The sequence below is a fragment of the Heptranchias perlo genome, chromosome 11, assembly GCF_035084215.1.
Source record: "Heptranchias perlo isolate sHepPer1 chromosome 11, sHepPer1.hap1, whole genome shotgun sequence".
In the NCBI taxonomy this organism is placed as follows: Eukaryota; Metazoa; Chordata; class Chondrichthyes; order Hexanchiformes; family Hexanchidae; genus Heptranchias; species Heptranchias perlo.
The window spans coordinates 7,963,065-8,035,153 of NC_090335.1; the positions used below are offsets into that span (position 1 = coordinate 7,963,065).

At 46.0% G+C, this 72,089-nt stretch overlaps 6 non-coding genes across 6 annotated transcripts; all 6 read right to left on the reverse strand.

Moving 5' to 3' along the window:
* Positions 1–8,256: 8,256 nt before the first annotated feature.
* On the reverse strand, positions 8,257–8,329 carry trnar-ccu (transfer RNA arginine (anticodon CCU)). Its single transcript has one exon. It is a non-coding gene; the product is annotated as a tRNA-Arg (tRNA).
* A 16,518-nt stretch (positions 8,330–24,847) lies between these two features.
* trnar-ccu (transfer RNA arginine (anticodon CCU)) lies at positions 24,848–24,920 on the reverse strand. Its single transcript has one exon. It is a non-coding gene; the product is annotated as a tRNA-Arg (tRNA).
* A 379-nt stretch (positions 24,921–25,299) lies between these two features.
* trnar-ccu (transfer RNA arginine (anticodon CCU)) lies at positions 25,300–25,372 on the reverse strand. The gene has a single exon. It is a non-coding gene; the product is annotated as a tRNA-Arg (tRNA).
* A 2,326-nt stretch (positions 25,373–27,698) lies between these two features.
* On the reverse strand, positions 27,699–27,772 carry trnar-ucu (transfer RNA arginine (anticodon UCU)). Its single transcript has one exon. It is a non-coding gene; the product is annotated as a tRNA-Arg (tRNA).
* A 379-nt stretch (positions 27,773–28,151) lies between these two features.
* trnar-ccu (transfer RNA arginine (anticodon CCU)) lies at positions 28,152–28,224 on the reverse strand. The gene has a single exon. It is a non-coding gene; the product is annotated as a tRNA-Arg (tRNA).
* A 17,026-nt stretch (positions 28,225–45,250) lies between these two features.
* Positions 45,251–45,323, reverse strand: trnar-ccg (transfer RNA arginine (anticodon CCG)). Its single transcript has one exon. It is a non-coding gene; the product is annotated as a tRNA-Arg (tRNA).
* Between the last annotated feature and the right edge of the window lie 26,766 nt (positions 45,324–72,089).

Below are 72,089 nucleotides of genomic sequence, written 5' to 3' on the forward strand. Positions count from 1 at the left end.
CAGTGGGGTGGGAACAGCAATCGGGAAAGGGATGGGGCAGCGATCGAGAGGGGGAGGTGTACAAGTGGGGTGCGGGCAGCAGTGGTTATACTGTGGTGACGAGATGAACCCTCCTGCACCTCCTGGTTCCACATTCAGGTAAGTATATTTAGCAATTGACCATTTTAATGCTGGCCCTTTAAGTACCCCTAGTTGGCTGCATGTAGACCAGGTTTTCCTGAATGCAGCCGGCGGGAACAGTACGAATGGGGGGAGTAAAGATGGAGAGAGTTCGCACTGTGTTTCCGACATGTTCCCCCACATCTTAACTTGGCTGAATTCTTATGGTTCCTTTTGGGGGCAGGGGAGGAGACAGGGGGATTGAGGGGGGCGGGGGTGGTGACGTGGAGGTTGAGGGGGGTTGACGTGGAGAGAGAGCGAGGCGATGGGGAGATGGAGGGCGGACGACGAGGAGATTGAGGGGGGTCGATGGGGAGAGAGAGCGAGGTGATGGAGAGAGGGGGGGAGGGCGGGCGACGAGGAGATTGAGGGGGGTCGACGGGGAGAGAGAGTGAGGTGACGGGGAGAGTGATCGAGAGAGCGGAAGGGAGTGGGCGAGGGGAGTAGTGACCGATACATGGCGGGGGATAGAGGGGGTGAAGAGGTGAGTGACGGAATGAGGCAGGGGACGGGAGTGAGAGGGCGGGAGAGGACTGGGGGAGTGATTGAGGGAAGGAGGGAGAGAGATGGGTGCTCACGCCGGGAATGCTGATGAGGCCTGGGGTCCAATTTGCATCGATCTTCGGGCCTCTCGGTTCGGGCCTGTCCTGGTCGGCCCAGACCAAAATCTAACCCACAGATTTCATGCCACAGCCTGAAAGCTGTGAGAATGACATAGAAATTACAACACAGAAACTGGGCGTTGGCCCCAACCAGTCGGTGCTGGTCTTGATCCCCCACACGAGCAGTATCCTAATCCCATGTGTCCGCCCTATCCCTTCGTTCCCCTTTCCATCAATCACCTGTCTAACCTGTTCTTAAATGTTGACACCATCCCTGCTGCAATCACTGTCTCCAGTAGTGTATCCACCATAACCCACAGCCTCACAGCCCTCTGTGCAAAAACCTTTCTACTGCTCTCTGTCCTCAATCTCTTCCATTTAATCCTGTATCTAGATTCACCATTACCTCTTGCCTTAAACCCGCTATTCCATGAACTTTTTCAATAACCTTATCTCCTTGCGGTGCTGCTTTTAATGTCTTGTGCAGTTGAAGCAGATATTGCTGGCACCTTTTGTATTGGGTTATTTTAAACGCTGTTTTCCTGACCCAGGATGAAGTGATCAACCTGAAGTCTGTCCAAGAACTCGCCAAAGACCTGGGCTTTGAATGGACCATTGTGGCTTCCGAGCTGGGATTCACAAGGGCGGAGATCGGCCGTTTTCACACGGCCTCTGTTCAGAAAAAGGTGCAAGCAAAGAAAATGTTAGAGAGCTGGTATGTCGAAAGCTCCATCGCTAAAAATGAATAGTCTTCAGGAGTTTTTTTTTTATTCGTTCACGGGATGTGGGCGTCGCTGGCAAGGCCGGCATTTATTGCCCATCCCTAATTGCCCTCGAGAAGGTGGTGGTGAGCCGTCTTCTTGAACCGCTGCAGTCCGTGTGGTGACGGTTCTCCCACAGTGCTGTTAGGAAGGGAGTTCCAGGATTTTGACCCAGCGACAATGAAGGAACGGCGATATATTTCCAAGTCGGGATGGTGTGTGACTTGGAGGGGAACGTGCAGGTGGTGTTGTTCCCATGCGCCTGCTGCCCTTGTCCTTCTAGGTGGTAGAGGTCGCGGGTTGGGGAGGTGCTGTCGAAGAAGCCTTGGCGAGTTGCTGCAGTGCATCCTGTGGATGGTGCACACTGCAGCCACAGTGCGCCGGTGGTGAAGGGAGTGAATGTTTAGGGTGGTGGATGGGGTGCCAATCAAGCGGGCTGCTTTATCTTGGATGGTGTCGAGCTTCTTGAGTGTTGTTGGAGCTGCACTCATCCAGGCAAGTGGAGAGAATTCCATCACACTCCTGAGTTGTGCCTTGTAGATGGTGGAAAGGCTTTGGGGAGTCAGGAGGTGAGTCACTCGCCACAGAATACCCAGCCTCTGACCTGCTCTCGTAGCCACAGTATTTATATGGCTGGTCCAGTTAAGTTTCTGGTCAATGGTGACCCCCAGGATGTTGATGGTGGGGGATTCGGCGATGGTAATGCCGTTGAATGTCAAGGGGAGGTGGTTAGACTCTCTCTTGTTGGAGATGGTCATTGCCTGGCACTTATCTGGCGCGAATGTTACTTGCCACTTATGAGCCCAAGCCTGGATGTTGTCCAGGTCTTGCTGCATGCAGGCTCGGACTGCTTCATTATCTGAGGGGTTGCGAATGGAACTGAACACTGTGCAGTCATCAGCGAACATCCCCATTTCTGACCTTATGATGGAGGGAAGTTCATTGATGAAGCAGCTGAAGATGGTTGGGCTAAGGACATTGCCCTGAGGAACTCCTGCAGCAATGCCCTGGGGCTGAGATGACTGGCCTCCAACAACCACTACCATCTTCCTTTGTGCCAGGTATGACTCCAGCCACTGGAGAATTTTCCCCCTAATTCCCATTGACTTCAATTTTACTAGGGCTCCTTGGTGCCACACTCGGTCAAATGCTGCCTTGATGTCAAGGGCAGTCACTCTCACCTCACCTCTGGAATTCAGCTCTTTTGTCCATGTTTGGACCAAGGCTGTAATGAGGTCTGGAGCCGAGTGGTCCTGGCGGAACCCAAACTGAGCATCGGTGAGCAGGTTATTGGTGAGTAAGTGCCGCTTGATAGCACTGTCGACGACACCTTCCATCACTTTGCTGATGATTGAGAGTAGACTGATGGGGCGGTAATTGGCCGGATTGGATTTGTCCTGCTTTTTGTGGACAGGACATACCTGGGCAATTTTCCACATTGTCGGGTGGATGCCAGTGTTGTAGCTGTACTGGAACAGCTTGGCCAGAGGCGCAGCTAGTTCTGGAGCACAAGTCTTCAGCACTACAGCTGGGATGTTGTCGGGGCCCATAGCCTTTGCTGTATCCAGTGCACTCAGCCGTTTCTTGATATCACGTGGAGTGAATCGAATTGGCCGAAGACTGGCTTCCGTGATGGTGGGGATATCGGGAGGAGGCTGAGATGGATTATCCACTCGGCACTTCTGGCTGAAGATGGTTGCAAACGCTTCAGCCTTGTCTTTTGCACTCACGTGCTGGACTCCGCCATCATTGAGAATGGGGATGTTTGCACAGCCTCCTCCTCCCGTTAGTTGTTTAATTGTCCACCACCATTCACGACTGGATGTGGCAGGACTGCAGAGCTTTGATCTGATCCGTTGGTTGTGGAATCGCTTAGCTCTGTCTGTAGCATGTTGCTTCCGCTGTTTAGCATGCATGTAGTCCTGAGTTGTAGCTTCACCAGGTTGGCACCTCATTTTTAGGTACGCCTGGTGCTGCTCCTGGCATGCTCTTCTACACTCCTCATTGAACCAGGGTTGATCCCCTGGCTTGTTGGTAATGGTAGAGTGAGGAACATGCCGGGCCATGAGGTTACAGATTGTGCTGGAATACAATTCTGCTGCTGCTGATGGCCCACAGCGCCTCATGGATGCCCAGTTTTGAGCTGCTAGATCTGTTCTGAATCTATCCCATTTAGCACGGTGGTAGTGCCACACAACACGTTGGATGGTGTCCTCAGTGCGAAGACGGGATTTCATCTCCACGAGGACTGTGCGGTGGTCACTCCTACCAATGCTGTCATGGACAGATGCATTTGCGACAGGTCGATTGGTGAGGACGAGGTCAAGTAAGTTTTTCCCTCGTGTTGGTTCGCTCACCACCTGCCGCAGGCCCAGTCTAGCAGCTATGTCCTTCAGGACTCGGCCAGCTCGGTCAGTAGTGGTGCTACCGAGCCACTCTTGGTGATGGACATTGAAGTCCCCCACCCAGAGTACATTTTGTGCCCTTGCTACCCTCAGTGCTTCCTCCAAGTGGTGTTCAACATGGAGGAGGACTGATTCATCAGCTGAGGGAGGACGGTAGGTGGTAATCAGCAGGAGGTTTCCTTGCCCATGTTTGACCTGATGCCATGAGGTCCAGAGTCAATGTTGAGGACTCCCAGGGCCACTCCCTCCTGACTGTATACCACAGTGTCGCCACCTCTGGTGGGTCTGTCCTGCCGGTGGGACGGGACATACCCAGGGATGGTGATGGAAGAGTCTGGGACGTTGGCTGAAAGATATGATTCTGTGAGTATGGCTATGTCAGGCTGTTGCTTGACTGGTCTGTGGGACAGCTCTCCCAATTTTGGCACAAATCCCCAGATGTTAGTGAGGAGGACCTTGCAGGGTCGACTGGGCTTGGTGTTTTGCCGTTGTCGTGTCCGGTGCCTCGTGGTCCGATGCCGGGTGGTCCGTCCGGTTTTATTCTTATTATGACTTTTCGTAGCGAGATTTTACAACTGAGTGGCTTGCTAGGCCATTTCAGAGGGCAATTAAGAATCAACCACATTGCTGTGGGTCTGGAGTCACATATAGGCCAGACCGGGTCAGGACGGCAGGTTTCCTTCCCTGAAGGACATTCGTGAACCAGATGGGTTTTTACGACAATCCGGTAGTTTCATGGCCATCATTACTGACACTCGTATTTTAATTCCAGATTTTTATTTTAATTAATTGAATTTAATTAATTAATTGAATTTAAATTCGCCAGCTGCCGTGGCGGGATTTAAACTCATGACTCTGGATTTTAGTCCAGGCCTCTGGATTACTCGCCCAGTAACATAACCACTATGCTACCGTACCCATAGTGGGATCTCACTCATGTTTCTGAGCTAGCATTTAATGCAATGACCCTCTCACCGTTCTGATATTGTACGCAGCTCTCCAAACCGGCAGACAATGGGCCGTCTCCCAATGTACATGGTGACTGGGTGAGGTGCTGAGTGCGTAGTGACAGGCATGGAGGAGAAACACTTGCATTTATATAGCACCTTTCATGGCCTCGAGACATCCCACAGCACTTCACTGAAGTACGTTTCAAGTGTAGTCACTTCAAAGTGAAGTTGTAACGACACCAAATAAGGGGGTAGAGTTAATACTGAGGAGGATGGGAGAAAATACAAGAAGACATCAATAAACTTGCAGAATGGGCATGTAATTGGCAAATGAATTTCCATATACATTAAGTGTGAGGTGGTACATTTTGGGAGGAAGAATAAAGAGGCCACCTACTCCTTGGAAAATCAGAGTCTAAATGGGGTCGAGGAGCAGAGGGATCTGGGGGTCCAGATACACAAATCACTAAAAGTGACAACAGAGGTTAATAAGGCCATAAAAAAGGCAAATCAAGCACAAGAATTAATTTTCAGAGGAATAGAACTGAATAGCAGAGAAGTTATGTTAAATTTGTATGGAATCTTGGTTGGGCCACACTTGGAGTATTGTGAACAGTCCTGGTCTCCATATTATGAAAAGGATATTGAGGCACTGGAGAAGGTGCAAAAAAGATTTATCAGGCTGATACCAGAACTGAGAGGTTACACCCATGAAGAAAGATTAAACAAGCTGGGGCTCTTTAGAAAAGTGAAGACTGAGGGATGACCTGATGGAGGTCTTTAAGATTATGCAAGGGTTTGATAGGGTAGATGGAGAGAAGATGTTTCCACTTGCAGGGGAGCCCGGAGCAAGGGGCCATAAACAAAAGATAGACACTAATAAATCCAATAGAAAATTCAGGATAAATTTCTTTCCCCAGAGAGTGGTTCGAATATGGAACTCACTACCACAAGGAGTCGTTGAGGCGGCTAGTCTAGATACATTTAAGTGTAAACCAGATAAACACATGAGGGAGAAAGGAATAGAAGGATATGCTGATATGGTTCGATGAAGAGGGTGGGAGGAGACTCGTGTGGAGCATAAACACCGGCATGGACCTGTTGGGCCGAATGGCCTGTTTCTGTGCTGTACATTCTATGTAATTCTATGTAATGTAGGAAATGTGGCGCTAATTTACACACAGCAAGATACCACAAACAGCAATGAGATAAATAAATAGATGATTACTTTTGTGGTTTTGGTTGAGGGATAAATATTGTCCAGGACACCGGGGAAACTCCCCTGCTATTCTTAGAAATAGTGCCGAGGGACCTTTTACATCCACCTGAGAGGGCAGACGGGGCCTCGGTTCAACATCTCATCCAAAAGACGGCACCTCTGACAATGCAGCACTCCCTCAGCACTGCACTGGAGTGTCAGCCTGAAGTGGGACTTGAACCCACAACCTTCTGACTCAACCTTTGATCCAAGGCTGATACATAAAAGTGATCCAGGTTTGTCTGAGAGGCAACCCAACCTGTTGATTCCACCACTCTCCCTGGATTATCTAATGCTGTGTATGTGTTAACTATTTTAATATTGACAATAAGCAAGAGCTGGGTCAATCCCAACTTGACTTCAGCACTTTGAAGACAGCTTGGATTCAAACCACAGAGGCCTGGGAACAAGTCACTGACCCACTCTGCCAGTCACATGGGGAGACCGAAACCGTGGAGGCAAAACTAATCGCTTGGTAAAAATGTCATGTTTTAAAACTTTAACAAAGGATTTAGTGGAGTTCAAAACAATTACAAGGCATGTCAAACTGGTTACCAGGGCAATATGGGTCAGAGGTAAGAGGGCAGCCAACACGAAATGATAGAATCTCAATGTCACAGACTGCTGTAAAATCGTTGATCAGAAATAAAAGTCAGTCGCTGAGTCAGAAGGTCATGTGTTCAAGTCCCACTCCACAGACTTGAGCACAGAATCCAGGCTGACACTTTAGTGCAGTACTGAGGGAGAGCTGTGCTGTATTTCAGGTCAGGTGTTTTTGAAAGATCACATGATATTATCTTGGAGTTCTCCCCGGTGTCCTGGGGCCAATGTTCAACCCTCAACAAACATCACTAAAACAGATTATCTGATCATTATCCCATTGCTGCTTGTGGGATCTTGCTGTGCACAAATTGGCTGCCGTGTTTCCGACATTACAACAGTGACTACACTTCAAAATTACTTCATTGGCTATAAAGTGTTTTGGGACGTCCTGAGGTTGTGAAAGGTGCTATATAAATGCAAGTTCTTTTCAAAAAAAATTTCCTCCAAGTCTTGTTTCTGGGACCAAGGTGGAGATTACTTTGTAGAAGAGTTAGTTATCCTGTAATATAAATCAGGGTCTCTGTGATCTCCTGGACTAGTTTTCATCACCTAAAGGGGTCAGAGCGGAATTTTTGGACTTTATTTCCCAAATTGTCCGACATTTATAATCTGTTTTTTCACCTCTCCCAGGGGATTACACGGCTCTGGGTGGGTGGGGAGTATCTGTATCGAGATGCATAGGGCAGCACAACTTTATGGGACAGGCTAGATAGACCAGTTGGTCTTTTCCTGTCTGTCACTTTCATTTGCTCGAGTGATTCCCAAACTCATTGCCTCCCCGATTAGGCCACTGGGGTCACAGCTACTACCACAGCCTTTGTGCAATTGGTCATTGCTCTACGCTCTCATAACATTCTACCTGTTCTTGTCGCCACTCACTTTGTTTTTATCAATAAATATATCTGCCAATTCCACACACTTCAGCAATGATTGGTAGCAGTTGTGAACACTTTTGATTTCCTAAAACAGTCCTGGCAAGTGCAGAAGAGAGTTCTGGTCCCTGAATGGTGGGTTGACATCCGGTGGGGTACTCGTGTCTGATGGGAGCAGAGTAACCACCCCCCCCATCATATCTATCTGGTGGTCCTGGTAAGGAGTTGCGAGTCAGGGTAACAACTGTTCATGTTAGAATGGACTCTGACACGGGAAATACCCAGAGCATGACCTGCTGGATGGAAAGCAGTGCAAGAAATGGGTTTCCTCTTGTACTGTTAGGCATGGAAGAGGAGGAGAAGAAGAAGACAGTGTTCAGTAAAATGAGGAAAGGAGGTAAAGGGACATTATTTGCCTGGAAAGTGCAGGTGACATTGTTCCCTGAGTATTGGGATGGCGCACAGCTTGGTAGAAGCATCGCATTGGTTTGTTCCACTGGAAAGCAAGTGACAGAGTGAGAAGGGTGCTGGACAGGAACTCCCTGGATTGGTTGGTAAGTTAAAAGGAAAGCTCCCTGACTGTCACGGAATGCAGCAATGTTCAGAGAAGGTGTTTTGGGTTTTGTTTCAGAGCCAAAAACTGCTCCACCCCAGATGGGATTTGAACCCACAATCCCTGGCTTAGGAGGCCAGTGGCTTATCCATTAGGCCACTGGGGCTGTCTGTAATAGGAGCTTGGTGCTTGCAACTTGCCCCTTTGTCTCTATGGATTCACTTCCAAACTTGAGGCCTTTTTATTCACAATCACATTGTGTCAATTCCAAAGATCCCAGCAATGATGTGACAGGATCTGATTTGCTCTTGTGTGTTGGACATTGGAGTATTTTGAATTGGAGCAATGTGATTTGCCCCATGGCTCTCGGACTAAATATGACGATTAGTGAAGAGGAGGGCCCCACTATTACAAATCGTCCAATCAAATTAAAGTGTAGACAACTAAAAATAAAATTAACCAATGATCTGGTTCCTTTCATTAGTGACACAGTTACTGTCCTGCGTCGCCCACGAAGGCTTCAAGTGTATTGGTGGAGCCCACGCGATCCCTCTCCAAGGTCACCCGGGTGTGTTGAAGGCCGTGGAACAGCGGCCAGCAGTCAGAACAATCCTCCATGTGGATGCTTCCAGTGGATGGTGGTTTTAGCCTGGCCCAGGAACATCCCCACCAGGGGTTCATCTGATCCGCTCACCCCCCGCCTCTCTCCCCCACCCTGTGCACTGGGTGCCCGAAGACAAAGACTTCAAGGTAACTAAAACTTGAGGTGCGGCCCCTTTAAATAGTGAACCAGGGGTTGCAGCCTCCGGTACTGTAAATAAAGATAATGTATATCTTCATCCAACCCACAAAATGGACAAGTGGCCGGGTATCTGTGAAATGGCCGAGGAGAATGTTCATGCAACCCTCTCCACCCCAGATCTCCAATGGTGCAGAGGAGGAACCCCAAATACAGGGCTTTCCTGAGGGGACACTCGCCTCTTCTGGCCAGCAGGATATTACCCGAGGGCATGTCGGGTCGGAAGGCGAGGGAGAGTATGCAGCAGTGACCTGTTCAGGAAATCCCTCCAGTCAGAGCAGAATGGCCCCAAGAGAATCTCCGAGAGATGCCTCAATTTGGGAGACCGAGTTTCCCGAGGGAGACTCTGGTGCCTCGCACCGATGAGCAGCTCCGTCCGAATATGGGTGAGATTCACCGGAATCGCTCCATATGGCAGAGCCTCCTCGACACACTCAACTGAGTCAGGGTCAATTGTGGACTTTAGACCCTCGATGGCTTTGGCTACAGGCCAGATATAATTGTCAGCTCATCGTCTGCTGGAATCCTCATCGAACAGTTGTCACCTCAAATTTTGACCATTCCAATGCTCTCCTGGCCGGCCACCCATCTTCCACCCTCTGTAAACTTAAGCTCATCCTAAACTCTGCTGACCGTATCCTAACTCACACCAAGTCCCGTTCTCCCATCACCCCCGTGCGCACTGACCTACATTGGCTCCCGGTCTGGTATCAACTCAATTTTAAAATTCTCATCCATGTTTTTAAATCCCTCCATGACCTCGCCCCTCCCTATCTCTGTAACCTGTAACCTCCTACCACCCTCTGAGATCTCTGCACTCCTCCAATCCCTGCCTCTTTCACATCCCCGATTTTAATCACTCCACCGTTGGTGGCTGTGCCTTCAGCTGCCTCGGCCCCAAGCTCTGGAATTCCCTCCCTAAACCTCTCTGCCTCTCCACCTCTCTCTCCTCCTTTAAGACGCTCCTTAAAATCTACCACTTTGATCAAGCTTTTGATCACCTGTTCTAATATTTCCTTTTGTGTCTTGGTGTCAATTTTTGTCTCATTCCACTCCTGTGATGCGCTTTGGGACATTTTACTACAGTAAAGGTGTGATATAAATACAAGGTGTTTTTGTTGTTGATGTTGGAGCAGGTAATAACTCTGACGGTATCCAGCCTGCTGACCCACTGCCCAGTACATCCCAGACTCTGTTTACCTTCGCAGCAAGGGCTCTCCTCTCCACCAACTTTGTGTCACTGAAACTGATCACGTGTAGATGGGTTTATGGAAGAGTAGCTCAGACAGAATGGCCAATACCTCAGACTGGGCAGAAATCCTGCTGGATCTCAGCAACTCCCTGGATAAGACAGGCAGCTCCTGGAAGGACGTACGTATTCCTTGCAGTTTTATGAAAAAGAGCTGCCTGTCATAATTTAGACTGTGCATCTGGCAGAAAAAGATTGTCACCAGCGCACAGCACTTTGGATGAACTTCCATGTGCAGCACCTGAAGGTGGAAAGTTCCAAGCTGGGTGTGGCTGCACGTGAGTCTCAGAACCAGAGCAGAGACCCAGTGTCTCCGACTGAGTTTCCACTGAATCTTGGTGATAAATTCAGGGGGGAGGGATCAAAATGAGAAACTGGAATCAAAAGATAGTGGTCACCTGTTGGTTTATGACCAATTCACTTCTCCCAATTGATTGTTGTGAAGGATGCAAATACAAATATACAACATCTTTGAAGGTGGCAGGACAAGTGGATAAGGCTGTTCAAAAAACACAGGGGATCCTTGGCTTTATAAATGGAGGCATAGAGTACAAAAGCAAGGAATTTATGCTAAATCTTTATAAATTACTGGTTCGGTCTCAGCTGGAGTATTGTGTTCAATTCTGGGCACCACACTTTAGGAAGGATGTCAAGGCCTTGGAGAGGGTGCAGAAGAGATTTACTGGAATGGTACCAGGGATGGGGGACTTCAATTATGGGGAGAGACTGGAGAAGCATTTTCTAATTTCAACGTAATTTAAAAGGGGTAACTCAGCTCAGGCAAGTCATGGCAGCAGACCTCGCACCCGTGATATGCTCCTCCTGCAAGATGTGGGAAGTCATGTCCACCTGCAGCTACTGACCGATCGTATCTCGGAGCTGGAGCTGCGGGTGGACTCACTGTGGAGCATCCGCGATGCAGAGAAACTCGTGGATAGCACGTTTAGCGAGTTGGTCACACCGCAGGTAAAGGGTATACAGGCAGGAAGTGAATGGGTGACCACCAGGAAGAGTAAGAGGTGCAGGCAGGTAGTGCAGGGGTCCCCTGTGGCCATCCCCCTCTCAAACAGATATGCCACTTTGGATGCTGTTGTGGGGGATGACTTATCAGGGGAAGGCAGCAGCAGCCAACTTCCTGGCACTACGGGTAGCTCTGCTGCACAGGCTGGGAGGAAAAAGAGTGAAAGAGCTGTAGTGATAGGGGACTCAATTGTAAGGGGAATAGACAGGCGTTTCTGCGGCCGCAACCGAGACTCCAGGATGGTGTGTTGCCTCCCTGGTGCAAGGATCAAGGACGTCTCGGAGCGGCTACAGAACATTTTGGAGGGGGAGGGCGAACAGCCAGCTGTCGTGGTGCACATCGGCACCAACGATATAGGTAAAAAAGGGGATGAGGTCCTAAAAGCAGAATATAGGGAGTTAGGAGGTAAATTAAAAAATAGGACCTCAAAGGTAGTAATCTCAGGATTGCTGCCAGTGCCACGTGCTAGTCAGAGTCGAAATAGGAGGATATTTCAAATGAATACGTGGCTCGAGGAATGGTGCAAGGGGGAGGGATTCAAATTCCTGGGACACTGGAAACGGTTCTGGGGGAGGTGGGACCAGTACAAACCGGACGGTCTGCACCTGGGCAGGGCTGGGACCGCTGTTCTAGGAGGAGTGTTTGCTAGTGCTGTTGGGGAGGGTTTAAACTAAAGTGGCAGGGGGTTGGGAACCTGAGCAGGGAGAGAGAGGAAAGCGTAACAGGAAGGGACAGAAGGTATGGAGTAATAGGTAAAGTGTTAAAAAAGGAAAAAGCAGGAACTAAGCATCACAAAACAGATTTGAAAGTTCTTTATCTGAATGCACGTAGCATTCGTAACAAAATGGACGAGTTAACGGCACAAATAACTACGTATGGGTATGATCTTGTGGCCATTACAGAAACATGGCTGCAGGGTGACAACGACTGGGAATTAAATATGCCAGGGTATTTAACAATCAGGAAGGACAGGCAGGAAGGAAGGGGAGGTGGGGTGGCTATGTTAATAAAGGAAGGAATCACTGTAATACAGATAAATGATATTGGGACAAAGCATCAAGATAATGAAACAGTTTGGGTGGAGATAAGGAATAATAAGGGGAATAAAACATTAGTGGGCGTAGTATATAGGCCTCCTAATAGTTGCAACTCTGCTGGAAGAAGTATTAATCAGGAAATAGTTGGGGCATGTAATAAGGGAACAGCTATAATTATGGGGGATTTTAATTATCATATTAACTGGACAAATCAAATTGGGCAGAGCAGCCTTGAGGACGAGTTCATTGAGTGCATCAGGGATGGATTTCTTGAGCAGTATGTAACTGATCCTACAAGGGGGCAGGCAACCTTGGACCTGGTCCTGTGTAATGAGTCAGGATTAATTAATAATGTCCTAGTTAAGGATCCCCTTGGAACGAGCGACCACAACATGGTTGAATTCCATATCCAATTCGAGGGTGAGAAGGTTGATTCTCAAACAAGCGTACTGAGCTTGAATAAAGGAGACTATGATGGTATGAGAGCGGAATTGATTAAAGTGGACTGGGAAAATAGATTAAAGGGTAAGACGGTACATGAGCAGTGGTGTTCATTTAGGGAGTTATTTTACAACTTTCAAAATAAATATATTCCACTGAGGAAAAAAGGGTGTAAAAGAAATGACAGCCATCCGTGGCTAAGTAAAGAAATCAAGGATAGTATCCGACTAAAAACAAGGACATATAAGGTAGCCAAACTTAGTGGGAGGATAGAAGATTGGGAATTCTTCAAAAGACAACAAAAAGTAACTAAAGGATTGATTAAGAAAGGGAAGTTAGATTATGAAAAGAAATTAGCAAAAAATATAAAAACAGATAGCAAGAGTTTCTATAGTTATATAAAAAGAAAAAGGGTGGCTAAGGCAAACGTAGGTCCCTTAGAGAATGAGACCGGGAAATTAATGGTGGGAAACATGGAGATGGCAAAAATGCTGAACAAATATTTTGTTTTAGTCTTTACAGTAGAGGACACTAAGAATATCCCAACACTGGACAAACAGGGGACTCTACGGGGGGAGGAGCTAAATACGATTAAAATCACTCAGGAGATGGTACTCAGTAAAATAATGGGACTCAAAGCGGATAAATCCCCTGGACCTGATGGCTTGCATCCTAGGGTCTTGAGGGAAGTGGCAGTAGGGATTGTGGATGCTTTGGTGATAGTTTTCCAAAATTCCCTGGACTCAGGAGAGGTCCCGGCAGATTGGAAAACTGCTAATGTAACACCGTTATTTAAAAAGGGTAGTAGGCAGAAGGCTGGAAATTATGGGCCAGTTAGCTTAACATCTGTGGTGGGTAAAATTTTGGAGTCTATTATTAAGGAGACAGTAACGGAACATTTAGATAAGCATAATTTAATAGGACAAAGCCAGCATGTCTTTATGAAGGGGAATTCATGTCTGACAAATTTGCTTGAGTTCTTTGAGGATATAACGTACAGGGTGGATAAAGGGGAACCAGTGGACATAGTGTATTTAGACTTCCAGAAGGCATTCGACAAGGTGCCACATAAAAGATTATTACTTAAGATAAAAAATCACGGGATTGGGGGTAACATTCTGGCATGGGTGGAGGATTGGTTATCGAACAGGAAGCAGAGAGTTGGGATAAATGGTTCATTTTCGGACTGGCAACCAGTAACCAGTGGTGTTCCACAGGGGTCGGTGCTGGGTCCCCAACTCTTTACAATCTATATTAACGATTTGGAGGAGGGGACCGAGTGCAACATATCAAAATTTGCAGATGATACAAAGATGGGAGGGAAAGTAGAGAGTGAGGAGGACATAAAAAACCTGCAGGGGGATATAGACAGGCTGGGTGAGTGGGCGGAGATTTGGCAGATGCAATATAATATTGGAAAATGTGAGGTTATGCACTTTGGCAGGAAAAATCAGAGAGCAAGTTATTTTCTTAATGGCGAGAGACTGGAAAGTACTGCAGTACAAAGGGATCTGGGGGTCCTAGTGCAAGAAAATCAAAAAGTTGGTATGCAGGTGCAGCAGGTGATCAAGAAAGCCAACGGAATGTTGGCTTTTATTGCTAGGGGGATAGAATATAAAAACAGGGAGGTATTGCTGCAGTTATATAGGGTATTGGTGAGACCGCACCTGGAATACTGCATACAGTTTTGGTCTCCATACTTAAGAAAAGACATACTTGCTCTCGAGGCAGTACAAAGAAGGTTCACTCGGTTAATCCCGGGGATGAGGGGGCGGACATATGAGGAGAGGTTGAGTAGATTGGGACTCTACTCATTGGAGTTCAGAAGAATGAGAGGCGATCTTATTGAAACATATAAGATTGTGAAGGGGCTTGATCGGGTGGATGCAGTAAGGATGTTCCCAAAGATGGGTGAAACTAGAACTAGGGGGCATAATCTTAGAATAAGGGGCTGCTCTTTCAAAACTGAGATGAGGAGAAACTTCTACACTCAGAGGGTGGTAGGTGTGTGGAATTTGCTGCCCCAGGAAGCTGTGGAAGCTACATCATTAGATAAATTTAAAACAGAAATAGACAGTTTCCTAGAAGTAAAGGGAATTAGGGGTTATGGGGACGGGCAGGAAATTGGACATGAAGCTGAGTTCGGATCGGTCAATGCCCTGTGGGTGGCGGAGAGGGCCCAGGGGCTGTGTGGCCGGGTCCTGCTCCTACTTCTTGTGTTCTTTAGATTTGTGGTTGGGATCAGATCAGCCATGATCTTATTGAATGGCGGAGCAGGCTCGAGGGGCCGATTGGCCTACTCCTGCTCCAATTTCTTATGTTCTTATGTTCTTAAGCTGGGATTGTTCTCCTTCGAACAGAGAAGTTTAAAGGGTGATTTAATCGAGGTGTTCAAAATGATGAAGGATTTTGATAGAGTGGATAGGGAGAAATTATTTCCACTGGCAGGAGGGTCGGTAACCAGAGGACACAGAGTTAAGATAATTGGCAAAATCTCCAGGGGGGAAATGAGGAGAATTTTTTTACTCAGTGAGTTGTTCTGATCTGGAATGCACTGCCTGAAAGGGCGGTGGAAGCAGATTCAATCGTAACTTTCAAAAGGGAATTGGATAAATATTTCAAAAGGAGAAATTTGCAGGGCCACGGGGAACGAGCAGGGGAGTGGGACTAATTGGAGAGATCTTTCAAAGAACCGGCACAGGCACGATGGGCTGAATGGCCTCCTCCTGTGCTGTATGATTCTATGACAAGGCAGAGTTCACCTGCTGGCACTTGTGCATCCTCCGCAAGTCAATGGGATCCCTCACCGTGAGGAGGACATCATCGCCATGAGCTGAAAGGATCGCCTCCACGCCCGTCTTATACAGAGACAGTCCCAACAATCTGTTGTATAAGAGGTGCAGGAAAGACTCTGTGCAGATCAAATATAACCGGCCTGACATGGGGCCTCCTTGACACACTCCTCTCCCAAACCAAAGGTGGGTGGGGGTCCATCAAAGATCCATTAATCTTAATCACACACTCAGCAGTGGCATAAAGAAGTGGGATCCGGGCGACGAAATGTGTCCCAAGCCACAAAGCCCACAGGGAACCTAACAGATATTGGTGATCCACTCCATCGAGGGCCTTCTCCTGACCACCACCTCGACATCAATCGCAGGATCAACAATTCACCCACCATCCTCCTCCAGGGTGTCGTCCTCGGACATTCTGCTCGCTGTACAGAATGCGTCGCGAGGACCGTCCACCAGAACTGACCCCGCCTCTACCTGGACCCCACCCCCAGGATCGGAGGCAGAGGAGTCTCTCACGGGCTCCTCTGTGGGTTCTAGGCCAGACAGGGAGCGGCAGTCTGGCCCCACCCCCACCCCGCCCCGTCCTTTGGGCAGTGTGACTCAAGCATCAGGCACGGGGGATAAAACCATGCCTGAAGCAAAGCCTGGAGACAGGGAAAGGGACCGTCCCCTTCACCACCACCGCTGCCCAACCCAGCCAAGGGGGGAAACCTATTTACATCCATGACCAGGTCAAGCACATCCTGGGAGAGGTCAACCAGGGCCAAGGTAGGAACATCTTCACTTCAACACTTTAAAGTCCATCGACTCAAGCACCCTGGGTTCATAGACTCAAAACCCTAAGTGAACACACGTCAGCTCTGTGAGATCACTAATGACGGTATCTTGATAAATATCTACCAAGGAAACAGGCAAATCCTTCATTTCTCACTCAGGAACAGTCTGGGGTTTACCACCCAACCGATGAGTGAATTCATTTTTATTCGTTCATGGGATGTGGGCGTTGCTGGCGAGGCCGGCATTCATTGCCCATCCCGAATTGCCCTTGAGAAGGTGGTGGTGAGCCGCCTTCTTGAACCGCTGCAGTCCGTGCGGTGAAGGTTCTCCCACAGTGCTGTTAGGAAGGGAGTTCCAGGGTTTTGACCCAGTGATGATGAAGGAACGGCAATATATTTCCAAGTCGCGATGGTGTGTGACTTGGAGGGGAACGTGCAGGTGGTGTTGTTCCCATGTGCCTGCTGCCCTTGTCCTTCTAGGTGGTAGAGGTCGCAGGTTTGGGAGGTGCTGTCGAAGAAGTCTTGGCGAGTTGCTGCAGTGCATCCTGTGGATGGTACACACTGCAGCCACAGTGCGCCGGTGGTGAAGGGAGTGAATGATTATTTGATGGATGGGGTGCCAATCAAGTGGGCTGCCTTCTCGTGGATGGTGTCGAGCTTCTTGAGTGTTTTGGAGCTGCACTCATCCAGTCAAGTGGTGGGTATTCCATCACACTCCTGACTTGTGCCATGTAGATGGTGGAAAGGCTTTGGGCAGTCAGCAGGTGAGTCACTCGTCACAGAATACCCAGCCTCTGACCTGCCCTTGTAGCCACAGTGTTTATGTGGCTGGTCCAGTTAAGTTTCTGGTCAATGGTGACCCCAGGATGTTGATGGTGGGGGATTCGGCGATGGTAATGCCGTTGAATGTCAAGGGGCGGTGCTTAGACTTTCTCTTGTTGGAAATGGTCATTGCCTGGCGCTTGTCTGGCGTGAATGTTACTTGCCACTTATCAGCCCAAGCCTGGATGTTGTCCAGGTCTTGCTGCATACGGGTATGGACTGCTTCATTATTTGAGGGATTGCGAATGGAACTGAACACTGTGCAATCATCAGCGAACATCCCCATTTCTGACCTTAGGATGGAGGGAAGGTCATTGATGAAGCAGCTGAAGATGGTTGGGCCGAGGACACTGCCCTGAGGAACTCCTGCAGCAATGTCCTGGGGCTGAGATGGTTGGCCTTCAACAACCGCTACTATCTTCCTTTGTGCTAGGTATGACTCCAGCCACTGGAGAGTTTTCCCCCTGATTCCCATTGACTTCAATTTTACCAGGGCTCCTTGGTGCCACACTCGGTCAAATGCTGCCTTGATGGCAGTCACTCTCACCTCACCTCCGGAATTCAGCTCTTTTGTCCATGTTAGATGAGTGGTCCTGGCAGAACCCAAACTGAGCATCGGTGAACAGGTTATTGGTGAGTAAGTGCCGCTTGATAGCACTGTCGACAACACCTTCCATCACTTTGCTGATGATTGAGAGCTGATGATTGATGATGACTGATGGGGCAGTAATTGGCCAGATTGGATTTGTCCTGCTTTTTGTGGACAGGACATACCTGGGCAATTTTCCACATTGTCGGGTAGATGCCAGTGTTGTAGCTGTACTGGAACAGTTTGGCGAGAGGCAAAGCTAGTTCTGGAGCACAAGTCTTCAGCACTACAGCCGGGATGTTGTCGGGGCCCATGGCTTTTGTTGTATCCAATGCACTCAGCCCCTTCTTGATATCACTTGGAGTGAATCAAATTGGCTGAAGACTGGCTTTTGTGATCTTGGGGATATCGGGAGGAGGCCGCGATGAATCATTCACTCGGCACTTCTGGCTGAAGATGGTTGCAAACGCTTCAGCCTTGTCTTTTGCACTCACGTGCTGGGCTCCACCATCATTGAGGATGGGGATGTTTACAGAGCCTCCTCCTCCCGTTAGTTGTTTAATTGTCCACCACCATTCACGACTGGATGTGGCAGGACTGCAGAGCTTTGATCTGATCCGTTGGTTGTGGAATCGCTTAGCTCTGTCTATAGCATGTTGCTTCCGCTGTTTAGCATGCATGTAGTCCTGAGTTGTAGCTTCACCAGGTTGGCACCTCATTTTTAGGTACGCCTGGTGCTGCTCCTGGCATGATCTTCTACACTCCTCATTGAACCAGGGTTGATCCTCTGGCTTGATGGTAATGGTAGAGTGAGGAATATGCCAGGCCATGAGGTTACAGATTGTGCTGGAATACAATTCTGCTGCTGATGGCCCACAGCGCCTCATGGATGCCCAGTTTTGAGCTGCTAGATCTGTTCTGAATCTATCCCATTTAGCACGGTGGTCATGCCACACAACACGTTGGATGGTGTCCTCAGTGCGAAGACGGGATTTCATCTTCACAAGGACTGTGCGGTGGTCACTCCTATCAATACTGTCATGGACAGATGCATCTGCAACAGGTAGATTGGTGAGGACGAGGTCAAGTAAGTTTTTCCCTCATGTACTGGTACGCTCACCACCTGCCGCAGGTCCAGTCTGGCAGGTATATCCTTCAGGACCCGGCCAGTTCTGTCAGTGGTTGTGTTACCGAGCCACTCCTGGTGATGGACATTGAATCCCCCACCCAAAGTACATTCTGTGCCCTTGCCACCCTCAGTGCTTCCTCCAAGTGGTGTTCAACATGGAGGAGGACTGATTCATCAGCTGAGGGAGCACGGTAGGTGGTAATCAGCAGGAGGTTTCCTTGCCCATGTTTGACCTGATGCCATGTGATTTCATGGGGTCCGGAGTCAATGTTGGGAACTCCCAGGGCCACTCCCTCCTGACTGTATATCACTGTACCGCCACCTCTGGTGGGTCTGTCCTGCCTGTGGGACAGGACATACCCAGGGATGGTGATGGAAGAGTCTGGGACGTTGGCTGAAAGGTATGATTCTGTGAATATGGCTATGTCAGGCTGTTGCTTGACTTGTCTGTGGGACAGCTCTCCCAATTTAGGCACAAGTCCCCAGATGCTCGTGAGGAGGACTTTGCAGGGTCGACTGGGCTTGGTGTTGCCTTTGTCGTGTCCAGTGCCTTGTGATCCATTCGGTTTTATTCTTATTCTGACATTTTATAGCGAGATTGTACAACTGCAGTGGCTTGCTCGACCATTAACTCAAAACAACATTGCTGTGGGTCTGGAGTCACATATTGGCAAGCCCGGCAGAGTTTACCTTCCCTGAAGGGCATTCATGAGCCAGATGGGATTGACAACAATCCAATAGTTTCATGGCCGCTATTACTGATACCAGATTTTTTTTATTTCTGATTGGATTTTATTTAAATTCCCCAGTTGCTGTGCTGGTGGTTTGAACTGATGATTCATGGGATCAGTTGTTTTAGTGTTTAGATTATTAGTCCAGTTACATAACCACTATTCTACCGTAAACCTAATCAGGATTTGAAGTTAATAAACAATTGTTCGTGCAAGAATGATGTCAACGTTTGCCCCACCGAACTGCCTTCCATCACCCAGTTCCTATTGAACATGAGTTCACCTTCCCAACACCCAGTTAGGATGTCCACAAGTTACTGAGTGAATGAATTAACCCTTTCTTGCCATATCGTCACAGAAGTCAGACAAGTCTTCAACTAACAATTGTTTATTAACTTCAAATCATGATTAGCAATACTCAAACATTGAAATCCAAATAATTAGTAGATAGGATTATTAACAAAATGAATAGCAGGCACTTCAGTGATATTACAATAATTCAGCATTAACTGGGTCGCTGCTTATCAAATAGTCATTGACATCAGTGCCTGAGATTGATATAAATTGGTGAAATTAATTTTGGACTAAACTCCTTAGTTAGCTGGCAAGTTAACAGCATTAGATAGCTAGTCTATTGGATAGATGATAGTGTGTGTGCTGGTGGTTAGCAATGTTTCCAGAACTTGTAGGAATTGTATTGATCAGCTGCTTGGTTAAACTGGTCGTCTTCACTTGGGACAATGGTATTGGCTTGTGGGATGTTGAGGTGATCAGCCTCCTTGTGTTGAGGTGTTCTCCGTTCCTCATGGATCCTCTGTCCTTTGGGCAAATCCACCTTACGCAGTGATAGCAGTATCCGGACTAGGTGGAGAAGAGAGAGGAGTGAGGGAGGTGAGAGAAGGTGAAAGTGGAGAACAGAAACTGAAGTTGAAGAGAGAGAGAGAGAGAGATGAATGGAAGGGAGAGAGTGAAACAGAAGTGGAAGAGGAGAAAGAGAAAGAGAAATGGGAGAGAAGAGAGAAACATAATGGTTGAGGAGAAGAAGGTGGGAACAGCTGTGGAGAAGATGGTGAGAAACAGAAGTGGAGAAGAGAGAGAAACAAAGCAGTGAAGCAGAGTGAGACTTTACTACACCCAGTATCCTCAGCTAGAGGAGGGAGAAAGACTGAGGGGGAGTTGGTGGGATGACATCACTTGCCAGAAATATCGACAGTCCTGCCTGACATGCCCCTGTGCCTGGATCGTGCATTGTCAGGGTAACATCCTGGTGGAGAGAGGAACATTGGAGCAGGAGTAGGCCATTCAGCCCCTCGAGCCTACTCCGCCATTCAATTAGATCTTGGATGATCTGCATCTTAACTCCATCTGCACACCTTAGTTCCCTAACCCCCAATACCCTCACCCAACAAAAATCGATCAATCTCAGTTTTGACATTTTCAATTGACCCTCAGCCTCAACAGCTTTTATGGGGGAGAGAGTTCCAGATTTCCACCACCCTTTGTGTGAAGGCGGGATCTGTGATTGGGAGAGGGAGGGGGACAGCAATCGGGAGAGGGAGGGGATCAGCGATCGGGAGAGGGAGGGGATCAGCGATCGGGAGAGGGAGGGGGACAGCGATCGGGAGAGGGAGGGGAACAGCAATCGGGAGAGGGAGGGGGACTGAGAACCAGGGTGAGGGGGGTCGAGTAGGGGAGCGGGCGGCAGTGGTTTTACTTTGGTGCCCAGACGACCCCTCCTGCAGCTCCTGGATCCACATTCAGGTAAATATATTTAAAAATTGACCATTTTGATGGCGGCCCTTTAAGGACCCCTGGTTAGGCCGCACGTCGACCAGATTTTCCTGAATCCTGCCGGCGGGAACAGTACGAATGGGGGGGATGGTTAAGATAGGGAGAGTTCGGACTGTGTTTCCGACGTGTTCCCACACATCTGAACTTGGCTAAATTCAGGCACGGGAAGTTTGCCTGCCCAAGAGGAAAGAGAGGTGGGAGAGGGGGGCTGGTCGGCCCAGACCAAAATCTAACCCACAGTTTTCATGCCACAGCCTGAAAGCTGTGAGAATGACATAGAAATTACAACACAGAAACTGGGCATTGGCCCCAACCAGTCGGTGCTGGTCTTGATCCCCCACACGAGCAGTATCCTAATCCCATGTGTCCGCCCTATCCCTTCGTTCCTCTTTCCATCAATCACCTGTCGAACCTGTTCTTAAATGTTGACACCATCCCTGCTGCAATCACTGTCTCCAGTAGTGTATCCACCATAACCCACAGCCTCACAGCCCTCTGTGCAAAAACCTTTCTACTGCTCTCTGTCCTCAATCTCTTCCATTTAATCCTGTATCGAGATTCACCATTACCTCTTGCCTTAAACCCGCTATTCCATGAACTTTTTCTGTAACCTTATCTACTTGCGGTGCTGCTTTTAATGTCTTGTGCAGTTGAAGCAGATATTGCTGGCACCTTTTGTATTTGGTTATTTTAAAAGCTGTTTTCCTGACCCAGGATGCAGTGATCAACCTGAAGTCTGTCCAAGAACTCGCCAAAGACCTGGGCTTTGAATGGACCATTGTGGCTTCCGAGCTGGGATTCACAAGGGCGGAGATCGGCCGTTTTCACACGGCCTCTGTTCAGAAAAAGGTGCAAGCAAAGAAAATGTTAGAGAGCTGGTATGTCGAAAGCTCCATCACTAAAAATGAATAGTCTTAAGGAGTGGGATCTCACTAATGTTTCTGAACCAGCATTTAATGCAATGACCCTCTCACCGTTCTGATATTGTACACAGCTCTCCAAACCGGCAGACAATGGGCCGTCTCCCAATGTACATGGTGACTGGGTGAGGTGCTGAGTGCGTAGTGACAGGCATGGAGGAGAAACACTTGCATTTATATAGCACCTTTCATGGCCTCGGGACATCCCACAGCACATCAATGAAGTACGTTTCAAGTGTAGTCACTTCAAAGTGAAGTTGTAACGACACCAAATAAGGGGGTAGAGTTAATACTGAGGAGGATGGGAGAAAATACAAGAAGACAGCAATAAACTTGCAGAATGGGCTTGTAATTGGCAAATGAATTTCCATTTACATTAAGTGTGAGGTGGTACATTTTGGGAGGAAGAATAAAGAGGCCACCTACTCCTTGGAAAATCAGAGTCCAAATGGGGTCGAGGAGCAGAGGGATCTGGGGGTCCAGATACACAAATCACTAAAAGTAGCAACGCAGGTTAATAAGGCCATAAAAAGGCAAATCCAGCACTAGGGTTCATTTCTAGAGGAATAGAATTGAAAAGCAGAGAAGTTATGTTAAACTTGTATCGAACCTTAGTTAGACCACACTTGGAGTACTGAGAACAGTCCTGGTCTCCATATTATACAAAGGATATATTGAGAATAGACTGATGGGGCAGTAATTGGCCGGATTGGATTTGTCCTGCTTTTTGTGGACAGGACGTACCTGGGCAATTTTCCACATTGTCAGGTAGATGCCAGTGATGTAGCTAATTACATTCGATGTAATTCTATGTAATGTAGGAAATGTGGCAGCTAATTTACACACAGCAAGATCCCACAAACAGCAATGAGAGAAATCAACAGGTGATCTGTTTTTTTGGGATTTTGGTTGAGGGATAAATATTGTCCCGGACACTGGGGAGAACTCCCCTGCTCTTCTTAGAAATAGTTCCATGGGTTCTTTTACATCCACCTGAGAGGGCAGACGGGGCCTCAGTTTAACGTCTCATGCAAAAGACGGCACCTCAGACAATGCAGCACTCCCCCAGCATTGCACTGGAGTGTCAGCCTGAAGTGGGACTTGAACCCACAAACTTCTGACTGAAACTTTGAGCCAAGGCTGATGCATAAAAGTTGGTTTGACCTGTGCTCACAGAGACTTGAGCATATAATCTCGGCTGATACTTTAGTGCAGTACTGAGGGAGAGCTGTGCTGTATTTCAGGTCAGGTGTTTTGGAAAAATCACATGATATTATTTTGGAGTTCTCCCTGGTGTCATGGGGCCGATATTCAACCTTCAACCAACATCACTGAAATAGATTATCGGGTCATTATCTAATTGCTGTTTGTGAGATCTTGCTGTCTGTGAATTGTCTGCTACATTACAACAGTGACTACACTTCAAAATTACTTCATTGGTCTATAAAGCGTTTTGGGACGTCCTGAGGTCATGAAAGGTGCGATATAAATGCAAGTTCTTTTAAAAGACATTTCCTCAAAGTCCTGTTTCCAGGACCAAGATGGAGATTACTTTGTAGAAGAGGTAGCTATCCCATAATATAAATCAGGGTCTATGTGATCTCCTGGACTGGTTTTGATCACCTAAAGGGGTCAGAGAGGAATTTACAGATTTTATTTCTCTAATTGTCCTCCATTTTTAATCTGTTTTTTTCACCTCTCCCAGGGGATTACATTGCTCGAGGTGGGTGGGGAGTATCTGTATCGAGATGCATAGGGCAACACAACTTCATGGGACAGGCTCGATAGACCAGTTGGTCTTTTCCTGTCTGTCACTTTCATTTGCTCAAGTGACTCCCAAACTCATTGCCTTCCCCATGAGGCCATTGGGTCACAGCTATTACCACAGCCTTTGTGCAATTGGTCATTGCTCTACGCTCTCATAACATTCTACCTGTTCTTGTCGCCACTCACTTGGTTTTTATCAATAAATATATCTGCCAATTCCACACACTTCAGCAATGATTGGCAGCAGTTGTGAACACTTTTGATTTCCTCAAACAATCCTGGCAAGTGTCGACGAGAGTTCTGGTCCCTGAATGGTGGGTTGACATCCGGTGGGGTACTCGTGTCTGATGGGAGCAGAGTAACGACCCCCCCCATCATATCTATCTGGTGGTCCTGGTAAGGAGTTGCGAGTCAGGGTAACAACTGTTCATGTTAGAAGGGAATCTGACACGGGAAAAACCCAGAGCATGACCTGCTGGATGGAAAGCAGTGCAAGAAATGGGTTGCCTCTTGTACTGTTAGGCATGGAAGAGGAGGAGAAGAAGAAGACAGTGTTCAGTAAAATGAGGAAAGGAGGTAAAGGGACATTATTTGCCTGGAAAGTGCAGGTTCCCTGAATACTGGGATGGCGCACAGCTTGGTAGAAGCATCGCATTGGTTTGTTCCACTGGAAAGCAAGTGACAGAGTGAGAAGGGTGCTGGACAGGAACTCCCTGGATTGGTTGGTAAGTGAAAAGGAAAGCTCCCTGACTGTCACAGAATGGAGCAATGTTCAGAGAAGGTGTTTTGGCTTTTGCTTCAGAGTCAAAAACTGCTCCACCCCAGATGGGATTTGAACCCACAATCCCTAGCTTAGGAGGCCAGTGCCTTATCCATTAGGCCACTGGGGCTGTGTGTAACAAGAGCTTGGTGCTTGCAACTTGTCCCTTTGTCTCTATCAATTCACTGCCAAATTTGATGCCTTTTCATGGGCCATCCCTTTCTTTTCATACAGAATCACATTGTATCAGTTCCAATGATCCCAGCAATGACGTGACAGGATCTGACTTGCTTTTGTGCGTCACCAATTGGTACAGTTGAGCGCTGGGCAAAATGTTGATTTTATGTGAAAAGCAAGTGGCTTTGTCGCTGTTTCCTTGCCCCTCCTGGGAGGAAGTTTCATCCATTGACAGGACACCTCCTGTGATTTGGCTCTTTGATCTCTCTGTCTTTCAGCAATGAGGACAAAGAGCTGGTTTTCTCAGAATGTACTTGGTTTAAAACTGAACTCACCCCAGATGGGACTTGAACCCACAATCTCTGGCTTAGGAGGCCAGTGCCTTATCCATTAGGCCACTGGGGCTGCACACTATTTGAATTTGCTGCTTGTGACCTGCTCCTTTGTATCTATGGATTCACTTCCAAACTTGAGGCATTTTTATTCACAATCACATTGTGTCAATTCCAAAACCTCCATGTGGATGCTTCCAGTGGATGGTGGTTTTAGCCTGGCCCAGGAACATCCCCACCAGGGGTTCATCTGATCCGCTCACCCCCCGCCTCTCTCCCCGCAACATCGTCATCAAACCAGCGGACAAAGGAGGAGCCATCGTCACACAGAACAGAATGGACTATTGCAAAGAAGCACACCGACAACTGGACAACCAGGAACACTACAGACGGTTACCCGCAGATCCGACCAAAGAACACACCCACCAGCTCAACAAACTGATCAAGACCTTCGACCCAGACCTTCAAAGCATCCTACGTGCTCTCATCCCACGTACTCCCCGCGTGGGCGACTTCTGCTGCCACCCAAAGATGCACAAAGCCAACACACCCGGACGTCCTATCGTATCAGGCAACGGAACCCTGTGTGAGAACCTCTCTGGATACGTCGAGGGCATCCTGAAACCCATCGTACAGGGAACCCCCAGCTTCTGTCGCGACACTACAGACTTCCTACAAAAACTCAGCACCCACGGACCAGTTGAACCAGGAACACTTCTCACCACGATGGACGTCTCGGCACTCTACACCAGTATCTCCCACGATGACGGCATCGCTGCAAGAGCCTCAGTATTCAACACCAACAACAGCCAATCTCCAGACGCCATCCTACAACTCATCCGCTTCATCCTGGATCACAATGTCTTCACCTTCGATAACCAGTTCTTTACCCAAACACATGGAACAGCCATGGAGATCAAATTCGCACCCCAATACGCCAACATTTTCATGCACAAATTCGAGCACGACTTCTTCACTGCACAGGACCTCCAACCAACGCTATACACCAGATACATCGACGACATTTTCTTCCTATGGACCCACGGCGAAGAATCACTGAAGAGACTACACGATAACATCAACAAGTTCCATCCCACCATCAAACTCACCATGGACTACTCCTCAGAATCGGCTTCTTTCTTGGACACACGAATCTCCATCAAAGACGGGCACCTCAGCACCTCACTCTCCCGCGAGCCCACGATGCTCCACTTTTCCAGCTTCCACCCTAACCACATCAAAGAGGCCATCCCCTATGGACAGGCCCTGCGAGTACACAGGATCTGCTCAGACGAGGAGGAACGCGATGGACACCTACAGACGCTGAAAGACGCCCTCATAAGAACGGGATATGACGCTCAACTCGTCGATCGACAGTTCCGACGGGCCACAGCGAAAAATCGCATAGACCTCCTCAGAAAACAAACACGGGACGCAACCTACAGAGTACCCTTCGTCGTCCAGTACTTCCCCGGAGCAGAGAAACTACGCCATGACGACGAACACCTCGCTAAGGCCATCCCCACGCCTCCACTACTCGACTTCAAACAGCCACCCAACCTCAAACAGACCATCGTTCACAGCAAATTACCCAGCTTTCAGGAGAACAGCATCCACGACACCAAACAACCCTGCCAGGGCAACCTCTGCAAGACATGCCAGATCATCGACACAGATACCACCATCACACGAGAGGACACCACCCACCAGGTACATGGTTCATACTCCTGTGACTTGGCCAATGTTGTCTACCTCATACGTTGCAGGAAAGGATGCCCCGGAGCATGGTACATTGGCGAGACCATGCAGACACTGCGACAACGGATGAACGGACACCGCACAACAATCGCCAAACAGGAGGGTTCCCTCCCAATCGGGGAACACTTCAACAGTCAAGGACATTCAGCCACCGATCTTCGGGTAAACGTTCTCCAAGGTGGCCTTCGAGACACTCGATAACTCAAAAATATATCTGCCAATTCCACACACTTCAGCAATGATTGGCAGCAGTTGTGAACACTTTTGATTCCCTAAAACAGTCCTGGCAAGTGTAGACGAGAGTTCCGGTCCCTGAATGGTGGGCTGACATCCGGTGGGGTACTCGTGTCTGATGGGAGCAGAGTAACGACCCCCCCATCATATCTATCTGGTGGTCCTGGTAAGGAGTTGCGAGTCAGGGTAACAACTGTTCATGTTAGAAGGGAATCTGACACGGGAAAAACCCAGAGCATGACCTGCTGGATGGAAAGCAGTGCAAGAAATGGGTTTCCTCTTGTACTGTTAGGCATGGAAGAGGAGGAGAAGAAGAAGACAGTGTTCAGTAAAATGAGGTGAAGGGACATTGTTTGCCTGGAAAGTGCAGGTGACATTGTTCCCTGAGTATGTAAGATTCTCAAAATTGACCCCCGATGGGACTTGAACCCACAATCCCTGGCTTAGAAGGCCAGTGCCTTATCCATTAGGCCACTGGGGCTATGTGTAACCAGAGCTTGGTGCTTGCAACTTGTCCCTTTGTCTCTATCTATTCACTGCTAAATTTGATGCCTTTTTATGGGCCGGCCCTTTCTTTTCAGACACAATCACATTGTATCAGTTCCAAAGATCCCAGCAATGACGTGACAGGATCTGACTTGCTTTTGTGTGTCAGCAATTGGTACAGTTGAGTGTTGGGCAAAATGTCGATTTTCTGTGAAAAGCAAGTGGTTTTGTCGATGTTTCCTTGCCCCTCCTGGGAATAAGTTTCATCAATTGACAGGACACCTCGTGTGATTGAGCTCTTTGATCTCTCTGTAATTCAGCAATGAGGACAAAGAGCTGGTTTTCACAGAATGCAGTTGGTTTAAAACCAAACTCACCCCAGATGGGACTTGAACCCACAATCCCTGGCTTAGGAGGCCAGTGCCTTATCCATTAGGCCACTGGGGCTGCACACTATTTGTGTTTGGGGCTTGTGACCTGCCCCTTTGTCTCTATGGATTCACTTCCAAACTTGAGGCCTTTTTATTCACAATCACATTGTGTCAATTCCAAAGATCCCAGCAATGATGTGACAGGATCTGATTTGCTCTTGTGTGTTGGACATTGGAGTATTTTGAATTGGAGCAATGTGATTTGCCCCATGGCTCTCGGACTAAATATGACGATTAGTGAAGAGGAGTGCCCCACGATTACAAATCGTCCAATCAAATTAAAATGTCTGCAACTAAAAATAAAATTAACCAATGATCTGGTTCCTTTCGTTAGTGACACAGTTGCTGTCCTGCGTCGCCCACGAAGGCTTCAAGTGTATTGGTGGAGCCCACGCGATCCCTCTCCAAGGTCACCCGGGTGTGTTGAAGGCCGTGGAACAGCGGCCAGCAGTCAGAACAATCCTCCATGTGGATGCTTCCAGTGGATGGTGGTTTTAGCCTGGCCCAGGAACATCCCCACCAGGGGTTCATCTGATCCGCTCACCCCCCGCCTCTCTCCCCCACCCTGTGCACTGGGTGCCCGAAGACAAGTACTTCAAGGTAACTAAAACTTGAGGCGCAGCCCCTTTAAATAGTGAACCAGGGGTTGCAACCTCCGGTACTGTAAATAAAGATAATGTATATCTTCATCCAACCCACAAAATGGACAAGTGGCCGGGTATCTGTGAAATGGCCGAGGAGAATGTTCATGCAACCCTCTCCACCCCAGGTCTCCAATGGTGCAGAGGAGGAACCCCAAATACAGGGCTTTCCTGAGGGGACACTCGCCTCTGCTGGCCAGCAGGATATTACCCGAGGGCATGTCGGGACGGAAGGCGAGGGAGAGTATGCAGCAGTGACCTATTCAGGAAATCCCTCCACTCAGAGCAGAATGGCCCCAAGGGAATCTTCGAGAGATGCCTCAATTTGGAAGGCCGATGTTTCCAGGGGAGGCTTTGGAGCCTCACACCGATGAGCACCTCCGCCCGAATATGGGTGAGATTCACCGGAATCGCTCCATATGGCTGAGCCTCCTCGACACACTCAACTGAGTCAGGGTCAATTGTGATTTTAGCGCCTGGATGGCTTTGGCTACAGGCCAGATGTAATTGTCAGCTCATCGGCTGCTGGAATCCTCATCCATGGCCTTGTCACCTCCAATCTTAACTATTCGAATGCTCTCCTGGCCGGCCTCCCATCTTCCACCCTCTGTAAACTTAAGCTGATCCAAAACTCTGCTGCCCGTATCCGAACTCACACCAAGTCCCGTTTTCCCATCACCCCTGTGCACACTGACCTACTTTGGCTCCCGGTCCAGTAACACCTCGATTTTAAGATTGTCATCCCTGTTTTTAAATCCTTCCATGACCTCGCCCCTCCCTATCTCTGTAACCTGTAACCTCCTACTCTGAGATCTCTGCGCTCCTCCAATCCTTGCCTCTTTCAGATCCCCGATTTTAATCGCTCCATCGTTGGCGGCCGTGCCTTCAGCTGCCTCGGATCGAACCTCTGGAATTCCCTCCCTCAACCTCTCTGCCTCTCCACCTCTCTCTCCTCCTTTAAGACGCTCCTTAAAACCTACCACTTTGATCAAGCTTTTGATCACCTGTTCTAATATCTCCTTTTGTGTCTTGGTGTCAATTTTTGTCTCATTCCACTCCTGTGAAGTGCTTTGGGACATTTTACTACAGTAAGGATGCGATATAAATACAAGGTGTTTTTGTTGTTGATGTTGGAGCAGGTAATAACTCTGACGGTATCCAGCCTGCTGACCCACTGCCCAGTACATCCCAGACTCTGTTTACCTTCGCAGCAAGGGCTCTCCTCTCCACCACCTTTGTGTCACTGAAACTGATCATGTGTAGATGGGTTTATGGAAGAGTAGCTCAGACAGAATGGCCAATACCTCAGACTGGGCAGAAATCCTGCTGGATCTCTTCGCAACTCCCTGGATAAGACAGGCAGCTCCTGGAAGGATGTACGTATTCCTTGCAGTTTTATGAAAAAGAGCTGCCTGTCATAATTTAGGCTGTGCGTCTGGCAGAAAAAGATTGTCACCAGCGCACAGCACTTTGGATGAACTTCCGTGTGCAGCACCTGAAGGTGGAAAGTTCCAAGCTGGGTGTGGCTGCACATGAGTCTCAGAACCAGAGCAGAGACCCAGTGTCTCCGACTGAGTTTCCACTGAATCTTGGTGACAAATTCAGGGGGGAGGGATCAAAGTGAGAAACTGGAATCAAAAGATAGTGGTCACCTGTTGGTTTATGACCAATGCACTTCTCCCAATTGATTGTTGTGAAGGATGCAAATACAAATATACAACATCTTTGAAGGTGGCAGGACAAGTGGATAAGGCTGTTAAAAAAGCACAGGGGATCCTTGGCTTTATAAATAGAGGCATAGAGTAGAAAAGCAAGGAATTTACACTGAACTTTTATAAATTACTGGTTAGGCCTCAGCTGTAATATTGTGTTCAATTCTGGGCACCACACTTTAGGAAGGATGTCAAGGCCTTCGAGAGGGTGCAGAGGAGATTTATTGGAATGGTACCAGGGATGGGGGACTTCAGTTATGGGGAGAGACTGGAGAAGCTGGGATTGTTCTCATTAGAACAGAGAAGTTTAAAGGGAGATTTAATCGAGGTGTTCAAAATCATGAAGGATTTTGATAGAGTGGATAGGGAGAAATTATTTCCACTGGCAGGAGGGTCGGTAACCAGAGGACACAGAGTGAAGATAATTGGCAAAATCTCCAGGGGGGAAATGAGGAGAATTTTTTTACTCAGTGAGTTGTTGTGATCTGGAATGCACGGCCTGAAAGGGCGGTGGAAGCAGATTCAATAATAACTTTCAAAAGGGAATTGGATAAATACTTGAAAAGGAGAAATTTGCAGGGCCACAGGGAATGAGCAGGGGAATGGGACTAATTGGAGAGCTCTTTCAAAGAGCCAGCAAAGGCACGATGGGCTGAATGGCCTCCTCCTGCGCTGTATGATTCTATGACATGACAGAGTTCACCTGCTGGCACTTGCACACCCTCCGCAAGGCAATGGGATCCCTCACCGTGAGGAGTGCATCATCGGAGGGAGAGGAATCTCTCACTGGCTCCTCTCTGGGTTCTGGGCCAGACAGGGAGCAGCAGCCTGGGCCCCCCCACCCCGCCCCTCCTTTTGCAGTGTGACTCAAGCATCAGGCATGTGGAGATAAAACCATGCCTGACACAAAGCCCGGAGACAGGGAAAGGAACCGTTCCCTTCACCACCACCACTGCCCAACCCAGCCAAGGGGGGAAACCTATTTACATCCATGACCAGGTCAAGCACATCCTGGGAGAGGTCAACCAGGGCCAAGGTAGGAACATCTTGACTTCAACACTTTTCAGTGTACAGACTCAAGCACCCTGGGTTCATAGTCTGAAAACCCTAAGTGCAGAGATGTCAACACTTTAAGAGCACTAAGGACGATTTACCAAGGAAACAGACAAATCCTTAATTTCTCACTGAGGAGCTCCCTGGGGTTTACCACTCAGTCTACGAGTGAATTTTTTTATATTCATTCATGGGATGTGGGTGTCGCTGGCAAGGCCAGCATTTATTGCCCATCCCTAATTGCCCTTGAGAAGGTGGTGGTGAGCCGCCTTCTTGAACCGCTGCAGTCCGTGTGGTGATGGTTCTCCCACAGTGCTGTTAGGAAGGGAGTTCCAGGATTTTGACCCAGCGACGATGATGGAACGGCGATATATTTCCAAGTCAGGATGGTGTGTGACTTGGAGGGGAACGTGCAGGAGGTGTTGTTCCCATGTGCCTGCTGCTCTTGTCCTTCTAGGTGGTAGAGGTCGTGGGCGTAGGAGGTGCTGTCGAAGAAGCCTTGGCGAGTTGCTGCAGTGTATCCTGTGGATGGTACACACTGCAGCCACAGTGCGCCGGTGGTGAAGGGAGTGAATGTTTAGGGTGGTGGATGGGGTGCCAATCAAGCGGGCTGCCTTGTCCTGGATGGGTGTTGAGCTTCTTGAGTGTTGTTGGAGCTGCACTCATCCAGGCAAGTGGAGAGTATTCCATCACACTCCTGACTTGTGCCATGTAGATTGTGGAAAGGCTTTGGGGAGTTAGGAGGTGAGTCACTCGCCACAGAATACCCAGCCTCTAACCTGCTCTTGTAGCCACAGTATTTATGTGGCTGGTCCAGTTAAGTTTCTGGTCAATGGTGACCCTCAGGATGTTGATGGTGGGGGACTTGGCAATGGTAATGCCGTTGAATGTCAAGGGGAGGTGGTTAGACTCTCTCTTGTTGGAGATGGTCATTGCCTGGCACTTGTCTGGCATGAATTTCCTATTTTGTTTGTTACTTATCAGCCCAAGACAGGATGTTGTCCAAGTTTTGCTGCATGCAGACACGGACTACTTCATTATCTGAGGGGTTGCAAATGGAACTGAACACTGTGCAGTCATCAGCAAACATCCTCGTTTCTGACCTTATGATGGAGGGAAGGTCATTGATGAAGCAGCTGAAGATGGTTGGGCCTAGGACACTGCCCTGAGGAACTCTTGTAGCAATGTCCTGGGGCTGAGATGATAGGCCTCCAACAACCACTAACATCTTCCTTTGTGCTAGGTATGACTCCAGCCACTGGAGAGTTTTCCCCCTGATTCCCATTGACTTCAATTTTACTAGGGCTCCTTGGTGCCACACTCAGCAAATGCTGCCTTGATGTCAAGGGCAGTCACTTTCACCTCATATCACCTCTGGAATTCAGCTCTTTTGTCCATGTTTGGACCAAGGCTGTAATGAGGTCTGGAGCCGAGTGGTCCTTGGCGGAACCCAAATTGAGCATCGGTGAGCAGGTGCCGCTTGATAGCACTGTCGACGGCACCTTCCATCACTTTGCTGATGATTGAGAGTAGACTGATGGGACGGTAATTGGCCCGATTGGATTTGTCCTGCTTTTTGTGGACAGGACATACCTGGGCAATTTTACGCATTGTTGGGTTGATGCCAGTGTTGTAGCTGTACTGGAACAGCTTGGCTAGAGGCGCAGCTAGTTCTGGAGCACAAGTCTTCAGTACTGCAGCCGGGATATTGTCAGGGCCCAGTAGCCTTTGCTGTATCCAGTGCACTCAGCCGTTTCTTCATATCACGTGGAGTGAATCGAATTGGCTGAAGACTGGTTTCTGTGATGGTGGGGATATCGGGAGGAGGCCAAGATGGATCATCCACTTCTGGCTGAAGATGGTTGCAAACGCTTCAACCTTGTCTTTTGCAGTCATGTGCTGGACTCTGTCATCATTAAGGATGGGGATGTTCGCAGAGCCTCCTCCTCCCGTTAGTTGTTTAATTGTCCACCATCATTCATGACTGGATGTGGCAGGACTGCAGAGCTTTGATCTGATCCGTTGGTTGTGGCATCTCTTCGCTCTGTCTATAGCATGTTGCTTCTGCTGTTTAGCATGCATGTCGTCCTGAGTTGTTGCTTCACCAGGTTGGCACCTCATTTTTTGGTACACCTGGTGCTGCTCCTGGCATGATCTTCTACACTCCTCATTGAACCAGGGTTGATTCCCCTGCCTTATTAGTAATGGTAGAGTGAGGAATATGCCGGGCCATAAGGTTACAGATTGTGCTGGAATACAATTCTGCTATTGCTGATGGCCCACAGCGCCTCATGGATGCCCAGATTTGAGCTGCTTGATCTGTTCTGAATCTATCCCATTTAGCACGGTGTAAGTGCCACACAACACGTCGGATGGTGTCCTCAGTGCGAAGACGGGACCTCATCTCCAACGAGGACTGTGTGGTGGTCACTCCTACCAATACTGTCATGGGACAGATAGATTGGTGAGGACGAGGTCAAGTAAGCTTTTTCCCCTACGTTTTGGTTCGCTCACCACCTGCCGCAGGCCCAGTGTGGCAGCTGTGTCCTTCAGGACCTGGCCAGCAGTGGTGCTACCGAGCCACCCTTGGTGATGGACATTGAAGTCCCTCCATCCAGAGTACATTCTGTGCCCTTGCTGCTTCTCAATATGGAGGAGGACTGATTCATCAGCTGAGGGAGGGCGATAGGTGGTAATCACCACAGCAGGAGGTTCCACTGAGCCCATGTTTGACCTGATGCCATTAGATTTCAGGGGAATTCGGAGTCAATCTTCTGGACTCCCAGGGCCACTCCCTCCTGACTGTATATCACTGCATCGCTCCCTCTGGTCGATCTGTCCTGCCGGTGGAACAGGGCGTACCCAGGGATGGTGATGGAAGAGTCTGGGACGTTGCCTGAAAGGTATGATTCTGTGAGTGTGGCTATTGCTTGACCAGTTTGTGGGACAGCTCTCCCAATTTTGGCACAAGCCCCCCCAATGTTCGTGAGGAGGAACTTTGCAGGGTCGACTGGGCTTGGTTTGCTTTTGTCGTGTTTCGGTGCCTCGTCGTCCGTTCAGTTTTATTCTTATTTCAACTTTTTTTCCAGTGAGATTTTACAACTGAGTGGCTTGTTCAGCCATTTCAGAGGGCAATTAAGAATCAACCACATTGCTGTGGATCTGGAGTCACATGTAGGCCAGACCGGGTAAGGACGGCAGGTTCCATTGGGTTTTTGTGACAATCCGGTAGTTTCATGGCCACCATTACTACTAGTAGTACTTTAATTCCAGATAATATTTAATTAATTGAATTTAAATTCCCCAGCGGCCGTGGTGGGATTTGAACTCATGACTCCAGATTATTCGTCCATATCCCTGGATTACTAATCCAGTAAAACAACCACCATGCCCGTTAGTGCAAAAACAATGTCAATGTTTGCCCCACCGAACTGCCTTCCATCACCCAGTACCTATTGAACATGAGTTCACCTTCCCAACACCCAGTTAGGATGCCCACAAGTTACTGAGTGAATGAATTAACCCTTTCTTGCCATATCGTCACAGAAGTCAGACAAGTCTTGCACTAACAATTGTTTATTAACTTCAAATCATGATTAGCAATAATCAAACATTGAGATGCAAATAATTAGTAGATAGGATTATTAACAAAATGAATAGCAGGCACTTCAGTGATATTACAATAATTCAGCATTAACTGGGTCGCTGCTTATCAAATAGTCGTTGAGATCATTGCCTGAGATTGATATAAATTGGTGAAATGAATTGAGGAGTAAACTCCTTAGTTAGCTGGCAAGTTAACAGCATTAGATAGCTAGTCTATTGGATAGATGATAGTGTGTGTGCTGGTGGTTAGCAATGTTTCCAGAACTTGTATGAATTGTATTGATCAGCTGCTTGGTTAAACTGGTCGTCTTCACTTGGGACAATGGTATTGGCTTGTGGGATGTTGAGGTGATCAGCCTCCTTGTGTTGAGGTGTTCTCCGTTCCTCATGGATCCTCTGTCCTTTGGGCAAATCGACCTTACGCAGTGATAGCAGTATCCGGACTAGGTGGAGAAGAGATAGGAGTGAGGGAGGTGAGAGAAGGTGAAAGTGGAGAACAGAAACTGAAGTTGAAGAGAGAGAGAGAGATGAATGGAAGGGAGAGAGTGAAACAGACAGCAAGGAGGTGAAAGAGAGACACAGAAGCAGAGAGGAAGATACGCAAAGTGAGGGGGGAGAACGATGAAACTGGAAAAAAAGAGGCAAAGATGGAGGAGAGGGAGAGAGCAAGAAACAGAAATGGAGGAAGAGAGAAAAATGAATGTGAGGGAGGTGAGGGGGCGATGGAAGTGAAGGTGAGGGTCCAGCATTGAGGAGAGAGATATGAAAGGAGTGAGAGAGAAATAGAAGAAGAGGAGAGAGCAATAATAAGTGGAGGAGGAGAAAGAGAAATAGAAGTGAAAAAGAAAGTGAGAAACAGAATTGGAGGAGGAGAGAGAAAAACAGAAGTGAAGGAGGAGAAAATAAAAAATAGAATGGTGGAGAGAGAAACATAAGTGACGGAGGAAAAAGTGAGAAACAGAATGGGGCAGGAAAGAGAGAAAGTGAGAAATAGAATGTTGGAGGAGAAGAAAGTGGGAAATAGAAGTGGAAGAGGAGAAAGAGAAAGAGAAATGGGAGAGAAGAGAGAAACATAATGGTTGAGGAGAAGAAGGTGGGAGCAGCTGTGGAGAAGATGGTGAGAAACAGAAGTGGAGAAGAGAGAGAAACAAAGCAGTGAATCAGAGTGAGACTTTACTACACCCAGTATCCTCAGCTAGAGGAGGGAGAAAGACTGAGGGGGAGTTGGTGGGATGACATCACTTGCCAGAAATATCGACAGTCCTGCCTGACATGCCCCCGTGCCTGGATCGTGCATTGTCAGGGTAACATCCTGGTGGAGAGAGGAACATAGGAACAGGAGGAGGCCATTCAGCCCCTTGAGCCTACTCCACCATTCAATTAGATCATGGCTGATCTGTATCTTATCTCCATCTGCCCGTCTTAGTTCCCTAACCCTCAATACCCTCACCGAACAAAAATCGATCAATCTCAGTTTTGTAATTTTCAATTGACCCTCAGCCTGAACAGCTTTTATGGGGGAGAGAGTTCCAGATTTCCACCACCCTTTTGTGAAGGTGGGATCAGCGATCGGGAGTGGGAGGGGGACAGCGATCGGGAGAGGGAGGGGGGCAGCGATCGGGAGAGGGAGGGGGACAGCGATCGGGAGAGGGAGGGGGACAGCGATCGGGAGAGGGAGGGGGACAGCGATCGGGAGAGGGAGGAGAACATCAATCGGGAGAGGGAGGGGGACTGAGATCGGGGGACATTCGAGAGGGGAGCGGGCGGCAGTGGTTGTACTTTGGTGCCGAGACGAACCCTCCTGCACCTCCTGGTTCCACATTCAGGTAAGTATATTTAAAAATTGACCTTTTTGATGGCGGCCCTTTAAGGACCCCTGGTTAGGCCGCACTTAGACCAGATTTTCCTGAATACAACCGGCGGGAACAGTACGAATGGGGGGGATGGTTAAGATGGGGAGAGCTCGGACTGTGTTTCCGACATATTCCCACACATCTTAACTTGACTAAATTCAGGCACGGGAAGTTTGCCTGCCCCAGAGGAAAGAGAGGTGGGAGAGGGGGGCTGGTCGGCCCAGACCAAAATCTAACCCACAGATTTCATGCCACAGCCTGAAAGCTGTGAGAATGACATAGAAATTACAACACAGAAACTGGGCGTTGGCCCCAACCAGTCGGTGCTGGTCTTGATCCCCCACACGAGCAGTATCCTAATCCCATGTGTCCGCCCTATCCCTTCGTTCCCCTTTCCATCAATCACCTGTCTAACCTGTTCTTAAATGTTGACACCATCCCTGCTGCAATCACTGTCTCCAGTAGTGTATCCACCATAACCCACAGCCTCACAGCCCTCTGTGCAAAAACCTTTCTGCTGCTCTCTGTCCTCAATCTCTTCCATTTAATCCTGTATCTCGATTCACCATTACCTCTTGCCTTAAACCCGCTATTCCATGAACTTTTTCTATAACCTTATCTACTTGAGGTGCTGCTTTTAATGTCTTGTGAGGTTGAAGCAGATATTGCTGGTACCTTTTGTATTTGGTTATTTTAAAAGCTGTTTTCCTGACCCAGGATGCAGTGATCAACCTGAAGTCTGTCCAAGAACTCGCCAAAGACCTGGGCTTTGAATGGACCATTGTGGCTTCCGAGCTGGGATTCACAAGGGCGGAGATCGGCCGTTTTCACACGGCCTCTGTTCAGAAAAAGGTGCAAGCAAAGAAAATGTTAGAGAGCTGGTATGTCGAAAGCTCCATCACTAAAAATGAATAGTCTTAAGGAGTGGGATCTCACTAATGTTTCTGAGCTAGCATTTAATGCAATGACCCTCTCACCGTTCTGATATTGTACGCAGCTCTCCAAACCGGCAGACAATGGGCCGTCTCCCAATGTACATGGTGACTGGGTGAGGTGCTGAGTGCGTAGTGACAGGCATGGAGGAGAAACACTTGCATTTATATAGCACCTTTCATGGCCTCGGGACATCCCACAGCACTTCAATGAAGTACGTTTCAAGTGTAGTCACTTCAAAGTGAAGTTGTAACGACACCAAATAAGGGGGTAGAGTTAATACTGAGGAGGATGGGAGAAAATACAAGAAGACATCAATAAACTTGCAGAATGGGCGTGTAATTGGCAAATGAATTTCCATATACATTAAGTGTGAGGTGGTACATTTTGGGAGGAAGAATAAAGAGGCCACCTACTCCTTGGAAAATCAGAGTCTAAATGGGGTCGAGGAGCAGAGGGATCTGGGGGTCCAGATACACAAATCACTAAAAGTGACAACAGAGGTTAATAAGGCCATAAAAAAGGCAAATCAAGCACAAGAATTAATTTTCAGCGGAATAGAACTGAATAGCAGAGAAGTTATGTTAAACATGTATAGAACCTTTGATGGATCACACTTGGAGTACTGAGAACAGTCCTGGTCTCCATATTATGAAAAGGATATCGAGGCATTGGAGAAGGTGCAAAAAAGATTTATTCGGCTGATACCAGAACTGAGAGGTTATACCAATCAGGAAAGATTGAACAAGCTGGGCTCTTTGGAAAAGAGAAGACTGAGGGGTGACCTGATAGAGGTCTTTATGGTGATGGGATGGCTTGATAGTATAGATGTAGAGAAAATGTTTCCACTTGCAGGGAGACCAGAACTAGGGGCCATAAATATAAGATAGTCACCAATAAATCCATAAAGGAATTCAGGAGAAACATCTTTCCCCAGAGAGTGGTTAGAATGTGGAACTCGCTACCACAAGGAGTAGTTGAGGCGGCTAGTCTAGATACATTTAAGTGGAAACTAGATAAACACATGAGGGAGAAAGGAATAGAAGGATATGCTGATAGGGTTAGATGAAGAAGGGTGGGAGGAGACTCATGTGGAGCATAAACACCAGCATGGACCTGTTGGGCCGAATGGCCTGTTTCTGTGCTGTACATTCTATGTAATTCTATGTAATGTAGGAAATGTGGCAGCTAATTTACACACAGCAAGATCCCACAAACAGCAATGAGATAAATAAATAGATGATCTATTTTTTTTGTGGTTTTGGTTGAGGGATAAATATTGTCCCGGACACTGGGGAGAACTCCCCTGCTCTTCTTAGAAATAGTTCCATGGGTTCTTTTACATCCACCTGAGAGGGCAGACAAGGCCTCGGTTTAACGATTCATCCAAAAGACGGCACCTCCGGGCAGATGAAAATTTAATGTTGGTTGTTTTTCTTTTCCCAGAGGACGTTGGACCAGTGGAACAGGTTGCCGGCTCGTGTGGTGAACACTGATAGAAACTTGGAACATAGAAAATAGGAGCAGAGTTGGCTATTCAGCCCTTCGAGCCTGCTCCTCCATTCAATATGATCATGGCTGATCCTCTATCTCAATACCATATTCCCGTTCTCTCCCCATACTCCTTGATGCCTTTTGTGTCTAGAAATCTATCTTGCTCCTTCTTAAATATATTCAGTGACTTGGCCTCCACAGCCTTCTGTGGTAGAGAATTCCACAGGTTCACCACCCTCTGAGTGAAGAAACTTCTCCTCATCTCAGTCCAAAAGGTCCTACCCCGTATTCTGAGACTGTGACCCCTCGTTCTGGACCCTCCCAGCCAGGGGAAACATCCTCCCTGCATCCAGTCTGTCTAGCCCTGTCAGGATTTTATATGTTTCAATGAGATCCCCTCTCATTCTTTTAAACTGAAGTGAATGCAGGCCGAGTCGACCCAATCTCTCCTCACAGGACAGTCCTGCCAATCCAGGAATCAGTCTGGTGAACCTTCGCTGCACTCCCTCTATGGCAAGTATCTCCTTTCTTAGGTAAGGAGACCAAAACTGCACACAATACACCAGGTGTGGTCTCACCAAGGCCCTGTATAACTGCAGTGAGACATCCTTGCTCCTGTACTCAAATCCTCTTGTAATGAAGGCCAACATACCATTTGCTTTCCTAATTGCTGCTGCACCTCCATGTTTGGTTTCAGTGACTGGTGTACAAGGACACCCAGGTCCCTTTGTACATCAACATTCCCCAATCTATCACCATTTAAAAAATACGCTGCCTTTCTGTTTTTCCTTCCGAAGTGGATAACTTCACATTTATCCACATGTTACTGCATCTGCCATGTATTTGCCCACTCACTCAACTTGTCTAAATCGCCTTGAAGCCTCTTTGCATCCTCCTCACAACTCACGATCCCACCTAGTTTTGTATCATCAGCTAACATGGAAATATTACATTTGGTTCCCTCATCCAAATCATTGATATATATTGTGAATAGCTGGGGCCTAAGCACTGATCCCTGCGGTAACCCACCTGTCACTGCCTGCCACCCCGAAAAAGATCCGTTTATTCCTACTCTCTGTTTCCTGTCTGTTAAACAATTTTCAATGCATGCCAGTATATTCCCCCCAATCCCATGTGCTTTAATTTTGCACACTAACCTCTTATGTGGGACTTTATCAAAGGCCTTCTGAAAATCCAAATAAACCACATCCACTGGTTCTCCCTTATCTATTCTACCAGTTACATCCTCAAAAAACTCCAGTAGGTTTGTCAAACATGATTTCCCTTTCATAAATCCATGTTGACTGTGTCTAATCCCATTGATATTTTCTAAGTGTCCTGTTATCACATCCTTTATAATAGTCTTACATTTTCCCTACTACTGATGTTAGACTAACCGGTCTGTACTTCTTCTTACTGGTCCCTTGGTTCCCTCGCATTTCTGGGAAGTTATTTGTGTCCTCTTCCATGAAGACAGAACCAAAGTATTTGTTTAATTGCTCTGCCATTTCCTTGGTCCCCAATATAAATTCTCCCATTTCTGACTGTAGGAGACCTACATTTGTCTTCACTAATCTTTTTCTTTTTACATACTTGGAGAAGCTTTTACAGTCCACTTTTATGTTCCTTGCAAGTTTACTCTCATACTCTATTTTTCCCCTCTTAATCAATCTCTTGGTCCTTTTTTGCTGAATTCTAAACTGCTCCCAATCCTCAGGCTTCTTACTTTTTCTGGCAACTTTATATGACTCCTCTTTGGATCTAATACTATCCTTAATTTCTTTTGTTGGATGGGCTGTGTTTGTGGTGTCAGCTGTGGCTCAGTCAGTAACTATTTGTGCCTTTATGTCTGACAAAGTCATGAGTTCATTGTCCCACTTTCGTGCATTACCGAGAGAGTGTTGTGCTGTCTTTCATGTAAGGTGTTTGTAAAAGATCACATGACATTATTTTGGAGTGCTCCCCAGTGTCCTGGTCAATATTCATCTCTCAACCAACATCACTAGAACAGATTATCTGGCCATTTCCTCATTGATGTTTGTGGGATCTTGCTGTGTGCAAATTGGCTGCTGCGTTTCCGACATTGCGACAGTTACCAAACTTCAAAACTACTTCATTGGCTGTAAAGTGCTTTGGGACATCCTGAGGTTGTGAAAGGAGCTATATAAATGCAAGTTCTCTTAAAAAAAACAAAATTTCCTCAAAGTCCTGTTTCTAGGACCTCGGGTGGAGAACACCTCGTTGAAGAGTTAGTTATCCTGTAATATAAGTCAGGGTCTATGTGATCTCCTGGGCTAGTTTTGATCACCTTTGGATATCACAGAGGAATTTTCCAGATTTTATTTCCCTAATTGTCCTACATTTTTAATCTGTTTTTTCACCTCTCCCAGGGAATTACACGGCTCTGGGTGGGTGGGGAGTATCTGTATCGAGATGCATCGGGCAGCACAACTTCATGGGATAGGCTAGATTGACCAGTTGGTCTTTTCCTGTCTGTCACTTTCCTGCACTTAACTGACTCCCAAACTCATTGCCTTCCCCATTAGGCCACTGGGGTCACAGCTACTACCACAGCCTTTGTGCAATTGGTCATTGCTCTACGCTCTCATAACATTCTGTTCTTGTCGACATTCACTTTGTTTTTATCAATAAATATATCTGCCAATTCCACACACTTCAGCAATGATTGGTAGCAGTTGTGAACACTTTTGATTCCTGAAAATGTAGACAAGAGTTCCGGTCTCTGAATGGTGGGTTGACATCCGGTGGGGTACTCGTGTCTGATGGGAGCAGAGTAACGACCCCCCCCATCATATCTATCTGGTGGTCCTGGTAAGGAGTTGCGAGTCAGGGTAACAACTGTTCATGTTAGAATGGACTCTGACACTGAAAAAACCCAGAGCATGACCGGCTGGATGGAAAGCAGTGCAAGAAATGGGTTTCCTCTTGTACTGTTAGGCATGGAAGAGGAGGAGAAGAAGAAGACAGTGTTTGGTAAAATGAGGAAAGGAGGTAAAGGGACATGATTTGCCTGGAAAGTGCAGGTGACATTGTTCCCTGAGTATTGGGATGGCACACAGCTTGGTAGAAGCATCGCATTGGTTTGTACCACTGGAAAGCAAGTGACAGAGTGAGAAGGGTGCTGGACAGGAACTCCCTGGATTGGTTGATAACTCAAAAAGAAAGCGACCAAACTGTGGCAATGTTCACAAAAGGTGCTATGGCACTAAATTGCAGGGCCAGAACTTTTGTCACTCCAGATAGGATTTGAGCCCACAATTCCTGGTTGAGGAAGCCAGTGCCTTATCCATTAGGCCACTGAGGTGGTATAAGATTAGTGTATGTTGCTTGGTGCTTGCAACCTGCCCCTTTGTCTCTACATAATCACTTCCAAACTTGATACCTTTTCATCGGCCATCCCTCACATTGGGCTCGAATTTAGCAGGCCTGCGGGTTCCCAGCGGGTGGTCCTCCGGGAGCGTGGTCAACACGCTCGGCGAAATTAGTGGGTTGCCCGCGCGATCGTACCAGGCAACACACGAATAGGAATCAATTACCTGCTCCTCCGGGGTCCACGGCGCTGGTCTGCGCGTCGGGCGGGCTGCGCATGCGCAGTACGATCTGTCAGCTGGAGGCTCTCTAGTTAAAGGGGCAGTCCTCCACTGACAGATGCTGCAACCAATGGGACAAATTGCAGCATGGAGCAGCCCAGGGGGAAGGCTGCTCCCAGTTTAATGATGCCTCACCCCAGGTATCATCAGATGGGGTGAGGAGGAGGGGGAGGACACAGATCTTCCCCCCGGCGGGCGGGAGGAAGCGGCCTGCCTCTGCCACCAAGAAGGCCTGGCTCGAGGTGGCAGAGGGGGTCACCTGCGCCACCAACATATCGCCCACCTGCATACAGTGCAGGAGGCGCTGCAATGACCGCAGTAGGTCAGCCGCAGTGAGAACACGAAGTCTTTCCCTGCACTCCGTCTGCCACAACACTGCCCCCACCCCACATCTCCTTCGGCACCGCCAACACTACTCTGTCACATCACCCCTTATACCCACTCAAACCCCATCCTCATCTTACCTCCACCTACTCATCTCGCCAGTACTCATCCTGCCACTAACACGCGACCCAATCCTCATACAATCTCATTGCTCCATCCCATACTCAACCTCTCGTGCATCTCCCTCACGGCCAGCCTCACTCAACCTGCCACCACCTGTGCTGCAGCCACAGGGCATGCATCACATATGTGCAGTAGGCAGCGTAAGGCAAACGTGTCGTGAGCATGAAGGGGGTGCACAAGGGTGTCTGAGGGTTTGTCCTGGGTGTTACCTATATTGAATTTCAGAGCAACAAACAGCACACATTATATTGACACCACCACTGCCATGTCTCCGCGAATCCTGTCCGTTGTGTCCAATAATGCCCGCTCCTGGGTATCACTATGAGGACCCACCACTGATGCCACCCATCGTGTTACTGCAGAGTAGGTGCAGGTGTATTTGCAGGGCTCTTCCGCGCAGACGACTGAGAGACATCGGCGGTGTAGCCGGCTGCACCCTGGAAGGATGCGGAGGAGAAGTTGTGGAGGGCAGTGGTGACTTTGACAGCGACAGGTAAGCAGTTGGTGCTGGGGCCAGCCAGGAGCAGCTCGGCATGAAAGAGCCTGCAGATCTCCACGACTACATGTCGAGCGAATCTGCGCCTCCGTGTGCACTGCTGTTCGGAGAGGTCCGGGGAGCTGCGCCTCGGTCTGTGGACCCTGCGGCGAGGGTAGTGCCCTCTGCGATGCGTCTCTCCCTGCGGTAGCCCTCCCTCCTGCTGTGCAGGTGGGCGTGCAACAACACCGTGTTGGGGGGCTCCACATCTCTGCGGCGGACGGCGTGGACTGCGAGGCTGCTGGGGCTGGTCATGCTGTTCATCCTCCGAGGGTGTCCACGCACCACCCATCTGGCAGGTGTTGGTCTGAGGGGTTGTGCAGGGTAGGTGGGTGGTTCCTCGCACTGGGGCTGCGGTTTCGTGTCGGTCTGTCCTCTGGCTTGGCGGGGGGTGGTGGAGGGCAGGGGTTGCCCTATGTGACGCGGTGGCCTCCTGCGTGGATGAGGGCTCTCCCCCGTGGAGTGCACCTTGGCACCTGCCACAGGCTGCTGGCTGCAACACGCCTGGTTGGAGAGAGACTGTTTCCCCCAGTGTGGGAAACTCACTGCCTTGAACCCAAAATCCCACACTTCCTCTTTTGACAGCTGCTTCAGCTCATTAACTGACCTCAACAAGCAAGGTAAGTACTCTCAAGTGGAACCCCGCTGGCTTTAATTGCCTGCGGGATTCCCACCAGCGGGGCTTGCGCGCGCAGCCCCGCATGTCAGCGCGGTACCCGGAAGTGGGCGGGATTTCGGCGCGATCCGGTCACGTGACAGGATATCGGGATTTTTGGGGCCACCCCGCTGGAAACCCGCAGGTAACCCGACGCAAAAATCGAGCCCATTGTATCAGTTCCAAAGATCCCAGCAATGACGTGAAGGATCTGACTTGCTTTTACGTGTCAGCAATTGGTACAGTTGAGTGCTGGGCAAAATGCTGATTTTATATGAAAAACAAATGCTTTTGCAAAGATCTCCTTGTTTGCCCTGGCTGTAAGTGTCATTGATTTACAACATAGCTTCCTTCATCTAAATATTTAATATCTCTGTACTTCAGCAGTGAGGATAAACAGCTGGTTTTCACAGAGTGAAGTTGATTTTAAAAAAATCAAGGTCACCCCAGATGGGACTTGAACCCACAATCCCTGGCTCCGGAAACCAGTGCCTTATCCATTAGGCCACTGGGGCCATATGATGTTATTAGCAGCTTTGATGCACTTGGCCATTGCTCTACATTCTCACTAAATTTTACTTTGTGGCCACTCACTTTGTTTTCATCAACATATCGACCAATTCTACATACTTTCGCAATGATTGATAACAGTGGTGAGGACATTTGATTTCCTGAAGACAGCACAGTGGGATGATTTACAACCAGGAGATAAGGACAGAGATGCTTATGTGCAGAACAACGCAGCCGAATAGCATAAAGATAAAGCCTGCTCCGTCCCGAAAGTTAGAGTTCTTGAGAGGACGGTCGGAAGTCCATTGCCCAGGAACCCACAGAAGTCAGATTTGATCAATTTTGTGTCTGAGGAAGTAAAACCAGGTTGTATTGATTGCTTGTCTTCTAATGTAATCTGAAGACAGTTGCATTATAACTATAATACTGTGTGAGTCAATGTATTAAAGCTGGTTATTTTATAGCCACACAGGCTTGTATCACGGCAAAATTACTGTTGAAGGATTAACAACCCTTTGAAGCAACAGTAATGGGAAAATCCACTAACAAATGGGGTCCCTGGGTGGCCCGGAGTTTCAAAGGTTTAAAGTAGCTAATGTTGAGAGATTGACCGAGTAATTCAGACGAGACAGAGAGGAGGGATAAGTAGTTGGAAAACGAGAAAAGGTAGACAACCCCCCAAGCTCATGAGATGAGACGGGAAGGAGGAATAGGTGGTTGTGACCGAGTGGGGTAAAGGTAGCCAACCCTCAAACCTGAGAGAGAATGAATCATGGCGATTGCACCAGATGGTTTATGTTCGACAATCCACACATACGTGGAAAAGTCATTCCGTTGAGAGAAGAGGAAAGAAATTGTGCAGGAGGACGAGGAGTTAAAATGAGTCCTTTCACAGCAGAGAGAGGCCGTAAAGGAATTATGTAAAAATCAGATGCAAAGTATATCCAGGAGAACATAGGAACTTGTACTGTATTAGTTAAAATCTGTCAGACTTCGTGTGAGGTGGAGACTAAGATGAAGAAACTGGTAAAGGTGAAGAAAATTAAAGAGCAGAATTGGAAATCGGGAATCTTGTTGTTTCATCCACAAGAGTTAGGGAGATTGAGAGAGGAAGGTGAAATTCGGAAGGGTAGGTTGAAAGATAAAGAAGAAAGAAGAAGAAAAAGAAAGATGGAGGGACCTTCACCACACCAGGCTTGAGGACACAGACTGTGAGCTTGAGACTTTCAGTCAGTACAGAATGGAGTTAAGTCACAAACATCAGAAATTGAAATTTGGTTTGAGTAAAAAAAGGATAATCTATGATGGAACCAAGCTACAGAATGAGTTCTTTTGTTTTCAGTGGACTGTCTCTTTAAAAAGCCTGTCCTCACTGTGAGTGCTTTCTTTTCACTGTTGCGGGCCATGGCCCCATCTTAATGCTTGTTATGTGTTTTCCTCTTTTGTGTAATGTTAAAAAGATTTTGCATAGCTGTGAAAGCAGTAATTTCCAGTATTTTTGGAAAGGTGCACCTGAAGATCGAACAAAACGAAAGACAATATAATTTATTGGGTTTTAGTGAGAATGTACTATATTGATAATTTTATTTGTTCTGTCTTGTGTTTAATTTTGATATTGTTGAATTAAAATTGGAGTTATTGAGGTTAACTAAACTATCAGATTGTGGAAACCAAACTTTTATTGTGGCCACAGTGAAATTCTAGTTCTTATAAATTTGAACATAAGAGTTTCAAATGCCGATCATGAGGTTATCACATGAAAATTGATATTTTGAATTCCTTAAATGCTTAATGTGTTGAGTATTGGTGAGCGTAAATTGATCTGATTGTGGAGTTGTGTTGCATATTAGTGAGCATGTATTGATGTATAAGGAGTTAGTGTTGTGAGTCACTGTAATCGAAGAACGATATCTTGTTATCTAGTACAGGACATCAATTTTGAAAATTTTGAGTTAATCATCTTGGTTGTACTGGAATGTGATAACTGTTAGCAAACTGACAGCATCCCTTTAATCTTGTGATTGGCTGTGGTCAGAAAAAAGTGACTGAAAAAATAAAAAGATTAATAAATGATTTTGTATCTCTATGAGAACAATTAGGAAATGTTGTGTCGTTGGACTATCTAAGAGTTAATAAATTTTGGACATCGCTTAAATAAATGCTAAAGGCTTTAACAACATTTGGAATTTAATCTGCAATGATTTTGGATAAAAAGGCCAGGCCCAAGTACCTTTTAAAAAAAAAACTGACATGAACGAATTGAAATGCTATCCCCCGACACAAAAGGTTTTTATAAATTCATGTGAAAGCTATGCTGACGTACGCTGCGTGAGTCTAATGATATCTGGCTCCGTCGTTTTGTTTCTGCGAAAAAGTTAAGCCCTTCCAAGGACACGGACATCTGTTTTTAATTCACCAAGCAACAACCTTTCCATTTATTTAAAATAATTGCCAAAATTTAATTGGAGATTTCCCCACGGGTGACAGAATGAAATCATGAAATCGTGAATTGACTAATTAACCCCTTGGGCTCTCAAGAAGAGCCACAATGGATTTTCTGTGTTTCTTTTTAAACAGGGGATATGGTTTTTGGGACGGCATGAGTGTTGATGGTGACGGATTACCAAGAGTAGTTCTTTGGCATAACAGTGGATTCACAAAGTCATGGAGCAAGCATTGCTGGAAATGTGTTGGTGCAGGAAGTGATCCAGTGGTGTTAAGAATTTAAGATCTTATCCGCAGACTTCGGCATATATCAAATCTCACAGCATGGTGTCGTTTTGGATGAAGGCTTAAGACTTGAATTTTGAAAATTCAAAATTACATAGAGAAGGAAAAGCAATCATCAGCCTTGATCAAATTTCTTCTATACTTAATGAAGAATATACCAAGTTGTTTTTCCTCTTTTGAAATGTTTTGATTTGTTTTACTTTAACCCATTTATTTTCCGAGACAGCGTGCTATAGCTGGGGGTGAGGGGAGGTGGTTAAGATATATCCAAAAGTAATTACATAAGAACATAAGAGATAGGAGCAGGAGTAGGTCATTCAGCCCCTCGAGCCTGCTCCGCCATTCAATGAGATCATAGCTGAGCTGATTCTGGTCTCAACTCCACTTTCCCGCCTGTTCCCCATATCCTTTGACTCTCTTGCTGATCAAAAATTTGTCTAACTCATCCTTGAATACATTCAATGTCTCAGCCTCCACCACTCTTTGGAGAAAGAATTCCAAAGGTTCACTGCCCTCTGAGAGAAGAAATTTCTCTTCATCTCCGTCTTAAACGGGCGACCCCTTATTCTGAGACTATGCCCCCTAGTTTTAGATTCCCCCATGAGGGGAAACATCCTCTCAGCATTTACCCTGTCAAGCCCCCTCAGAATCTTATATGTTTCAATAAGATCTCCTCTCATTCTTCTAAACTCCAATGAGTATAGGCCCAACCTGTTCAATCTTTCCTCATAAGAAAACCCTTCCATACCCGGAATCAACCTAGTGAACCTTCTCTGAACCGTCTGCAATGCAAGTATATCCTTCCTTAAATAAGGGGACCAAAACTGTACGCAGTACTCTAGGTGCGGTCTCAACAGCACCTCGTACAGTTGTAGCAAGACTTCCCTGCTTTTATAATCCATTCCCCTAGAAATAAAGGCCAATATTCCGTTTGCCTTCCCAATTACCTGCTGCACCTGTATGCTAACTTTTTGTGTTTCATATACGAGGACACCCAAATCCCTCTGTACCGCAGCATTCTGTAGTCTTTCTCCATTTATATATAATATTTCGCTTTTTTAGTTTTCCTCCCAAAGTGGATGACTTCACATTTTCCCACATTATCTGCCAAATTTTTGCCCACTCGCTGTAACCCTTTGCAGACACTTTGGGCCCGATTTTAGCACCCGCTATCGGGTGCGTCCTCGGCGGGGGGGCCTCGAAAATCGTGAAATGCAGGAGCCCGACCAGATCCCGCCTCGATCCCGCCCACTTCCGGGTTCCCCGCCGACGCGCCAGCGTGCGCGCGCAGCACCCGCTGGTGGGAATCCCGCAGGCAATTAAAGCCAGCGGGATGCCACTTGACAATATTTGGTTTGGTATTTCAGGTCATTAACTGACCTGATTAAGGGACTGTGTGTGATTTTTGATCAACATGGGACTGTTTCCCACACTGGGGGAAACACTCCCAGCTCGAATGGACCTGTTGCAGCTGTCAGCCTGTGGCAGCTGCAAAGGTCCATTTGACAGGTGTTGGGGGGGAGACCCTCACCCATTGCAGGAGGCCACTCTGTCACTTGGGACAAAGTTTGGCCTCCACCACCCTCCTCCTGACGGTCAAAGTCACCAACCTGCACACTTACCCCGGGGTCCAGAGACATGTACCTACCTTGCGGACCCCCTCAGATGTACATCTTGCGGATGGGGGCCGCCGTAGCTGCAGTCATGACCTCCTCGGAGGGCGAACAGCATCACCAGCCTCGCCATCCACGCCATCCACCTCTGACACGTGGAGCTCCACAACACAGTGCTGTGACACATCCACCTATACAGCAGGAGGGAGGGCAACCGCAGAGAGAGATGCGTCGCAGAGGGCACTACCCTCGCCACAGGGTCCACAGACCGAGGCTCAGCCTCCTGGACCTCTCTGAGCAGCAGTGCACACGGAAGCTCAGAGTCACTCGACATGTAGCCGTGGACATCTGCAGCCTCTTTCATGCCGAGCTGCTCCTGGCTGGCCCGTGCACCATCTTCCTACCTGTCGCTGTCAAAGTCACCACTGCCCTCCCGAACTTCTCCTCCGCATCCTTCCAGGGTGCAACCGGGGACATCGCCGATGTGTCTCAGTCGTCTGCGCAGAAGAGCCCTGCAAATACACCGACACCCACTCTGCAGTGACACAATGGGTGGCATCAGTGGTGGGTCCTCATAGTGATACCCAGGAGCGGGCATTATTGCACAAACCGGACAGGATTCGCGAAGACATGGCAGTAGTGGTGCCAATATAATGTGTGATGTGAGTTGTTCTGAAATTCAATAGAAGTAACAACCATGACAAACCCTCAAACACCCTTGTGCATCCCCTTCATGCTCACGACACGTTTGCCTTACGCTGCCTACTGCACATATGTGATGCATGCCCTGTGGCTGCAGCACAGGTGGTGGTAGGTTGAGTGAGGCTGGCCGTGAGAGAGATGCACGAGAGGGTGAGTATGAGAGAGAGCCATGAGATTGTATGAGGATTGGGTTGCGTGGTAGTGGCGGGGTGAGTACTGGCGAGGTGAGTAGGTGCAGGTAAGATGAGGATGAGGTTTGAGTGGGTGTGAGGGGTGATGTGACAGAGTAGTGTTGGCAGCGCCGAAGGAGATGTGGGGTGGGGGCAGTGATGTGGCAGACGGAGTGTAGGGGACAGAGTAAGTGTACTCACTGTGGCTGACCTACTGAGGTCATTGGAGCGCCTCCTGCACTGTGTGCAGGTGGGCGATATGTTGGTGGTGCAGGTGACCCCCTCTGCCACCTCGAGCCAGGCCTTCCTGGTGGCGGAGGCGGGCCGCTTCCTCCCGCCCGCCGGGGGGAAGATCTCTGTCCTCCCCCTCCTCCTCACCCCATGTATTGATACCTGGGGTGAGGCATCATTAAACTGGGAGCAGCCTTCCCCCTGGGCTGCTCCATGCAGTCATCTTTGCTATTGGTTGCAGCATCTGTCAGTGGAGGACTGCCCCTTTAAATAGAGCGCCTCCAGCTGACAGATCTTACTGCGCATGCGCAGCCCGCCCGACGCGCAGATCAGCAGCGGGGAACCCGGAGGAGCAGGTAAGTGAATCCAATTAGTGGGTTGCCTGCTACGATCGCGCGGGAAACCCACTAATTTCACCGGGCGCGTTACCAACGCGCCCGCTTGCCCATCCAACGAGAACCCGCATCCCTGCTAAAATCGGGCCCTTTGTGTCCTCCTCACAACTTACTTTTCCACTTATCTTTGTATCATCAGCAAATTTGGCCAGGTGACACTCGCTTCCTTCATCCAAGTCATTGATATGGATTGTAAATAGTTGAGGCCCCAGCACTGATCCCTGCGGCACCCCACTAATTACAGATTGCCATCCTGAAAATGACCCCTTTATCCCAACTCTCTATTTTCTGTTCATTAGCCAATCCTCTATCCATGCTAATGTATTACCCCCAACACCATGAGCTCTTACCTTGTGCAGTAACCTTTTATGTGGCACCTTATCAAATGCCTTTTGGAAATCCAAATACACTACATCTACTGGTTTCACTTTATCCATCCTGCTTGTTACTTCCTCGAAGAACTCTAATCAATTTGTCAAACATGATTTCCCCTTCATAAAACCATGTTGACTCTCCTTGATTTTATTTTGAGTCCCTAAATGTCCTGCTACTACTTCCTTAATAATGGATTCTAGCATTTTCCCAGTGACCGATGTTAGGCTAACTGGTCTATAGTTACCTGCTTTCTGTCCCCCTGCTTTCTTGAACATTCCAATCCAGAATCTAGTGAATTTTGGAAGATTACAACCAATGCATCCACTATCTCTGTCGCCACTTCTTTTAAGCCCCTTGGATGCAAGCCATCAGGTTCAGAGGACTTGTCAACCTGCAGACCCATTAGTTTGCCTGGTACTTTTTCTCTAGTGATAGTGATTGTTTTTCGATCCTCCCTCCCCTTTGCACCTTGATTATCTACTATTATTGGTATGCTTTTAGTGTCTTCTACTGTGAAGACAGATACAAAATATCTGTTCAATGCCTCTACCATTTCCATTATTATTTCCCCAGTCTCATCCTCTAAGGGACCTATATTTACTTTAGCTACCCTCTTTTTATATACTTGTAAAAGTTCTTACTGTCAGTTTTTATATTTCTTGCTCGTTTACTCTCATAATCTATTTTCTCCCTCTTTGTTTTTTTAGTCCTTTGCTGGTTTCTAAAGTTTTCTCAATTTTTGGGCTTACCACTAATCTTTGCCACATTGTATGCCTTTTCTTTTAACTTGATACCATCTTTAACATCCTTAGTTAGCCATGGTTGGTACACCCTTCTAGTGGAGTTTTTCCTCCTTACTGGAATATATTTTTTTTGAGAGTCATAAAATATCTTTTTAAATGTCTGCTACTGCTTATCCATTGTCATACCTTCTAATCTGTTTTCCCAGTCCACTTTAGCCAACTCTGTCCTCATGCCATTGTAATTGCCCTTATTTAGGTTTAATACAGTAGTTTCAGATCCAAGATTCTCACTCTCAAACTGAATGTGAAATTCTTTCATATTATGATCACTGTTTCCTAAGGGATCCTTTACTTTGAGGTCATTAATTAATCCTGTCTCATTACCCAATACCAGATCTAAAATGGCCTGTTCCCTGGTTGGTTCTACAATGTATTGTTCTAAGAAACAGTCCCGAATACACTCTGAACTCAACCACAGGGCTACTTTTGCCAATTTGATTTGTCCAATCTAAATGTAGTCATGATGTGGAGATGCCGGTGATGGACTGGGGTTGACAATTGTAAACAATTTTACAACACCAAGTTATAGTCCAACAATTTTTATTTGAAATCTACAAGCTTTCGGAGGCTTCCTCCTTCGTCAGGTAAATGTTCAGGAGCTCCTCGAAGCCTACGCATTTATACATATAGAACAATACATGGTGTTTACAGACTGCCCCTGCAACTGCCCGTTGCCAAGGCAATCACCGTGTTCAGACAGAGAGGTGTCACCTACAGAACCCCCGAATACACATTCAACAAAAAAACAAACAGGAAAAAAAACAGAGAGAGGCAGAAACATCCGGAAGGCAGAGAAAGCCAGCAAATGACCCATTATATTAAAAACTTGGGTTCATGTCACGCTACACGTTACCCCACCAGCGAACAAATGTTATCTGTTTTTAATATAATGGGTCATTTGCTGGCTTTCTCTGCCTTCCGGATGTTTCTGCCTCTCTCTGTTTTTTTTTCCTGTTTTTTTTTTGTTGAATGTGTATTCGGGGGTTCTGTAGGTGACACCTCTCTGTCTGAACACGGTGATTGCCTTGGCAACGGGCAGTTGCAGGGGCAGTCTGTAAACACCATGTATTGTTCTATATGTATAAATGCGTAGGCTTCGAGGAGCTCCTGAACATTTACCTGACGAAGGAGGAAGCCTCCGAAAGCTTGTAGATTTCAAATAAAAATTGTTGGACTATAACTTGGTGTTGTAAAATTGTTTACAATCTAAATGTAGGTTAAAATCGCCCATGATTATTGTATTACCTTTTTTACAAGCTCCCATTATTTCTTGATTTATATTTTGCCTTACAGTATAGCTACTGTTAGGGGGCCTTTAGACTACTCCCACCAGTGATTTCTTACCCTTGCTATTTCTTACCTCCACCTAAATTGATTCTACACCTTGATCTGAGCCAAAATCATTTCTCACTATTGTACTAATTTCATTCTTTATTAACAGAGCTACCCCACCACCTTTTCCTTTCTTCTTATCCTTCCAAAATGTCACATACCCCTGAATATTCAGTTCCCAACCTTGCTCACCTTGTACCACCTTCTCTGTATTGGCCACAAGGTCATACCCATTTGTTTCTATTTGTGCCGTCAATTCATCTAATTATGAATGCTGCGCACATTCAGATAAAGAACCTTTAATTTTGTCTTTTTACCATTTTTTCCCACTATGACTCCATTTGCTGGTGCACTCTTATGTTTGTTCACTCTGTCCCTTCCTGTCACACACTGGTTATCATTACCCCTTTCTCTTCCCTGTACTACTTCCTTGTCCTTTCTCTTCAACATTCTAAATTTTCCCCCACCTGAACCTTCCCCCCTCCCTATTTAGTTTAAAGCCCTATCTATAGCTCTAGTTATTCGATTCACCAGAACACTGATCCCAGCATGGTTCAGATGAAGCCCGTCTTGATGGAACAGCTCGCTCTTTCCCCACTACAGGTGCCAGTGCCCCATGAATTGAAACCCACTTCTCCCACACCAATCTTTGAGCCATGCATTCATCTCTCTGATCTTATTTACTCTATGCCAATTTGCTCGTGGCTCAGGCAATAATCCAGCGATTATTAACTTTGTAGTTCTGCTTTTTAATTTAGTTCCTAGTTGCTCATACTCTCTCAGCAGAACCTCTTTCTTAGTCTTACCTATGTCGTTGGTTCCTACATGGAGCACGACAACTGGATCCTCCCCCTCCCACTTCAAGTTCCTCTCCAGCCTGGAGGAAATGTCCTTAACCCTGGCACCAGGTAGGCAACACAGCCTTCGGGACTCACGCTCTTGGCTGCAGAGAACAGTGTCTATCCCCCTAACTATACTGTCGCCTACTACTACCACCTTTCTTTTTACTCACCCCACTTGAATGGCCTCCTGTACCACGGTGCTGTTGTCAGTTTGCTCATCTTCCCTGCAGTCCTTGCCCTCATCCACACAACTTGCAAGAACCTCGTAACTGTTAGACAAGTGCAAAAGCTGAAGCTCCTGCAATGCAACCTCCAGGATCCCCGTACCTGCACTTCTGTCTCTACTGTAAAATCACAAAGCCTGGACATAATCGGTTTCTGAAATTGGAATTGATAAGATAAATTGATAAGAGTTGTGGTTCAAGCTCTCGAGAAGGTAAAATTTATGTGTAGTTTAAGGGAATAATCAAATTCTATTTTAAAATAAAAGGAGTCCAGTCTAAATGGTTCCTGTCCAATGCTGTGAATCAAGGAAGAAAGTATTTTGGCGGGAAATAAAATTGTACGTTGACAAGTCCTGTCAGTCCAACAATAATGCCGTCTGGATTTGGAATAGTTTTGAAATGACAGAATGGGCTCAGGCACAATGTAACGGGTTGTTGGGTAAAATGAAGACATGCTTTAAGGGGGCAGTATTTTCCTGGAGAGTATAAGTAACATTGTTCCCTGAGGGTTGGGAAGGCGTGCAGCTTGGTAGAAGCATCCCATTGGTTTGTGCGACTGGAAAGCATTTGATGGAGTGAGAAGGGTGCTGAACAGGAACTGCCCGGATTGGTTGATAACTCAAAAAGTAAGTTACCTGACCATCACAGAACGTGATGATGTTTATAGAGGTGTTTTAGCATTTGCTGCAGTACCATAATTTGCTTCACCCCAGATGGGATGTAAACACACAAATTTCTGATTTAGAGGCTAGTACCTTATCCATTAGGCCACTGAGGCTATAAGGAATAACAACTTGGTGCTTACAAGCTGCCCCTTTGCCTCTATATATTCCCCTCCAAATTTGATGCCTTTTTATGGGCCGCTCCTTTCCTTTCATACACAATCACATTGTATCAATTCCAAGGATCCCAGCAATGACGTGACAGGGTCTGACTTAATTGTGCGTATCAGCAATTGATACAGATGGGCAAAATGTTGATATTATGTGAAAAACAAATGAGACCTACTTGCTTGCCTTGGCTGTAAGTTCCATTGATTGACAAGACAGCTCCCTTGCTTAGCTCTTTGATCTCTCTGTATTTCAGCAATGTGGACAAAGAACTGATCTTCACAGAATGAAGTTAATTTAAAACCAAGCGCACTCCAGATGGGACTTGAACCCACTATCCCTGACTCTGGAAACCAGTGCCTTATCCATTAGGCCACTGGGGTTATGTGATTAGAGGAGCAGCCTCAATGCACTTGGTCATGCTCTACATTCTCACTATATTCTACCTGACCTTGTGGCCACTCAACATATCGACCAATTTCACACACTTTAGCAATGATTGGTAGTAGTTGTGAGAACATTTGATTTCCTGAAGTCAGCACAGTGGGATAATTTACAACGAGGATATAAGGGCAGAGATGCTGACGTGTAGAAGAACACAGCCAAATAGGATAAAGATAGACCATGCTCCCTCCTGAAAGTAAGAGCTCTCAAGGGGACGGTCGGAGGTCCATTACCCAGGCATCCCATAGATCAATTTTGGGTCTGGGATGGTAAAACCAGGTTGTATTCATTGCTTGTCATTTAATGTAATCTGAAGACAGTTATATTATAACAATAACACTGTGTGAGTCAATCTATTAAAGTTTGTTATTTTATAACCACTTGGGCTTGTATCACGGGGCAGTTATTGTTCAAGAATTAACAACCCTTTGAAGCGACAGTAATAGGAAAATCTGCGAACAAATGGCATCCCTGGGTGGGCCCGAGTTTTAAAGCTTTAAAGTAGCTATTGTTAAGAGATTGACTGAATAATTCCAAAAAGATGCGGAGGAGGAATAAGTAGTTGGAAGCCGGGGAAAGGTAGCCAAGCCCGTGAGACGAGACGGGAAGGAGGAATAGGTGGTTGTGATCGACTGGGCTAAAGGTAGCCACCCCTCAAACCCATAAGAGAATAAACCATGGTGAGTGCAACGGATGGTTCATGTTCGACAATCTACACATACGTGGAAAAGTCATTCGGGTCATGCATGCCGTTGAGAGAAGAGGAAAGAAATTGTGCAGGAGGACGAGGAGTTAAAATGAATCCTTTCACAGCAGAGAGAGGCTGTAAAGGAATTATGTAAAAATCAGATGCAAAGTATATCCAGGAGAACATAGGAACTTGTACAGTATTAGTTAAAATCTGTCAGACTTCGTGTGAGGCGGAGACTAAGAGGAAGAAACTGGTAAAGGTGAAGAAAATTAAAGAGAAGGATTAGAAAGCGGGAATCTTGTTGTTACAGCCTCAAGAGTTAGGGAGGCTGAGAGAGGAAGGTGAAATTCGGAAGGTAGGTTGAAAGATCAGGAAGAAAGAAGAAGAAAAAGATGGAGGGACCTTCACCACACCAGGCTTGAGGACACAGACTGTGAGCTTGAGACTTTGAGTTGGTACAGAATGGAGTTCAGCCACAAACACCGGTAATTGGAATTTGGTTGAAGTAAAAAAAAAAGGGTATTCTATGATGGAATCATGAAGGAGAAAGGGAGAGGATCACAAGGTATAGAATGTGTTCTTTTGTTTTCAGTGTACCGTCTCTTTAAAAAGCTTGTCCACAATGTGAGTGCTTTTTTTTCGCTTCAATTTCGCTTTAATTAATTGGACATTTCCCGATAGTGACAGAATGAAATCATGAAATCAGGAATATACAAATTAACCCCTTGGGCTCTCAAGAAGAGCCACGATGGATTTTCTGTGTTTCCGTTTAAACAGGGGATATAGTTTTCGGGACGGCATGAGTGTTGATGGTGCTGGATTACCAAGAGTAGTTCGTTGACATAAAAGGGGCTTCACAAAGTTAGGGAGCAACCATTACTGGAAAAGTGTTGGTGCAGGAAGTGATCCAGTGGTGTTAAGAATTTAAGACCTTATCTGCAGACATCGGCAGATATCAAATCTCACAGCATGGTGATGTTTTGCACTAAGGCTTAAGACTTGGGAATTTTGAAAATTCAAAATTACATAGAGAAGGAAAAGCAGGCATCAGCCTTGATCAAATTTCTTCTATACTTAACTAAGAATATACCAAGTTGCTTTTCCCCTTTTAAAAACGTTCTGATTTCTTTTGGTTTAACCCATTTATTTTGCAAGACCGAGTGCTTATAGATGGGGGTGAGGGGTGGTGGGGGGGGGGGGTGCTGGGGGAGATAAATCCAAAAGTAATTAAAAGCACTTCTGTCTCTACTGTAAAATCTGGACATAATTGATTCTGAAATTGGAACTGATAAGATAAATTGCGAGAAGTTGTGGTTCAAGCACTTGAGAAGGTAAAATTTACTTGTAAATTAAGAGGATAATCAAATTATATTTTAAAATAAAAGGAGTCCAGTCTAAATGGTTCCTGTCCAATGCTGTGAATCGAGGAAGAAAGTATTTTGGGGGGGACGTAATATTGTACGTTGACAGGTCTATAGAGATGGTGGATGCATCGGTTGGCATCTTCCAAAATTCTATCGATTCTGGAATGGTTCCTACAGATTGGAGGGTAGCAAATGTAACCCCACTATTTAAGAAAGGAGGGGGAGGGAAAACAGGAAACTATAGGCCTATTAGCCTGACATCAGTAGTAGGGTGAATGCTAGAATCTATTATAAAGGCTGTGATAGCAGGACACTTGGAAAATAATAATAGGATTTGGCAGAGTCAACATGGATTTATGAAAGGGAAATCATGTTTGACAAACCTATTGGAGTTCTTTGAGAATGTAACTAGTAGAATAGATAAGGGGGAACCAGTGGATGTGGTGTATTTGGATTTTTCAGAAGGCTTTCAATAAGGTCCCACACAGGAGGTTGGTGAATGAAGTTAGAGCAGATGGAATTGGGGGTAATATACTGGCATGGATTGAGAATTGGTTAACAGACAGAAAACAGAGAGTAGGAATAAATGGCTCTTTTTCAGGTTGGCAGACTGTGACTAGTGAGGTACCGCAGGGATCAGTGCTTGGGCCCCAGCTATTCACAATCGATATCACTGATTTGGATGAGGGGACCAAATGTAATATTTCCAAGTTTGCTGATGACACAAAACTAGGTGGGAATGTGAGTTGTGAGGAGGATGCAAAAAGGCTTCAAGGGGATATAGACAAAAAGGCTTCAAGGGGATATAAATGAGTGGGCAAAAACATGGCAGATGGAATATAATGTGGAAAAATGAGAAGTTATCCACTTTTGTAGGAAAAACAGAAATGCAGAGTATTTTTTAAATGGTGAGAGATTGGGAAATTTTGATGTTCAAAGGGACCTGGGTGTCCTTGTACATGAGTCACTGAAAGCTAGCATGCAGGTGCAGCAAGCAATTAGGAAGGCAAATGGTATGTTGGCCTTTATTACAAGAGGATTTGAGTACAGGAGTTAAGATGTCTTACTGCAATTATATAGGGCCTTGGTGAGACCGCACCTGGAGTATTGTGTACAATTTTTGTCTCCTTACCTAAGAAAGGATATGCTTGCCATAGAGGGAGTACACGAAGGTTTCTCCACAGTGATTCCTGGGATGGCAGGATTGTCGTATGAGGAGAGATTGAGTAGACTAGGCCTGTATTCTCTTGAGTTTAGAAGAATGAGAGGTGATCTCATTGAAATATACAAAATTCTTATAGGGCTCGACAGGGTAGATGCAAGGAGGATGTTTCCCATGGCTGGGGAATCTAGAACTAGGGGTCACAGTCTCAGAATAATGGGTAGGCCATTTAGGACTGAGATGAGGAGAAATTTCTTCACTCAGAGAGTGGTGAATCTTTGGAATTCTCTACCCCAGAGGGCTGTGGAGGCTCAGTCATTGAGTACATTCAAAACAGAGATCGATAGATTTCTCGATATTAAAGGCATCAAGGGATATGGGGATGGTGCTGGAAAATGGTGTTGAGGTAGAAGATCAGCCATGATCTTTTTGAATGGTGGAGCAAGCTCGAGGGGCTAAATGGCCTACTCCTGCTCCTATTTCTTATGTTCTTATGTTCTTAGTTTGAGTCAGTCCAACACTAATGCTTTCTGGAATTGGGATAATTCTGAAATGATGGAATAGACTCAGGCATAATGTAGCAGTAGTTGGATAAAATGAAGAACATGCGTTAAAGGGGCAGTATTTGCCTGGAAAGTAAGTGATTAAGTGAGAAGGGTGCTGAACAGGAACTGCCAAGGTTGCTTGATAAGTTAAAGGAAAGCTACCTGACTGTCATGGAATGCAGCAATGTTTACGGAAAGTGCTTTGGCATTTGTTTCACAGCCAGAAGTAACCCACACCCAGATGGGACTGTGAACCTGCAACCACCTGGCTTAGGAGGCTAGTGCCTGATCCATTAAGCCACTGGGGCTATATGAGATTGGTGCTTGTAACCTGCCCCTTTGTCTCTATCTAATCACTGCCAAATTTGATGCCTTTTTATGGGCCATCCCTTTCTTTTAATACACAATCACATTGTGTCAATTCCAAAGATCCCAGTAATGACGTAACAGGACCTGACTTGCTTTTGCACATTAGGCATTAGTACAGTTGAGCGCTGGGCAAAATGTTGATCGTGAAAAGCAAGTGGCTTTGTAGATGTTTCCTACCTTGCCCTGGGTTTAAGTTTCATAGATTTGCAAGGCATCACTCAGGAGTGAAGCTATTTGCTATCTCTGTATTTCAGAGCTAGTTTTCACAGAATGAAGTTGATTTAAAACCACAATCACCCCAGATGGGGCTAGTGCCTTATCCATTAGGCCAGTGGAGCCAAATGAGCATATTAGCCGCCTTGATGTACTTGGTCATTGCTCAACATTCTCACTAAATTCTCCTAACCGCTCACTTTGATTTCATCAACCAATCATCGACCAATTCCACATATTTTAGCTATGATTGGTAGTCGTGAGCACATTTGATTTCCTGAAGCCTCATGCTAAATGATCCATTTTACTATCTTGGAAATGTCACTGCCTATCATTAGGAATCAAGTTTACAAATCTTTCCTTCAGCATGCTGCCCTTCAATTTGACAAGCACCGCTATGTTGATTAGGCTTCTATTGCTGGATATATGCTCTGACTTACAATGGACCTTGATATTTGGTGACAACTGTTAATGGGCTGGGGACTCCTTCAGAGATTCGCGAGTGTTCGTAAGGGTTCAACAAGCGAATGATGTCAATCATCGTCAAATACATCATTATGTTACTTCCACATCATGAAGGTGAAGGCATTCGATGCCGCAGTGGGTCTCAAGAAATCTGTATGATTGAAGCTTGATTATTGTCAATCTGCTCACTGTATCTGTTCACTACCTCCCCTGTCTGAGAGGAGCTAACCTCAGCTCACAGCAGGTATTGAGCCTGGCAACTGCCTGGCCTGTGCAGCTCAGTACCCCAGCACACTGTGCATTTGCCTGCTGAGTATTTTTGTAACGTGGTAGCCCAGAGAGCATTTGAAGCTAGAATTTTCCAGCTTGGAGGAAGAGTTAGTGATGTATTTGGCCACTGATTGAATCGGATAACATGAATCGTACATATAATGTAATTGGGTGTCGACATTTCAAAGTAGCAACTGTGCCTGGGATGTTGGGTAAAATGAAGAAAGGAGGTTGAGGGGCATTAGCTGCCTGGAAAGTGCAGGTGGCATTGTTCCCTGAGTATTGGGATGGCGCACAGCTTGATGGAAGCGTTGCATTGGTTTGTGCTACTGAAGTGTGAGTGGCGGAGTGAGAAGGGTGCTGGACATGAATTTCCCAAATTGGTTGATAAATTAAAAGTAAAGCTTCCTGACGGTGGCAATGTTTACAGTAGGTGTTTTCTTATTTGTTGTAGAATTAGAATTTACTCCAGCACCAGAAAGGACTTGAACCCATAATCCATGAGGCCAGTATTTTATCCATTAAGCTACTGGGGCCCTATGAATGTGCTTGGTGCTTGCAACTTGCACCTTTGTCTCTATCTAGTCACTGCCAAATTTGATCCTTTTTTTGGGCCGATCCTTTCTTTTCATACACAATCACATTGTATCAGTTCCAAAGATCCCAGCAATGACGTGACAGGATCTGACTTGCTTTTGAATGTCAGCAATTGGCACAGTTGAGTGCTGGGCAAAATGTTGATTGTATGTGGAAAGCAAATTGCTTTGTAGATGTTTCCTTGCTTGCCCTGGGTATAAGTTTCAATGATTTGCAAGATCCTGACTGAAGTTATTTGATCTCTGTGTATTTGAGCAATGAGGACAATGAGCTAGTTTTCACAGAACAAAGTTGATTTAAAACCAAGCTCCCTCCAGATGGGACTTGAACTTACAATTCTTGGCTTAGAAGGTCAGTGCCTTGTCCATTAGGCCACTAGCAGCAACAAACTTCATACACTTGGTCATTGCTCTACATTCTCACTATATTCTACCTGTCCTTGTGGCCACTCACTTTGTTTTCATCGACATCGCTACCAATTCCACACACTTTAGCAGTGATTGGTAGTTGTTGTGAGCTCATTTGATTTCCTGAAGCCCCATGCTAAATTATACATTTTACTATCTCAGAAATGTCACTGCCTATCATTAGGAAGCAGGTTTACAAATCTTTCCTTCAGCATGATGCCCTTCAATTTGACAAGCACCGCTATGTTGATTAGGCTTCTATTGCTGGATATATGCTCTGACTTACAATGGACCTTGATATTTGGTAACAACTATTAGCGGGCTTGGGACTCCAACAGAAATTCGCGGGTGTCCGTAAGGGTTCAAAAATACAAGACAATGATGTTAATCATCGTCAAAAACATCATTATGTCACCTACTCATCATGAAGGTGAAGGCATTCGATGCCTCAGTGCACATGTGAGTCTCAAGAAATCTGTTTGATTGAAGCTTGATTATTGTCAATCTGCTCACTGTATCTGTTCACTACCTCCCTGGCTGAGAGGAGCTAACCTCAGCTCACAGCAGGTATTGAGCCTGGCAACTGCCTGGCCTGTGCAGCTCAGTACCCCAGCACACTGTCCATTTACCTGCTGAGTATTTTTGTAATGTGGTAGCCCAGAGAGCATTTGAAGCTAGAATTTTCCAGCTTGGAGGAAGAGCGTGCTCTGTATTTGGACATTGAATCTGATAACCTGAATCGTACATGTAATGTAATTGGGTGTCGATATTTCAAAGTAGCAGCTGTGCCTGGGATGTTGGGAAAATTTGCGTTAAAGGGGCAGTACTTGCCTGGGAAGTACAGGTGACATTGTTCCCTTAGTTTTTGGGATGGTGCACAGCTTGGTGGAAACGTTGCATTCATTTTTGCCACTGGAATGCAAGCAACAGAGTGAGAAGGGTGCCAAACAGGAACTGCCTAGATTGGTTGTGTAAGGACATGGTTTGAAACAAGCATAGACAAGAATAGCACCAAGCATTGCAGCAAGAGGGTGGATGTTAAAGGGGGGGCAAAGTTCAGCAGCTTTATGAGAAAGATAAAATACAGAATCCCAAGAGGTCATTGAAAGAATGCTGAGGCATTAGAGTGATGAAAACAACCAAAGTCAGGAGACAGTTTGTACCAGATATTTGCTAAGAAACCACATACTCTAAGACCTGATAACAGTGAAAGGGCTACTTAAACAGTCGACATGATGAGGCCGTACACCATGAGTGAATCCACACTAACCATTATCGGATGTTTATACAACAGAGGTAAGGGATGAGACAGCCATGGCTCATGTTTGGTTGTTTTCACGGAGTCAGCACAATGGGATGGTTCACAACCAGGAGATAAGGACAAAGTTAATACCGTACAGAACAACGCAGCCAAATAGTATCAAGATAGACCATGCTCCCTCCCAAGAGTTCGAGCTCTCGTGAGGACGGTCGGAGGTCCATTACCCAGGCATCCCACAGAGGTCAGATTTAATCAATTTTGAGTCCGGGGAAGTAAAACCAGGTTGTATTGATTGCTTGTCATTTAATGTAATCTAAAGACAGTTGTATAATACTGTGTGAGTCAATCCATTAAAGTTTGTTATTTTATAACCACTCAGGCATGTATCACGTGGCAGTTATTGTTGAAGGATTAACAACCCTTTGAAGCGACAGTAACGGGAAAATCTACAAACAAATGGCATCCTTGGGTGGGACAAAGTTTTAAAGGTTTAAAGTAGCTAATGTTAAGAGATTGATTGTAATTCTGACAATAAAGCGAGGAGGAATAAATAGATGGAGGCTAAAGAAAGGTAGATGACCCACTCAAGCCCATGCGATGAGACGGGGAGGAAGATTAGGTGGTTGTGATCGACTGAGCTAAAGGTAGCCACCCCTCAAGTCTATAAGAGAATAAACCATGTCGAGTGCACCGGATGGTTTATGTTCAACAATCCACACATACATAGAACAGTCATTCAGGCCATGCATGCCGTTGAGAGAAGCGGAAAGAAATTGTGAGGGAGGACGATGAGTTAAAATGAATCCTTTCACAGCAGAGAGAGGCTGTAAAAGAATTATGTAAAAATCAGATGCAAAGCATATCCAGGAGAACAAAGGAACTTGTACAGTATCAGTTAAAATCTGTCAGACTTAGTGGGAGCTGGAGACTAAGATGAAGGAACTGGTAAAGGTGAAGAAAATTAAAGAGGAGGATTGGAAATCGGGAGTCTTGTTGTTTCCACCACAAGAATTACAGATGTTGAGAGAGGAAGATGAAATTCGGAAGGATACGTTGGAAGATAAGGAAGAAAGAAGAAGAAAAAGAAAGATGGAGGGACCTTCACCACACCAGGCTGGAGGACACGGACTGTGAGTTTGAGACTTTGAGGCGGTACAGAATGGAGTTAAGTCGCAAGCATCAGAAATTGAAATGCATTTGAAGTAAAAAAAAGGGTAATCAATGATGGAATCAACGAGGAGAAAGGGAAAGTTTCACAAGCTGCAGGATGTGTTACTTTGTTCTCAGTGTACTGTCTCTTTAAAAAGCCTGTCCTCACTGTGAGTGCTTTCTTTTAACTGTTGCGGGCTATGGCCCCTTTTTAATGCTTGTTATGTGTTTTCCTCTTTTGTGTAATGATACAAAGATTTTGATCAGCTCTGAAAGCAGATATTTCCGGTATTTTTGCAGTTTTTGGAAAGCTGTGCCTGTAGAACGAACAAAATGAAAAACGACGTAATTTACTGGCTTTTAGTAAGCATGTGCTATATTAATAATTTTATCTGTTCTGTCTTGTGTTTAACTTTGAAATTGTTTAATTAAAATTGGAGTTATTGAGGTTAACTAAACTATCAAATTGTCAAAACCAGACTTTTATTGTGGCCATAGTGAAATTCTGGTTCTTATAAATTTAAATGTGAGTGTCTCAAATTCCAGACTTGAGATTATCACAAAGGAAAATTGATATTTTGAATTTGTTAAATGCTCAATGTGTTGAGTATTGGTGAGTGTGAATTGATCTGATTGAAGTTGTGTTGAGTATTGGTGAGTGTGAATTGATCTGATTGAAGTTGTGTTGAGTATTGGTGAGTGTGAATTTATCTGATTGAAGTTGTGTTGAGTATTGGTGAGTGTGAATTGATCTGATTGTGGAGTTGTGTTGAGTATTGGTGAGTGTGAATTGATCTGATTGAAGTTGTGTTGAGTATTGGTGAGTGTGAATTGATCTATTTGGAGTTGTGTTGAGTATTGGTGAGTGTGAATTGATCTGATTGAAGTTGTGTTGAGTATTGGTGAGTGTGAATTGATCTATTTGGAGTTGTGTTGAGTATTGGTGAGTGTGAATTGATCTGATTGAAGTTGTGTTGAGTATTGGTGAGTGTGAATTGATCTGATTGTGGAGTTGTGTTGAGTATTGGTGAGTGTGAATTGATCTGATTGTGGAGTTGTGTTGAGTATTGGTGAGTGTGAATTGATCTGATTGAAGTTGTGTTGAGTATTGGTGAGTGTGAATTGATCTATAAGGAGTTAATGTGTGTAACTGTAATCGAAGAACGATATCTTGTTTTCTAGTAGAGGATATCAATTTTGAAAATTTTGAGATAATCATCTTGGTTGTACTGGAATGTGATAACTGTTAGCAAACTGACAGCATCCCTTTAATCTTGTGATTGGCTGCGGTCAGAAAATATGACCGAACAAAGAAAAAGATTAACTAACGGATCTCGTTTCTCTATGAGAAGAATTGGGAAATGTCGTGTCGTTGGATTATATAAGAGTTAATAGATTTTGGACACCTCTTAAATAAATGCTAAATGCTTTAACAACAATTGGGATTTAATCTGCAATGACTGTGGATAAAAAGGCCAGGCCCAAGTATGTCTCTTTAAAAAAAAAACTGGTATGAATGAACTGAAATGCTATCCCCGACACAAAAGGTTTATTTTAAATTGATGTGAAAGCTACGTTGACGTGCACTGACTCACGCTGCGTGAGTCTGATGATATCTGGCTCCGTTGTTTTGTTTCTGCAAAGAAGTTAAGCCCTTCCAAGGACATCAACATCTGTTTTAATTCACCAAGCAACAACCTTTGCATTTATTTAAAATAATTGGCATAATTTAATTGGATATTTCCCCACGGTGACACAATGAAATCATGACATCATGAATCAACAAATTAACCCCTTGGGCTCTCAAGAAGAGCCATGATGGATTTTCCTACTTTCTTTTTAAACAGGAGATATGAATTTTGGGACAGCATGAGTGTTGATGGTGCAGGATTACCAAGAGTAGTTCTTTGACACTTTTCTCTACCCCAGAGGGCTGTGGATGCTGAGTCGTTGAATATATTCAAGGCTGAGACAGACAGATATCTGGAGTCTAGGGGAATCAAGTTGCTTTTCCTCTTTTGAAAACGTTTTGATTTGTTTTGCTTTCACTCATTTATTTTCCGAGACAGCGTGCTTATAGGGTGGGTGGGTTGGGGGGGGCGGGGGGTGAATCGGAGGGGGGAGATATACCAAAAGTAATTACAAGCATTTCTGCCTCTACTGTAAAATCACAAAGCCTGGACATAATTAGCTTCACAAATTGGAATTCCTAAGATAAGTTGATAGGAGTTGTGGTTCAAGCACCTGAGAAGGTAAAATTTACCTGTAGTTTAAGGGGATAATCAAATTATATTTTTAAATAAAAGGAGTCCAGTCTAAATGGTTCCTGTCCAATTCTGTGAATCAAGGAAGAAAGTATTTTGGGGGGGAGAATAACACTGTACGTTGTCAAGTCCTGTCAGTCCAACAATAATACTGTCAGGATTTGGGATAATTCTGAAATGGTGGCATGGTCTCAGGCACAATGTAGCGAGTTGTTGGGTAAAAGGAAGACATGCGTTAAAGGGGCAGTATTTTCCTGGAAAGTGTAGGTGACATTTTTCCCTGAGTGTTGGGAAGGCGTACAGCTTGGTAAAAGCTTCACGTTGGTTTGTGCCACATTGGCAAGTGACAGAGTGAGAAGGATCGATGGCTGAACAGCCTAGATTGCTTGATATGTTAAAGGACTGTCACAGAATGCAGCAATGTTTACGAAAGGTGCTCTGGCATTTGTTTCACAGCCAAAAGTGACCTCACCCCAGATGTGAATTGAACCCACAATCCCTGGCTTAGGAAGCCAGTACCTTATCCATTAGGCCACTGGGGCACTATGCAATAGGTGCTTGCTACTTTCCCCTTTGACTATATGTAATCAATGCCAAATTGGATGCCTTTTTATGGGCCGCTCCTTTCTTTTTATCGACAACCACATTGTACCAATTCCAAAGATCCCAGTAATGATGTGAAAGTATCTGACTTGCCTTTGCCCATTAGCAATTGGTACAGTTGAAAGAGCTGGTTTTCACAGAATGAAGTTGATTGAAGAGGATGGTTGGGGGTCCATTGCCCAGGCAACCCATAGAGATCAGATTTGATCAATTTTGAGTCCGGGAAGTAAAACCAGGTTGTATTGATTGTTTGTCATTTAATATAATCTGAAGACAGTTGTATTATAACTGTAATGCTGTATGAGTCACTCGATTAATGCTTGTTATTTTATAAACCACTGGGGCTTGTATCACGAGGCAGTTATTGTTGAAGGATTAACAAACCTACGAAGTGACAGTAACGGGATATTTCCACTAACAAATGGTGTCCCTGGGGGGGCCCAAGTTTTAAAGGTTTAAAGTAGCTAGGGTTAGACATCAACTGAGTAATTCCAACAAGACGGGGAGGAGGAATAAGTAGTTGGAAGCCGAGGAAAGGTAGACAACCCCTCAAGCCCATGAGATGAGACGGGAAGGAGGAATAGGTGGTTGTGATCGAGTGGGCTAAAGGTAGCCACCCCTCAAACCCTAAACAGAATAAACCATGGCGAGTGCACCGGATGGTTTATGTTCGACAATCGACACAGACGTGGAAAAGTCATTGGGGTCATGCATGCCATTGAGAGAAGAGGAAAGAAATTGTGCAGGAGGACGAGGAGTTAAAATGAGTCCTTTCCCAGCAGAGAGAGGCTGTAAAGGAATTATGTAAAAATCTGATGCAAAGTATATCCAGGAGAACATAGGAACTTGTACTGTATTAGTTAAAATCTGTCAGACTTCGTGTGAGGTGGAGACTAAGATGAAGAAACTGGTAAAGGTGAAGAAAATTAAAGAGAAGGATTGGAAATCGGGAGTCTTGTTGTTTCAGCCACAAAAGTTAGGGAGATTGAGAGTGGAATTGAAATTCGGACGGGTGGGTTGAAAGATAAGGAAAAAGAAGAAGAAACAAGAAGATGGAGGGGCCTTCACCACACCAGGCTTGAGTGAGGACACAGACTGTGAGCTTGAGACTTTGAGTCGGTACAGAATGGGGTTAAGTCACAAACACCAGTAATTGAAACCTGGTTGAAGTGAAAAAAGGGTATTCTATGATGGAATCAAGAAGGAGAAAGGGAGAGGATCACAAGCTACAGGATGTGTTCTTTTGTTTTCAGAGTACTGTCTCTTTAAAAAGCCTGTCCTCATTGTGAGTGCTTTCTTTTCGCTGTTGCTGGCTACAGCCCCTTTTTAATGCTTGTATTTGTGTTTTCCTCTTTCGTGTAATGTTACAAAGATTTTGATTAGCTGTGAAAGCAGTTATTTCCAGTATTTTTACAGTTTTTGGAAAGGCATGCCTGAAGAACGAACAAAATAAAAGACAATATAATTTATTGGGTTTTAGTTAATTTAGTAAATATTGATAATTTTATCTGTTCTATCTTGTATTTAATTTTGATATTGTTGAATTAAAATTGGAATTATTGAGGTTAACTAACCTATCAAACTGTGGAAACTAGACTTTTAATTTGGCCGCAGTCAATTTCTGATTCCTATAAGTTTAAGTGTGAGAGTCTCAAATCATCACACACGAAAATTGGTATTTTAAATTTCTTAAATGCTTAATTGGTCTATTTGGAGTTGTGTTGAGAATCGGAGAGCATGAAATGATCTCAATTTGAAGTTGTGTTGAATATTAATGGTTGTGAATTGATGTATAAGGAACTAATATTGTGTGTAACTGTAGTTGAAGAACGATATCTAATTATCTGGTACGCTGCGTGAGTCTGATGATATCTGGCTCCGTTGTTTTGTTTCTGCAAAGAAGTTAGGTCCTTCCAAGGACACCGACATCTGTTTTTATTTCACCAAGCAACAATCTTTGCATTTATTTAAAATAATTGGCATAATTTAATTGGATCTTTCCCCACGGTGACAGAATAAAATCATGGAATCATCAATTGACAAATTAACCCCTTGGGCTCTCAAGAAGAGCCACAATGGATTTTCTGTGTTTCTTTTTAAACAGGGAATATGGTTTTCGGGATGGCATGAGTGTTGATGGTGCTGGATTACCAAGAGTAGTTCTTTGACATAAAGTGGTTTCACAAAGTTACGTAGCAACGTTTGCTGGAAAAGTGTTGGTGCAGGAAGTGATCCAATGGTGTTAAGAATTTAAGACCTTATCTGCAGACATTGGCAGATATCAAATCTCACAGCATGGTGACTTTTTGGACTAAGGCTTAAGACTTGGATTTTGAAAATTCAAAAAGGAAAAGCAATCATCAGCCTTGATCAAATTTCTTCTAAACTTAACGAAGAAAATGCCAAGTTGCTTTTTCCCTTTTCAAAATGTTTTGATTTCTTTCAGTTAAACCCATTTATTGTCTGAGACAGTGTACTTATAGGGTGGGTGGGGAGATATATCCAAAAGTAATTAAAAGCACTTCTGCCTCAACTGTAAAATCACAAAGCCTGGATATAATTGGTTCTGAAATTGGAATTGATAAGATAAATTGATAGGTGTTGTGGACTCGAGAAGGTAAAATTTACCTGTAGTTTAAGGAGATAATCAAATTATATTTTAAAATAAAAGGACTTCAGTCTAAATGGTTCGTGTCCAATGCTGTGAATCAAGGAAGAAAGTATTTTGGGGAGGGGATGGAAATAATACTGTAGGTTGACAGGTCCGGACGGTCCAACAATATTACTGTCTGGAATTGGGATAATTCTGAAATGATGGAATGGTCTCAGGCACAATGTAGCGGGTCATTGGGTAAAATGAAGATAAGCGTTAAAGGGACATTATTTGCCTGGAAAGTGGAGGTGACATTGTTCCCCGAGTATTGGGATGGCGCACAGCTTGGTAGAAGCATCACATTGGTTTGTGCCACTGGAAAGCAAGCGACAGAGTGAGAAGGGTGCTGGACAGAAACTCCCTGGATGGGTTGGTAAGTTAAAATTGAAGCTACCGAACTGTCACAGAATGCAGCAATGTTCAGAGAAGGTGTTTTGGCTTTTGTTTCAGAGCCAGAAGTTACTGCACCCCAGATGGGACTTGAACCACACAATCCTAGTGCCTGATCCATTAGGCCACTGGTGCTGTATTAAATAGGAGTTTGGTGCTTGCAACTTGTCCCTTTGTCTCTATCTCATCACTGCCAAGTTTGATGCCTTTTTGTAGGCTGATCCCTTCTTTTCATTCACAATTGTATCAATTCCAAAGATCCCAGTAATGACGTGACAGGATCTGACTTGCTTTTGCGTGTTAGGCATTGGTACATTTGAGTGCTGGTCAAAATATTGATTTTATTGTTTCCGCTGGCTATAAGTTTCTTTGATTTGCTAGACATCACTCGAAATAAAGCTATTTGATCTCTGCATATTTGAGCAATGAGGACACAGAGCTGGTTTTCACAGAATGAAGTTGATTTGAAAGCAAGCGCACCCCAGATGGAAATATGAACCCATAATCCCTGGATTAGGAAGCCAGTGCCATATCCAGAAAGCCACTGGGGCCACATGATTGTGTCAGCAAACTTCATGCACTTGGTCAGTGCTCTACATTCTCACTATATTCTACCTGTCCTTGTGGCCACTCACCTTGTTTCCATCAACATATCTACACTTCAGCAGTGATTGGTAGTTGTTGTGAGCACGTTTGATTTCCTGAAGCCCCATGCTAAATGATACATTTTACTATCTTGGAAATGTCACTGCCTATCATTGGGAATCAGGTTTCAGCATGCTGCCCTTCAATTTGACAAGCACCGCTACGTTGATTAGGCTTCTATTGCTGGATATATGCTCTGATTTATGATGTACTTTGACATTTGGTGACAACTGTTAGCGGGCTGGGGACACCTTCAGAGATTCGCGAGTGTTCGTAAGGGTTCAAAAACACAAGGCAGTGATGTCAATCATCGTCAAACACATCGTTATGTTACTTCCACGACATGAAGGTGAAGGCATTCGATGCCGCAGTGTACAGGTGGGTCTCAAGAAATCTGTGTGATTGAAGCTTGATTATTGTCAATCTGTTCACTGTATCTGTTCACTACCTCCCCTGGCTGAGAGGAGCTAACCTCAGCTCACAGCAGGTGTTGAGCCTGGCAACTGCCTGGCCTGTGCAGCTCAGTACCCCAGCACACTGTGCATTTGCCTGCCGAGTATTTTTGTAATGTGGTAGCCCAGAGAGCATTTGAAGCTAGAATTTTCCAGCTTGGAGGAAGAGTTAGTTATAAATCTGATAACATGAATCGTACATATAATGTAATTGGGTGTCGACATTTCAAAGTAGCAACTGTGCCTGGAATGTTGGGTGAAATGAAGAAAGGAGGTTGAGGGGCATTAGCTGCCTGGAAAGTGCAGGTGGCATTGTTCCCTGAGTATTGGGATGGCGCACAGCTTGATGGAAGCGTTGCATTGGTTTGTGCTACTGAAGTGTGAGTGGCGGAGTGAGAAGGGTGCTGGACATGAATTTCCCAAATTGGTTGATAAATTAAAAGTAAAGCTTCCTGACGGTGGCAATGTTTACAGTAGGTGTTTTCTTATTTGTTGTAGAATTAGAATTTACTCCAGCACCAGAAAGGACTTGAACCCATAATCCATGAGGCCAGTATTTTATCCATTAAGCTACTGGGGC